The 68,358-nt window shown below is 57.8% G+C and overlaps 5 protein-coding genes across 6 annotated transcripts; all 5 read left to right on the top strand.

Moving 5' to 3' along the window:
• Positions 1-35,962: 35,962 nt before the first annotated feature.
• Positions 35,963-36,634, top strand: PRM1 (protamine 1). Its single transcript, XM_012784742.3, has 2 exons — positions 35,963-36,195; positions 36,435-36,634. Exons 1-2 carry the CDS (start codon positions 36,090-36,092, stop codon positions 36,476-36,478), a joined length of 150 nt encoding a protein of 49 aa, XP_012640196.1. The 5' UTR covers positions 35,963-36,089; the 3' UTR covers positions 36,479-36,634.
• A 3,116-nt stretch (positions 36,635-39,750) lies between these two features.
• PRM2 (protamine 2) lies at positions 39,751-40,565 on the top strand. 2 transcript variants are annotated; one of them, XM_012784766.3, is made up of 2 exons: positions 39,751-40,144; positions 40,340-40,565. In XM_012784766.3, exons 1-2 carry the CDS (start codon positions 39,877-39,879, stop codon positions 40,381-40,383), a joined length of 312 nt encoding a protein of 103 aa, XP_012640220.1. In that variant the 5' UTR covers positions 39,751-39,876; the 3' UTR covers positions 40,384-40,565. The 2 variants fall into 2 exon arrangements, with proteins under 2 accessions (XP_012640220.1, XP_012640230.1); XM_012784776.3 differs by having other exon boundaries at positions 40,305-40,565.
• A 382-nt stretch (positions 40,566-40,947) lies between these two features.
• On the top strand, positions 40,948-42,474 carry PRM3 (protamine 3). Its single transcript, XM_012784755.2, has one exon. The coding sequence runs from the start codon at positions 41,750-41,752 to the stop codon at positions 42,362-42,364; it is 615 nt and encodes a 204-aa protein (XP_012640209.2). The 5' UTR covers positions 40,948-41,749; the 3' UTR covers positions 42,365-42,474.
• Positions 42,475-45,692: 3,218 nt separating this feature from the next.
• TNP2 (transition protein 2) lies at positions 45,693-47,059 on the top strand. The gene is made up of 2 exons (XM_012784790.3): positions 45,693-46,153; positions 46,893-47,059. The coding sequence occupies exons 1-2, from the start codon at positions 45,739-45,741 to the stop codon at positions 46,907-46,909; spliced, it is 432 nt and encodes a 143-aa protein (XP_012640244.1). The 5' UTR covers positions 45,693-45,738; the 3' UTR covers positions 46,910-47,059.
• A 9,309-nt stretch (positions 47,060-56,368) lies between these two features.
• On the top strand, positions 56,369-58,032 carry SOCS1 (suppressor of cytokine signaling 1). Its single transcript, XM_012784809.2, has 2 exons — positions 56,369-56,504; positions 57,086-58,032. The coding sequence occupies exon 2, from the start codon at positions 57,136-57,138 to the stop codon at positions 57,793-57,795; it is 660 nt and encodes a 219-aa protein (XP_012640263.2). The 5' UTR covers positions 56,369-56,504; positions 57,086-57,135; the 3' UTR covers positions 57,796-58,032.
• The last annotated feature ends 10,326 nt before the right edge of the window (positions 58,033-68,358 follow it).

Below are 68,358 nucleotides of genomic sequence, written 5' to 3'. Positions count from 1 at the left end.
GAGACTCTGTCTCAAAAAAAAGATTAGTTCTTAAGAGAGACTTTGTCCTCCCAGGGCCTCCTGTAGTAGTACCAGGTATTCAGCAAGGGCGTGATTTTGGCAGTAGCCTCTGTGAGGTTTTAGCCTTTACACCACAACCCTGAGCTGTAGAGTAACCAGCTCTTGGGCTGAGAAGGAAGCAGGGACATTAACCAAGAGAGAATCCAACCGCTCATGCCTGGCGGGTCCTCACTGGCCTTCCCCAGGGCACCTGAAGGCCAGAGAAGAGATGGAGAAAGGAGTTGGGGTAAAGGCGGAGGCTCCCAGGTCTCTTGGCTCAGCTTGGGATTTCCCCACCATTCTCTTGGCCCCCAGATTTAGCCTCCCCCACCTCCCCCCAAGCCCCACAAGTCTGAGCACGTTAGCGCTGGGTTTGTAACCTTTTGATCGTGTAATCCACACACCAGGAGTGTGAGCATTCCAGGCAGAGGGAATTGCACATGGAGGGCCCAGAGAGTGGGGAGAGAGCAGGAAGCATTTGGCAAACGGCCAATATTTCAGACCTGCTGGGCTGCAGAGTAGAAAGGGAGGAGTGGGGATACCCATGCTGGGCCTACATAACCTCATTCCTTATCCCCATTTTACAGATGATGAAACTGAGAGGTTCAGGCCAACGACAAGCCTGAGGCCGCAAGGCTAGCGAGTGGTAGAATCAGAACTCAAACCCAAGCCCACCTGACCCCAAACTTCCTGCTCCTTGAACCGCAGGCTCCATCTCACCGTCCACACTGTCGCCCACCTCGGCGTCAGAGATGGCTCCGGACTTTTGCTTATGCTGTTCTCTACCTGACATGCTCGCCCTGAATCTCCCTCAGCCCGCCACCAAGACCTCTCTTCAGGGAGCCATTCTTGAGTCCACAACTGGAATTAATCCCTCCCTTCCAGATCAGTTTGCCGATGCCCCTGATCCAGGGTTCCTCAGCCTCAGCCCTGTTGACATTTTGGGCTGGATAATCTTTGTTGTAGGGGCTGTCCTGTGTGCATTGCAGGACACTGAGCGGCAGCCCTGCCCTCCCCCCAGTGCATGCCAGTAGCACCCCTCAAGTTGTAACAACCAAAAGTGTCCTCAGTCGGGCGCAGTGCCTCACACCTATCATCCTAGCACTCTGGGAGGCTGAGGCGGGAGGATCGCTTGAGCTCAAAACAAAAAAAGTGTCTTCAGACCTTGCCATTCACCCCTGGGGGCTGAGTCATCCCCATTGAGAGCCCCTGTTCCAAGCTGCAATACTTGCTGCACTCTTTTTTTGTTTTTTGAGATAGGGTCTTGCTCTGTTGCCTGGGCTAGAGTGCAGTGGCTTCATCATAGCTCGCTGCAACCTCAAACTCCTGGGCTCAAGCAATCCCTCTGCCTCAGCCTTCTCAGTAGCTGGGACTATAGGCACATACCACCACACCTGGCTAATTTTTCTGTTTCTTAGAAGAGATGGGGGCTCGCCCTTGCTCAGGCTGGTCTCGAACTCCTGGCCTCAAGGAATCCTCCCACCTCAGACTCCCAAAGTGCCAGGATTACAGGCATGAGCCACCGCACCCAGCCTGTCTTGAACCATAAATACTTGGATCTGTGTCTGTCTTACCAGTTAGGCCAGGGGACTCAAACTAAGATGCCAATAGTGGCCAGGCAGGTAACCCTACTGTAGCAGTGACAAGCTGGCCCTCGGATGTCCAGGCTAAAGGGGTCGATCAACTTGGTCAGTGGTGGCCAGGCAGGGATATGGGCCCAGTGTTGGCAGATCTAGGTTTTCAAGACATTTGAATGTACATTTCCACACATCAAAGTACGTTGGCAACAAATTCAACTCTAAAACAAACAAAGGAATTAAAAACAGACCACGCGTCCCTGGAAGTCATCTGTGGGTTGACTCTGAAACTGTCTCTAGCATGTGAGCCCTTCTCCTGGCACCAGGGTGCCTTGTGTGTGAACTAAGGTGCAGCTCCTTGGAATCTCCTGCAAAATATCCAAGGGGCTATCGTGTTTCATCAGCTCCAGGAGTTGCAAAATCGGTGTCTTAAATTGCTGTCGTGAGCAGACAAGTGGATCTGTTGACACAGGTTGGGTAAGCCTGCGCTCCTTGGAGGATTATCCCCCACCCGATCCTCCGCCCTCACCCCGGGCCTCAAGCAACCCTGTGCAGGCCTTCCCGAGCCCCGCCCCACCTTCCACGTGAGATCAAAGACCCCTGGAAGGGGGTTTCCTGCCACCTGCTCCACTGAGAACAAAGGTTGAGGCAAGAGGAATTATGAGCCCCGACTTCACACTCACCCTGCCCAATCGCCAGTTACCCAGTTACGAGGCCTTTTCTGCCTCGTAAATGCTCTGGTTGCCAGGAACAAAGAACCCAGCTGCCTGAAGCGGTTTGTTCCAGAAGGGTATCTATACAGTGACATCTCTGTAATCGCAGTCACTGTCATCGGCTAAGCCCTTACTGTGTGCCAAGTGCCACACCAGGCACTTCATGTGCAGAGACTCAGTCATTCCTCATGACAATCCGGAAAAGTAGGTACTTTCCTTATTTTAGAGATGGGGAAACTGAGGCTTGGACAGGTGATGCGGCCTGCCCAAGACCACACAGCTAGCAAGAGGCAGAGCCAGGGACCAATCGCCACCTGGGACAAAGGGTTCCTCTCAGGTGTCTTTCAATAATCAGGTTCCCCAAGTAAGGGGGGCAGTGGGTGTTAACCTAAAGTTTCAGCCACTCTCTTGAGTTGTCTCTCCAGGGAAGAACGCCCTGGGGAATTTTTCCAAAATATAGGTTTTATGGGAAAACAACAACAACACAATTTGAACTTTAGCCAATGCAATGCCTGCCCAAGTATGCATGGGGCCAGCGCATGGATGTCTTGCAACTTACTTTGCAATGCAACACAAAAGAAAGTGAATTGGTGCGTGGATGCACCGGCCATAAGGCAGGTACACTGTTCATTGTGGCATCTGCACGGCGTGCCGGTGTTCACGGCACAGGTTTCTCAATACGGTACCTGGTCTGCGGTATTTCAGTACAGCAGCCTGCATGGACCACGACATGCCTTCAGGGTGGCCGCCGTGTTTCCGCCATCCTAGAACAGCGTCTGAGCACAGCCCGCATCTTGGCTGTGCGCTGTCCTTCCAGGCTAATAATAGTAATGACAGTCACTGCTTCCACTACAGGCGGGGCACGGTGTCAGCGACCACATGCATGTCAGCTCATTTCAGCCACAAACCGCTGCCACGTACCGACTTCCACCCTCGCTTTACAGGTGGGGAAACTGAGGCTTAAAAAGGCACTAAGGCTACAGCAAACCTATGTGGTACTGACATCAGGACAGACAGATAGATCAATAGAATAGAATTGAGAGTCCAGAAATAAACCCACGCATCTACGATCAAGATCAACAAGACCATTCGATGGGGAAAAGATAGTTGTTCAATGAATCGTGCCAGAACAACCAGGAAAAGAAGGAAGTTGGACCTCTCTCTTGTGCCATATAAAAATGGACTGAGGACCTAAGTGTCAGCTAAAATTATAAAACTCTTTGCAGGACGGTGGCCATGGAAGTTGGACTCCACGAAGGAGTGTGTAACAACTCAGCTGCTGAATCAAGTAGCCAAAAAAATTATTATTTAAAATTGAAATAAAAATTTTTTAAACAAAGAAAATTTAAAAAATAAATAAATAAAACTCTTAGAAGAAAACATAAGGGTAAATCTTCATACCTTGGGTTTGGCAGTGGATTCTTAAGAGATGATAGCAAAAGCACAAGCTACAAAAGAAAAAATAAATTGGACTTTATAAAAATTAAAAGATTTTTTTGCATCAAAGGACATTATCAAGAAAGTGAAAAGACACCCACAGAATGGGAGAAAATATTTGCAAATGATATATCCAGTGAGGGTCTAGTATCCAGAATATATAAAGAACACTTGTAGGCCGGGCGCTGTGGCTCACGCCTATAATCCTAGCTCTTGGGAGGCCGAGGTGGGCGGATTGCTCAAGGTCAGGAGTTCAAAACCAGCCTGAGCAAGAGCGAGACCCCGTCTCTACTATAAATAGAAAGAAATTAATTGGCCAACTGATATATATATAAAAAATTAGCCGGGCATGGTGGCGCATGCCTGTAGTCCCAGCTACTCGGGAGGCTGAGGCAGAAGGATCGCTCAAGCCCAGGAGTTTGAGGTTGCTGTGAGCTAGGCTGACGCCACGGCACTCACTCTAGCCTGGACAACAAAGCGAGACTCTGTCTCAAAAAAAAAAAAAAAGAACACTTGTAATTTAACAACAAAGGACGAACAACCCCATTTTAACATGAGCAAAGGACTTGAATAGATATGTCTTCAAAGAAGGTATACAAATAGCCAGCAAGCACATGAAAAGGTGCTCAACATCATTAGTCACTAGGGAAATGTAAAAAAAAAAAAAGTACAGAGCTGAATTTGAGCTGTGTACTCCAGAGACCTGAGCTCCTGGGTCTGCTCCTGTTCCCTCCTGACATATGTCCGCACTGTCTAAGGGCCACACCGGGAGCTGGGGCCAAGTCAGGCCTCCCAGGGCTGGCACAGCAACGGTGAGGCCACAGATGAGATTCAGTCGTGGTGAAATCCAAAAACTGGATGGCCAACATCCCTGAATGAACAGTCCTGTTCGGCTTGGGGTCACTGCTGGATCCCGGAACAATGCCTGGGACATGGCAGTTCAGTGGATGGATGAGTGGATGGGCGACCAGGCTATGGCTGGGTGGGAGTGATAGGGCAGGTTCCCCGGGAAGCTCACCACGTAGCGAGCAGGGAGTTTATTGGAGAGGAGCACGTGAGAGGGAGTGTTGCCACAAAGATCCCCGTCATCGGCCGGGCGTGGCTCATACCTGTAATCCCAGCACTCTGGGGGGCCGAGGTGGGAGGATCGCTCAAGGTTAGGAGTTCAAAACCAGCCTGAGCAAGAGCAGGACCCCATCTTTACTAAAAAAAAAAAAATAGAAAGAAATTAATTGGCCAACTAAAAATATATAGAAAAAAAAAATAGCTGGGCGTGGTGGCACACACCTATAGTCCCAGCTACTTGGGAGGCTGAGGCAGAAGGACTGCTTGAGCCCAGGAGTTTGAGGTTGCTGTGAGCTAGGCTGACGCCACGGCACTCTGGCCCAGGCAACAGAGTGAGATTCTGTCTCAAAAAAAAAAAAGATAAGATCCTAGTCATCCCTCAGAAAGTTCTGGAGCTGGAACAGCCCCAGGGTAGGCGATTCCATGGCTGCTGTCACAGGCTGTGGCCCGGCTGGAAAACACCATTTCCTCTTCAGGGGGTTCAACCAAGAAGTCCAATAGTGCTTTAAGTCAAGGCTTCGGAGCTGCCAGGGAGGACGGGGACAGAGAGTGGCTGCTCAGTGCACACAGGCTTGCCTTTGGGGACACTGGAAATGCTTGGGAACCTGGACAGAGGTGGTGGTTGGACAGCATCATGAATGTATTGTACTAAATGCTACTGAGTTGTTTGCTTCAAATTGGTTAATTTTTTTTTTTTTTTGAGACAGAGTCTTGCTTTGTTGCCCAGGCTAGAGTGAGTGCCGTGGCGTCAGCCTAGCTCACAGCAACCTCAAACTCCTGGGCTCAAGCTGTCCTCCTGCCTCAGCCTCCCAAGTAGCTGGGACTACAGGCATTCGCCACCATGCCTGGCTAATTTTTTATATATATTAGTTGGCCAATTAATTTCTTTCTATTTATAGTAGAGACGGGGTCTCGCTCTTGCTCAGGCTGGTTTCGAACTCCTGACCTCGAGCAATCCGCCCGCCTCGGCCTCCCAGAGAGCTAGGATTACAGGCGTGAGCCACCGCGCCTGGCCTCAAATTGGTTAATTTTATATTATGTGAATTTCACTTTGATTTTTTTTTTTTTTACAAAGGCTCAAACTGGAAGGAGAAAAAAATATTCAGGGATAACTGTGCCCTAAATCTCCCCAAGGAACCCAGGCCTCAGAGAGGTTAAGTAACTTGCCGAAGGCCACACAGCCAGGAAGAGGTTGAGCCCGAACCAGCCTCCAAAGCTTGAGTCCTTTTCCACTAGACACAAGTGAGAAAATGGGTTAACTATTGCCCAAGGGCATAACCAAGAAACTCAAGCCAATATAGTATACCTCTAAAGGAGCGCTTTTCTCAAAATGACCACAGTTCTGTGAAAGCGGAGCTGTTCTAGAAAATCGAGACTGAGCATCACTTCAAATGTTTCCACAGAAAGAAAGAAAAAAAAAATTCTGAGAAAGGCAGTGAATGAGAATGCCGTATTTCATAGGGAAGGAAGAAAGAGTAGGGGACATGAGACATCGAAACGGCACCCCCCTGGGGTGGCAGGGGCATTTTTCCGAGTGGGTGTGGGGCAGGGTTGGGTGGAGAGGCAGGGGGATGGACACGGTGGCCACCTGCCAAAGCCCCTAAGCAGTTTCTCCAAACCAGATGCCCCAACAGCCAGGAAGCGGGGGTGTGTTCCCAGCCGCCCTGGGATTGAGGGGCTCTGGGGACCCCGGCCCTCATCACAGTCCACTGGGGCATCCAGCGCCCCTGCCCGGGGAGCCTCACTTCTGAACGACCCAAACCTTGCAAAATAGTGACACTTGAGTGAACCCAGCTGGGAACAAAGGAAGTGTGAGTCGGCCCCAAGAGTTTCTTTTACAAGGCTGTGTTAAGGGGCCGCAGCTGCGGGACTGGGAGACAGAATTTGCATGAGCCTGGGGCTGGGCTCCGGGCGGCCACCCTTCGAGGGACAGCCCTTCGGCTCGGGCACCCCCGGCCAGGGCGGGAGGCTTCAGAGAGCTGGCGTGGGTGGGCTCCGGGAGGGGTGGCCGGGTGAGCCCTTGGACCAGCGGGGAAGGAGCCCACTGCGTGCACACGCTACCTGTGGGCCACACCACCCCCGCCGGGAGGTGTGACGTGGTCTCTTTCTGCGGCGGGGAAGACTGAGTCTGGTTTCTTTACTCAACAAGCACTCACTGAACGCCTGCTGCATCCTGTTGCATCCTGCTGCCTGCGGTGGAGAACAAAAGCAGCAGGGACCCTGACTTGATGCAGTTTGTGGGAGGGAGCTAGAGTTGGTTTCGGGTGAAAAGCACGTGCACATGAAGGAAATAAACCCGGAGGGGTGGGGAGAGGGTCCTTCTCAGGCTCCTTCAGCGGAGACCCGGATGATAAGAAAGAGCTGGTGGTCCAGGGTGCTCCGGGCAGAGGGAGTGGCGTGTGCAAAGGCCCTGTGGTCAGAATGACCTTGAGCGTTTGAGGAACAGAAAGGCCAGTGCAGGAGGCGCGGTGAGTAGGGGTGGCGCAGTGAGTAGGGGTGGCGGGTAGGAAGCCCTGAGGCCTGGGCCTGGTGCAGGGCATAGTGGGAGGGGGAGGAACAGCCTGGCTCATTTCTGTCCACCTCACCCCTCTCCCCAGGCCCAATAAGGGGTGACAAGAGGATAGCCAAGGATGACACTGGGTTCAGGGCCTGAATGACTGGGGGCATGCAGCTGCCTCGACTGGGACAGAGATGGTTTGAGGGAGAAACCCTAGCCAGGAGCTGGCCATCCGTCCTTCTCCCTGGACCGCCCCCGTCCCCGACTCAGGAAGGCCCAACGCACTCGGGATGCCGGGACCTCCCGGTCCCCGCCCCCTGCGCTGCCCCCCAGGCCACAGAGCTCGCCCCACTCGCTCCCCAGGCCCCACCCCCACCCATGCCTTTGCTCAGGCCACGCTCCTCCTGCCAGTGGCCTCCCTGTCCCTGGGGCTGAGCGGGTTTGAATTCCAGCCCGACCACCTCTGAGCACTCGATTCTGAGCAAGTTCCTGACAGGACGCAATTTCTTCATCTGCAGAGCAGAAGGAAAACATAAGTGCCAGCCGCGGGGCTGGGGGCAGTCGAGAGATCCAACAAGGAGCCTTTGCTCACGGAGCTCCCCGACAGAGGCGAGCAGCGCGCTTCCCAGGGGCCCGGACGGCACGCGGAGGCGGTCGCGCCTTGCTGTTTCACGTGGCCGAATGGAAAGTGAAAAGGCTGTCACCCGCCGTCCCGTTGGTGGCCGAGTCTCCGGAGCCTCAGGGTGGTTGCCGAGTGGGCAGAGGAGGGGACGCGACCACCCTGCTCCCCGCAAGGACCTCCTGCTCTGCTTTTGTGGGAGGGGCGTGAGGCTCAGGCTGGGCCCTGGTGACACCGAGATTCCAGGCAGACACACGTTGTGTTGGAAATGCAACAGGGATTCTTTGGAGGGTTTTAAGAGAGACAGACAGACAGAAAGAGAGAGGCATGACTTGATTTTCATTTTTAGGAGAATAAGGGTGACCCCCATTTCCCAGGACAACCTTGCCCTCAGCAGCCCCGGTAACGGGTGACTCCCCTTGCACTCCCGTGGGTGGCTTCATGCCTCAGATGCTGAGGCTGGGGGGCTTGCAGCTAGCTGGGGGCCAGGTGTCCTGCCCTCACTCACATCCCCTCCACACCCTGCACCTGGAGGCTCAAGAAGGGGAAGCTGCAGGTCAGAGCAAGCCACGGTGCCCACCGTCACCGCTGTCTTTGCTAGAAATGAGACCATGAGGTTTACAGGAATCGGAGCCTCTGAGCAGCACTGAATGTGAAAGCAAAACTTACACGCTTGTGTGCACAAGCACACACGCACAGAGGCACAGGTGTGCATGCGCTTGCACGTGTGTGTGCATGCGCTTGCACGTGTGTGTGCGTGCGCTGTGTACACAGGCATGCACGCAGGCATACTCTCATGCATACGCACCAACACAGGGCACGCATGGACACAGAGGCTGCCGGGCCCCTGTGACACGTGGCTTGTCCGCTTGCAGCCCCAGACTGGCTCCCCTAGGCCTGCTCACACTCCCAGCTCTGGCTGAGAGATGCCGCCACTTGCAACCGTGGAAACACACACCCACAAACACGACAGAGCTGCGCACACCTGGGCGCCTCTCACCCAGCCGCCAGCCTCTCCCTGGAGCTCATGGAGGGGCAGCCTGGGAGACACAGGAGAACAGCTTGCTCAGCGCATTCGACTCCAGCCCAGTGGGACATCCCTGACCCCTCGCTGCCTTAGCCCCAGCTGGCATCAGAGTTCACAGACCTGGACTCCACTCAAGTGCGCCTCCAGCCTGGAACACCCTGTTCCTCCCCAGCCACAGCCCGCCGAAGAGCCAGCGCTCACCTGCCCCGTCCGTCCGCCAAAGCTCCCGGCAGTCACACCCGCCCCGACGTGCGGGGCCAGCCGGGCCAGCTTGTGCCTGTCCATGAGGGTCTAACCTCTCTAGACCTCGGTCCCCTCATCGCTAAAATCGAGATAGTTATAACCGTCATAGTAACCCTACTTCCTTGAGAGGGGTCACACGGCCAGCCAGGCACATAGTAGGTGCTCATTAAAAAGCTCGTTAAAAGAACGAAAATAATGTCCACGACAGATTGAGGCCCTGCCACGTTTACAGCAGGTGCTCAGGCTCTCCACGCAGCAGAAGAAACTGAGGCCCAGAGGGTGGCGGTGTCTTGCCCAAGGTCACCGAGGTCTGTGGAGGAGCCCGCGTCTCCCATCCCCACCCTGCCGTGCAGCAAGGGGAGGCAGGTCCAGGCCTGCCCAGGGCTGTGGCCCACACGCTCCTCACCGGCCCCTCGGGGGTCCCTGGCCAGCTGGTGTCCAGGCCAGTGAGCAGGGGGCCTGGCAGCTGCATGGTGGGGCAGAGGGGAAGACACAGAGGCCCAGAGAGGGGAAGGGATTTGCCTAGGGTCACCCAGCGTATCAGTTTCCTGAGGCTGCAGTAACAAATAACCACAAGCTCGGTGGCTCTAAACAATAGAAATGGATTTTCTCACCGTTCTGGGGGCCAGCAGTCTGAAGTCAAGGGGCGTGCAGTGTAAAAATTGATTCTAATGCCACAGGAGTTGCATATAACTCACACACAGAAAACAAAAAATAGCAAATTTTTCATTAAATTAGAAAGGATCGTTTTGTTTTGGAAGTGTTCGTTCTAGTTTCATAATAAAACACTGTGGGCCCCAGGGGAAAACAATGTTGTTTTTTTTTTCTAGTGTGGCAGGCAGTGTGTTACCCCACCACGCCTGGGAAGCCTTGGCCAGGCGGCGCTCTCCCGCCATCCCAGCCCTGACCTGGGGTCTCATCAGCGAGCCCAGGGCTGGGACAAGAGACGGAGTCTGGAGCTGCCTCGCCTGACTTTGAATCCTGACTTGACCTCTTATTTGCTGTGGGGCCTCAGGCAAGTGACTCAGCCTCTCTGTGCCTGTTTCTCTGCCTGTAACAAGAGGGTGGCAGTCCTTCCCTTGTAATGGAAACGAAATGAGCTGATGTAAAACCTCAGAACGGCGACTTCCGCAGCCTAGAAAGCTCTCGATAAATGGATACCTAAAGCCATGTCTGGCACACCCTGAACACCCCGCAACGCTGGTGTCGTCTGGGGACGTCCCCGAGGGTTCCTCTCCAGGCCCCTCTCGGGGTTCTCCTCCTCACCCCTGGCCGCCGTTCTCCCACTTGTCACGTGGGAATCCCAGTCCCCAGGCCTCGGGGCGCAGCCCTGGCGTCCTGCCTGCGGGAGGGCCGTGTGCCGGTCCCCGCTGTCCCTGGCGGTGTCTTCAAGGCAAACAGAGGGAACCAGGGCACGTCAGCAGGCTCTTCACGGAGCTGGGGCTCATCCCGGGGAGCGGACAGCCAAGAGCGGGGGTTCCCCAGGGTCCGGGCCCAGCTGCGCCGGCATCACCGGGGCCGTGCTGGGCGTGCGGGCTCTCAGGCCCACGGGGTACGGGGCCGGGTGGGGCTCTGCAGGCGAGCGGGGCGTGCCAGGTTTCGAGCACCCCCGGCCCAGGGGTGCAGTGGGGGCGCCGGCGCCCCGGGCTGGAGTCCCGGCTCCGCCACCTAACAGAACGTCACTTCGAGTCCCGGGCAGCCACTCCGCAGGGAGGTCACAAGCATCCAGAACAGTCCCCGGCACCGTCGGGACCGCTGTGATCTGACCGTGAGGGCAGACGCTCTCGTGCACAGCGCGCTCACGGGCGACCTCGCCTCTCAGGAGGGGCCGAGACCCGCGGATGCTATTTAGTTTCTTCCCAACTCCGTCCTTGGCACGTTTTTAAAATCGGTAGTTAACTCCGCCAGCCACCCGAGGTTTTCTTAAAGTCTGCAGATCCCAGGCACCCTCAAATCAGGGAGCAAGTGCTGGAGAGGTCTGGGGCCACGGTGGCCCTTTGACAAGGGGACAAACCCAGGCTCCCGGCCTCGCCCAGGAACCGGGACGGCAGCAGGAGCTGGCTCCGAGGACGCTCCCAGGCCGCCCCGCAGGATACACTGCCCGGGCAGGGCTCGGGAACAGAGAGTTCCAGGAGCTGTGTCATCCCAGGCGCCAGCCACTCCCCGGAATGTCGCCTGGGCAGAGGGACCCGCAGGGAGCCAGGGTGTGACTGGTCTCGGGCGCGAGGAGGCTCTGCAGGGATGATGCCAGTGACACTGCCATCGTGCCGGGCGCCACTCAGGGCCCCTGCTCCGTGCCGAGGGCCCGCTCTGCGGGGGGGACGGGGCTCCCAGAACTGAAGCAACAGCCCGAGATCACAAAGCTGCTGGCGGCAGAGCAAGGCTTGGAACCCGCGTGTGGGCCCCGAAGCCCGGATGGTTCCGGGTTTGGAGCCTCAGGCCCCTCCCGCAACCACCCCAGAGCCCCTCGGCCCCACCGGACCCTGACCAGGGCTGAGGAGGGGAGGGCTATGGCTCCCAGCACCATCTGCCTAATCTCCTGCTTCGATCCTTCCAGCGGCTTCCTGCCAGCCTCCCGGACCGGCGGGGCTGCGGCCGGGCCCCGCCCTTCTCCCCAGCACTCAGGGAGCTCCAGCCGCCCAGGCCTTCCTGCTCCTCCCCCACGCCAGGCTGGGCCCCACCTCAGGGCCTTTGCACGTGCCGTCGCCACGCCTAGTATACTCTTCACGTGCCCGGCTCCTCCTCCTCGTCCCATCTGATCACATGCAGCTTCTGCTGAGCGCCCTGCCCTGAGCTCGCGTGACCCTACCCCCTCGCTGGTACCCTTGGTTACGTCAGTCTCACTTCATTTCCTGTAAAACAAATCTTTCTGCTGTACTGGCTCGTTCCCCACCTGTCTGCCCCACTATAATACAAGCCCAGAGTTCTAGCCTGTGAGATGAGGGATTGAGTTTGCACCCCAGCTCTGCCTCCCTCTGTCCAGCTGTGAGTCTCTCGGGCAAGTGACTTTGCTCCTCAGAGCCTCAGTTTTCCTATCTGTAGAATGGAAACAGAAAGCCTTCCTCACCGGATGGCTGTGAGACTGAGAGACGGTCGTGGCCGTGAGGCACGCTGTAGTTGCTTAATCGAACCCGCTGGCTGTTGCCTGGTGTAGACGTTGGATGGCAGTTCTGTGTCCTGATCTCGACGTGCCCCGCCCCCACCCTCTGTCCCTCGCCACCTGCCAGTTCCGTCTCTGGGGAGCAGAGCGTGAGCGCAGAGCCAAGGCAGACCCGTGGTCTGCCACGGGTGGGCGGGGCGCGTTCTGGGTGCCGCCATCCCACCGGATTCCCAGGCAGACTACCCGGGCCTGCCTGGGAATGGGCAGGCCGGACACGGGACCAGGGGCCAGACTCCGGACCCAGAGAGGGAAGGGCGTGCCCACGGAGGCTGTTACATAAGCCCCGGGACCTCGTCCCCCTCATCCGCGAGACGGTTTCGCATTCCCCGTCTGGGAGTTCCGGAGTTCTAGGAAGCCACAGAAGATGCCACACTCCATTCCGTGGCTTGTCTCTGCCTGCTGTCCCCGGCGGGAGGCGGGGGGAGTCAGAGGGCGTGTGGGCTGGGTGAGGAGGCTCCAGAGCAGCCTGGCCTCTCCCGGGATGGGAGGTCCTTGTCCTCCCACCCGCCCTGCGGACAGACAGGAGCGGAGTGGGGGTGGGGGGAGTCAGGCTTGGCTTGTCCTGGGCAGGTCCAGCTCGCCAGCGTTCACGGGCGGCCCTGCGAGGGGGCGGCGGGCCTTGCCAGACGCTGGCAGAGCGAGTGACTGTGCCCTGCGGTTTATTGAGTGAGCACCTACTATGCGCCTCGAATTCTAACACTCCGCTTGTGTGTTGGCATTCACCCTCACGCACCACCCCACGACGCCAGTCTTCACAGGCGAAGAAACCAAGGCACAGAGAGGTAATGCAGCCGCCCGTGACTGCACAGCAAGTCAGTGGGGAGCCGATTCTGAGCTGTGTCACTCAGCTCCAGGCCTTTTGGGGGACCAGGACTCAGGTGACGGAATAAGCGAGCCGTTGGGGCGGGCGGGGCGACAAGGAGCCATGCAGGCTCGTCTGGGCTCCCCTACTGAGGGGACAGAAAGACAACCAAGGCCGGGAGCAGGCGGGTGGGCAAGGGAGGGCAGAGGGCGCTCAGAGGAGGCCCCGAGGGTCACCAGCCAGCGGGGAGCAGGAGGGAGGGACAGCAGGAGGGGGGCCCACCGCAGAAACAGCCGGCCTCACAGGCTGCGCCCGGGCAGGGACACGGCTAGCTCCCTTGGAGGCCGTAATCCCGCTCCCTGGACGCTCTCCCAAGGAAAGTCTCCCCTCCCCCCGCTGGGGGCCAAGCACGGTGGCAAAGCGGTGGCTTTGTTTCCTGGGGAGCGGACCACACGCATCCCCTGAGACAGGCGGGGCCTCCGTCCCACCGCACCTGGTCTGGGGGGGAGGGAGGGTGTGTGGGCGTCCACAGGGGGGTGGGGCGGGGAGAGGGTAGGGGCCCTGTGGGTGGCCGGGCCCCAGGGAGGGGTCATTAACCGTTCTCAGTTCATCTTCAGACCATTCCTGGCTGCATTTTTTCCCAGTGTTATTTTACGTTGTTTAATTCCCTGTCCATGTGGCATCTAGAATCATCTGTGCATGCGTGCGTGCCTGTGTGCGTGCGGCATGCGTGTGTGGAGTCTTTTCCACTGGAGCACAGCGTACGCAGAGCGCACCAGTGCTAAGTGCACAGCTCGATGACTTTTTAACACACCTGCGCACTCGTGTCAGCCACCACTCAGATCAGATTCTGATCTTGGCTACTCAAAGTGTGGGCCTTGGACTGGCAGCGCTGGCCCCGCCAGGGAGCTTGCTAGACCAGACATGCAAAACCGCAGGCCCCCCCCCCCCCCCCGCACCCTACGAGTCACAGTCTGCTGCACAAGCCCCCAGGGACCCGTGTGCCGGCACGGCAGGGACTGCGGCGTGGAACTAGGGGTGGCTGCTTCCAGCCTCGGAGCAGGCGCCGTGTGCCGGGGGTGGGGCGGCTCCCAGGTGCTCCTGCCTCACGTGTCACCCGGACCAGAGCTTGGAGGCCCAGCACCCCACACCACCGGGGACAGCCTTTCCTGCCCCTCAATTCACTGGCGAGGGCGAGGGACCCTCACGAGGTCACAGAGCAGGTCACTAATATAGGTCACGGCACCAGATGCCCCAACCGGGCCTCTCGCCTGTGACTTTGCTACTTGGAGCCTCAGCTCACCCACCTACACACAGGCACAAACATCCGTGCCCGGCCTGCCTCCCGCAGCAGTGGGAGCACGCGCTGTAGACACGGGGGCTGTCCAGGTGCCCGGCACCGTCTCAGGCGTGTGGCCGCGTCACCTCACTGAAGCCACACAGTAAGCCTACAAGGCAGGACCTCTGATTATCCTGTTAATATCGATGCATTAGTATGAATATCAGCGTATCCATAATGACATCGATACCGTGTCATTTTACAGGTGAGAAAACCGAGGCTGGGAGAGGCTAAGCGACTTGCCTGAGACAGCTGCGACGTGGGGCAGCCAGGACTTGAGTCCGGACTGCCTGACTGCAAAGCCCTAATTAGTTTTAACCTGGATCTCTCAGACAATGAGCAACATGGGGGGCCGCTCCAGGCAGCCAGCTGAAGAGAGCCAGCTTCTTTCCCTTGTCCCGTCCGCAGTGGGTGGAAAGCAACCGGCAATAATGCACGCACACGACTGAAACAGAAACGCAAAGCATGCGGAGACTTCTCAGAAAGAAGCCGGCTTCCCTCCCTCCCCTGGGGCAGCTGCCACGATCACTGTCGCGGGCGCCCGCACACGCGTTGCTCCTTCCCACGTATGTGAACGGGATCACATCCCGCCTGCACGCCTGGTCCCTGCACCCCTCATCGGCACACAGAGGCTGCCTGGCGGGCTACATGTGGCTGTCCTACTGTCCCCTGGCCGCCGCATGCCCCTGGGTGCGTGGCCTGTTTCTAGCTGTGTACGCCCATGGGCACTGCTGTGCCGAGTCACCTTGTGGTCCTGCCTCCCAGAGGTGGGACCGCCCCACCCCGGGTGTGTGTGACTTTGACCTTGGAAGATACCAGGGGCACAGTCTCTTATCTGCCACCCTTCCAGAGAGGCACAGGATGCCTGGCACCTCCAGCGCCGGCAGAGGAAGGGGAAGGGCAGCCCTTTCCAAGAAACTGAAAGTAAAACCACAGAAACGTGTTGGCAGCTCCTGAAAATCAGATGTGGCCGTGTGGCTGTCCATCCAGAGATAAGTGCCCAGAGGACCCCTTTCCGTGATAGTCCTGGGGTGACAGCCCGGCCTCCCCCCATCCCCAGCCACCTGGGCTTGAGCCTTGCTTGGACCAGGGCCTGGAAGGCGCTGGAAGCTTTTCCATGTGTTGCATCGGGCATCAACAGTTATGTGGCTCTGCGTGCCAGGCCACACCGGTGCCAACCCCCCTCGGGCCAGGCAGAGCCTTCGCTTTAAATTCTGCAGCCATCCGCTGAGCGCTAGCCGGCGCCAAGGCTGTGTCAAGCTCGGCACAGACGCTGGCTCCCTTAATCCCGTGCAGCCTATGGAGTGGGCGCTGCTGTTACGCCTTCACGAACCAGGAGACTGAGCCTGGATGGGGGAGCGCTGCGCGCAGGGCTGCGCAGCCAGTGAGTGGCTGTCCTCGCCACCAGGCCCTGGGCAGGGGCTGCAGGGCTGCTCCATCGTCCCGTGGGCGAGCGGAGGGGCTGACAGTCCGAGGGGCCCTTCACCGGACACGAGCTGGTTTTCAAAGCCCTCCCACCACAGCTTCTTCACGAGTGGCCTCAGGATGCCGCCCCCACCCCAAGCCTGTGGCCTGGGCTTCACCAGTGACCCCTAAGTTCCGTCACCTCAAATGAGGAGCTGCCCCCAACATACTTACCGGAAGGCGCAGAATGGAAAGGACAAAACCGAGCGAGGTGAGGTGGGAGCAACTGGAACTGCTGGTACGGCATTCTAGAAATCTGTTTGGCACCGATGTTTTGGGTCTGGACACGCGCACGGCTTAAGACCCTACACCGCCTCTTCCAGGTGCACGCCAACGACAAATGCATTTGCACGTGTCGGCGCCGCGCGTAACAGCTCCACGCTGGGACGAGCAGAACTCGCCGACGGCAGGTCGGATAAGCAAATCGTGGTCCCTTCATCCCGTGGGATATTATGGGATATTACACAGCAACGACAACGAAGGCACGTGACTGCGCCCGTCAACGCGGAGGACACGCAGGGACATCCCGTCCGGGGGAAGAAGCAAGACAGAAAGGAACACATGCCGCATGATTCTGTTTACGTGACGTTTGGGAACAGGGGAGGAACTCCCTGGGGACCGTCCGCTCTCCAGGGAGCTGGGGGAGGGGTAGCGGGACCGGCCGGGCAGGACAGTCGCCACACGCATGTGTGTGCACGTGCCCAATTCCACGGAAGATTTCTGCGCGTTTCTACATGTGTCATGCCATAACAATTAAAAAGTTTTCTAATTGCAGTAAAATGCACACACCATAAAATGTGCTGCCTTAGCCACTTTTAAGTGCATTAGTTCAGCGGCGTCATGTGCATTGGCGTTGTGCAACCGTACCCAACGTCCTTGTGCACAATCTTTTCATCTTACAAAACTGAAACCCGACACCCGGGAAGCAACTCCCCTCTTCCTCCTGCCTCCAGGCCCTGGCTGCCCGCCCGCCACTTTCTGTTTCTGCGCGTTTGGCTGCTCCGGGTGCTGGGCAGGGGGGGACTCACAGAATGTGTGCTCTTCCCTGACCGGCCGACTTCAGGAGCACCGCGTCCTCGAGGTTCATGCGCGTGGTGGCACGTGCCAGAATTTCCTCCCCCTTTGAGGCTGAATTGTATTCCGTCGTGTGTCGTCTTAGCCTGTTCGGGGCTCCCCACGACACAGGGCCGTCAGCCAGGTGGCTTATGAACAACAGAAATCTATTCCTCACGGTTCTGGAGGCTGGGAGCCCAAGGTCGGGGCGCGGGCAGGTCTGTCCGCGAGGGTCTGTCTCCCGGTTCCCAGGCTGTGTCTTCTTGCTGCGTGCTGGCATGGCGGGAGGGCGAGCAAGCTCTCCGGGGCTCCCTTCTAAGGACACTGACCCCACTGTCGAGGGCTCTGTCCACGTGACCTAACCACCTTCCAAAGGCCCCACCTCCTAACGTACCACCACCTTGCAGGTTGGTTAGAATCTCAACCTACAAGGGCTGTGCGGAAAGTATGCAGCCATGGTTAATATAACGAGAACATAGTCCATGGCTGGTTACTTTCTGGATAGCCGTAGTATGCATTTGGGGTAGGGGGACACACACATTCCACGTGCACAATCCACATCTCGTCTATCCATTCACCTGCTGATGGGCATTTGGGTGGCTCCCGCCCTCTGGTTGTTGGGAATAGCGCTGCTATGAACGTGGGTGGACAAACACAACGTCATTTCGCTTCACTATTTCACACGCCAAAACGGGAGGGCACTGGCAGGTGGGGCGGAGGCTATGAGGCCGAGTTCTGGAGCCAGGGGAGGTCGGAAACCCAGCCAGTCTCGCTCTGTCACCCGGGCTAGAGTGCAGTGCTGTCATCAAAGCTCACTGCAACCTCAGACTCCTGGGCTTAAGGGATCCTCTTGCCTCAGCCTCCCGAGTAGCTGGGACTACAGATGCACGCCACCATGCCCGGCTAATTTTTCTAATTTTTTTTTTTTTTTTTGTAGAGACGGGGTATCACTTTTACTCAGGCTGGTCTTGAACTCCTGAGCGCAAGGGATCCTCCCGCCTCTGCCTCCCTTAGTGCTAGGATTGCAGGTGTGAGCCACCGTGCTCGCCCAAAAGCCCTTGTTTTAAAGAGAGAACAATGTAATTCACACACTGAACGCGCTACTTTCTAAGCACCTATGACCAGCTAGGTGCTGGGGCTACAGCTGTGGTCGAGACAATGTCCTTGCTCCTAGGGACACTGTGATCTGTCAGACAGAGACAGGCAGCAAACCAAGAGGCGGGAGGAAGCACCCACATGGTTGGAGATCATGGGGACTCGGGCAGAGAGGGTAAGGAGGTGCCTGAGGCTGAGCCGGGGAGGGCAGAGCTTGGCCCAGGACATCCAGCTGAGATCTGGAAGGTGGGAGGGTCCAGCCATGCCCAGATGCAGAGCATTCCAGGCTGAGGGAACAGCCCAGAAAAAGCCCCCAGGCAGCAACGTGACTTCAATTCCAGGATGGCAGGGAGGCTTGGGACCTAGCCCTAATGGATGAGGAGGGCAGGGGAGATGGAATCAGGTGGCGTGGGCAGGCGAGTGGTCCCAGCCATGACTGGGACTGTGTGTGTGTTCGTGTGTCTTGCTCCTTTCGTGGGCAGAAGGGTGGCGCAGTGAGCAGGACAGCTTGGGCCAGCTGTCTGGGGCTGGGGGCGGACAGGCAGCGGGCAGCTGAAAGGTGAGGGTGGAGGCACCTGGGCCAAGGCGGGCAGGAGCCCGGGCTGGAGGCGGGGACAGCCACAGCCTCCTTTGCAGAGGAAGCGTCAGCAGCCAGGCTCGTGCAGACCAAAAGCGGCCTCTGTTTGCCAAAGAGAAAATGAGATGGAAGGTGTTTCGACAAAGTCCTGGGAGATCCCAGGGCCCCAGCTGCAGTCAGACCTGCTAGCAGTTTGCTAACACGTCCAAACCGGGCAAAACCGAAGCATCCAGATGTTTTCTCTGAGACTGAACATTTTACACGTATAAACAATGTTCCAGGCCCAGGTCCACATGCCACAATATTACTATCATTCACATCCTCAGTGTCACTTTCTAGATAGCTTCTTTGTTTTTTTGAAACAGAGTCTCGCTTTGTTGCCCAGGCTAGAGTGAGGCGTGCCACAGCATCAGCCTAGCTCACAGCAACCTCAAACTCCTGGGCTCAAGCGATCCTCCTGCCTCAGCCTCCCGAGTAGCTGGGACTACAGGCATGCGCCACCATGCCTGGCTAATTTTTTTCTATATATATTAGTTGGCCAATTAATTTCTTTCTATTTTTAGTAGAGACGGGGTCTTGCTCTTGCTCAGGCTGGTTTCGAACTCCTGACCTCGAGCAATCCACCCGCCTCGGCCTCCCAGATTGCTAGGATTACAGGCGTGAGCCACCGCGCCTGGCCCAGATAGCTTCTTCGGATTCCTTCTAGCACTTACCTGCATCCCAGGTGTAGTGACCCCAAAAAGGTAAGTCCACATCCAAACCCTCAAACCTGTGAAGGCGATCTTGTTTGTGAAAGGGGCGGCCTTGCAAAGACAACAGGAAAACACCTAATCCTGCAATCTCCCCCAGCAGTTAAAGCTCTGTCCTGTGAATTCTCTCACTGACAGGCGCCCTGCGGGAGTTCTGTTTTGCTCAACTTCTGAAAAGAGCTAAAGGGGTGGAGAAGAGATGTAAATCTCTGTCTTTCAGAATTGTTTTCTGAGAATCTGCTTTTACAAAGTTAAATAGGGTCTTTGCAGACGTGATCAAGTGATGGATCTGAAGATGGGATCATTCTGGATCAGGGTGGCCCTAAACCCAGCAGACGAGTGTCCTTATAAGAGAAGGGTAGAACACAAAGGGGACAGACCACGTGAAGGCAGAGCCTGGTGAGAGGCACCTACAATGGGACAAGGACCACCCGGCACTGCGGGCAGCGCCCAGACGCTATGGAGCGGCTTGGAGCCGGCTGACCCCTGGGCCCTCTGGGAGGAGCCAGCTCACCTGGGGCACCTTGATTCCGGACTTCTGGCCTCCAGAACTGTGGAAGAATACAGCTCTGTTGTTTTAAGCCATGGCTTTGTGATAGTTTGTTGCCACAGCCCCAGGAAACTGAAACAATGTATATAATTTATCAATGAGTTCACATACACAGAGGTTCTCGCTAATGTTTTATATTGGTGCAAAGAAGAGGATCAAACGTTCTGGGGAGCCCTGGCCGCCTCACGCTGAGTCTAGCACTTACTGTGCAACCTCCACCAAGCTGTTTGGCTTCTCTGGACTTTAGTTTCCTCATCTGTCTAGCGAGGGAACCAAAGGTTTAAATGAAACAGGACCGTGGGACTGTCAGGCTGCACGACGCCGTCAGCCCTGCCACTGCTAGCGGCTGTTGATGTCCAGGGTTGTGTCTACAGTTGCATCGTCAGTCAGATGGCCTCGGCCGGCCCTGTCGGGCCCCTACTCCCCACTTCAAGAAAGGGCGGAGGAGTAGGTGTGGGCAGCGGGTCCGGGTTCTGGGTGGGCGTCTGCAGAGGGAACATTGCTTCCTGGAAGATTCCAAGTTTCTAATACGGCGAGGGGGGCCTTCCAGGAAGAGATAAGGTGGTGACTTACGACCCGAAAAAGCCCAGCCAGGCTGACCCCGACCCCTCTGCTCGGCTCAGCGGGCACAGTGCCTGGGGTTATGACACTTTCAGCGGCCCACAGAAATGTTTTAAGTTCTTTTAAAAGAAATGAGGCAGCCTGGGCATAGTGAGCCCCCATCTCTTCGAAAGATAGAAAAACTAGCCGGTGTGGTGGCGCACACCTGCAGTCCCAGCTGCTCGGGAGGCTGAGGCAGGAGGATCGCTTGAGCCCAGGAGTTGGAGGCTGCAGTGAGCTGCGATGATGCCCCTGCACTCCTGCCTGGGTGTCAGAGTGAGACTTTGTCTCAGAGAAAAAACAAGAAACAAGGAAAACAAACATGATAATAATAAACATGTGATAATGCATCATAAGGAATCCAGCCTGGATCATGTTCTTGATATCAATGCAGGCATAAATATAATTTTATTTTTCATGGAGGAAGGTGTCACGGAGGCCACGATGGGTCCCAGGACAGACCACCAGGAGAGGGACGGAAGCTGAGGCCCAGAGGGCTTGGCCAGCCTCAGCAAGGCGTTTCAATCCAGACCAGCGACAAGCAGAGAGGCCGGATTTGGAAAACAGCCTCTGCCCCTGTCCTACTTGCCATTAAGCCACCGCTCCGGGAGGACCACTGCTCCGGGAGGGCCGCCACTCCTGGAGGACCACTGCTCCTGGAGGACCACCCTCGGGAGGGCCACCCTCAGGGAGGGCCACCCTCCGGGAGGAACGCTGCTCCGGAAGGGCCACCCTCCGGGAGGACCACCGCTCCGGGAGGATCACTGCTCCGGGAGGACCACCCTCCGGGAGGGCCACCGTTCCGGGAGGGCCACCGTTCCGGGAGGACCACCGCTCCGGGAGGACCACCCTCCAGGAGGACCACCCTCCGGGAGGGCCACCGTTCCGGGAGGACCACCCTCCGGGAGGGCCACCGTTCCGGGAGGACCACCCTCCGGGAGGGCCACCGTTCCGGGAGGGCCACCATTCCGGGAGGACCACCCTCCAGGAGGGCCACCGCTCGCTCTGAGAGGACCACCGTTCCGGGAGGATCACCCTCTGGGAGGACCACCGCTCCGGGAGGACCACCGCTCTGGAAACATCAAGCTCAAGCCCTCCCTGTGAGTGACAGGCACTGCTCGTGTATTTCATCCTCCCAACAACGCCGGGAGGTGAGGACCATTGTTGTCCCCATTTGACAGATGGGGAAAGTGAGGCCGAGAGAGCCCCTGCACACCGTAGGCTCCAAATAAATACCTGCTGAGTGTGAGTTGGATGAATAGAAGGGAGGTGAGGGCCTGTGCCCGAGGTCACGTGACTAGAAAAGGCAGAGCCGGGATTGGAACCAAGCAGCCTGCTCTGGACCCCTCGTGTTTACCTGGCGCCCTGCGTGGCCCCCGACCTCCACCCCAGGTGGGAAACAGGGGATGACCTCCTGCTGCCCCCGGGGGCACCTGTCCAGGCCTGTCCCAGGCGGTGGCTGTTAGAGAAACGGGGCTTTAGGGCACCAGACAAGGCTCTAGGGGGCGAGGCCATGGCTTCCTTCGCACCAGATCCCCCAGGGGGCACGAAGAGAACCTTAGACCCGCACCCCCAGCTGGTCCTCACTTGGGTAAGTCAGTTCATCTCCCACAGCCTCAGTTGGCCCATCTGTGAAACGGGGCTTCCATTAGTGGGTTCGGCAATAGCAGCGCCAGCTCGTATAATTCTGGAATGTAGGCCCTTGGGCCTGCCTCAGAACCACGCCGGCCTCAGTTTCCCCGTCTTTATACTAGGGATAATGGCGCTGATCCTGGCCTGGCCCAGTCGCCCCCATCCTAAGACAAGTCTGTGACATTTCTCAAATATGCAGATCCCTGTGGCTGGTCCCGTGTACCTGCACTTTAGCAGGTGTCCCTGGGGGTTCTCGCCACAGATCTGGGGACGTGACAGCTAAAAGCAGTTTTCGAAGCATTTTTTTGGTTCTCATTTCACAATTCTTTAAACCACAAAGCTACGGCCACACATGCTGGCACTCGTCCCCCAGGACAAAGGCGGGCGTGCTGAAATGCTAATTTCCTCTACTCCTGGGGGAAGCTCAGGCTGGTCTTGTACTCCTCGGCTCGAGGCATCCTCCCGCCTCAGCCTCCCAAGCAGCAGCTAGGATTACAGGTGTGCGCCACCAAGCCTGGCTTTTATTTTTTGTTCAAATCTTAAAAGTAAATAGAGCTAGCCCATCACTTGTCACGTTCTCTGCATCTTTTTCTGACCACCCTCTGTCTACGTCAATGCCCTGGGCACAAATGCCGCAAGTGCCTCTATCGCTACACTGGAAATATGGTGCTTTTAATCCCCTTTTTGCCGATGGGGAAACTGAGGCCCCAGTCTGGCGGGAGTCCAGGCTGCAGCTGGGGAGGAGAGCGTGGCGACTGGGCGAGTGGCGCTTGCTGCCTGGGCTGTCTTGGGCTCTGCGGCCCTTCCCGGGGAGGGCACGTGCAAGGGGCTGGCTGTGCGTGCCAGGGCCCTCACGTGCCCCCTCCCCCTGCCCTGCCCAGGCGGGCAGACCGCGGCCTCGGTCCCCTCCCGTGGAGCGGCCAGCTGCGCAGCCAGACTGCAGACCAGGCCGGGAAAGTGCACACGAACCCGGCTGGCGGCTGAGTTTCTCTTTCCCGTCAAGCAAGTGTCTGATCGTCCTGGGGGCGGGGGGTGTGTTTGGGGGGAGGGGAAGGGGGCCCCCGGGCTGTTTTTATTTTCTTGCGGAATAATATTTACATAATGAAGTCTATGAACTATGTCAGCCTCAAGTGTCCAGATTAGCCATTTTTGGATGCGAGGTATTCACCACTCAGATCAAGGTGAAGGTGGCTGTCAGCCTCCAGAGGCTCCCCCTGCGCCCCTCCCAGCCCACAGGCGGCCCCAGCAGAGCTAACCGCCCTGGCTCTATAAATATCCACCAGATCTGCCTGCTCTTAAACCGCATGCAAAGCAGTTAAAGTCACCCCGTGCGTGCCCGCTCTTGTCTGGTTTCTTTCACTGGATACGACGTGTGTTAGAGTGGCGCGTGACGTGGCGTGTAGCAGTGGCGTGTAGCAGTGGCGCGTGACGTGGCGTGTAGCAGTGGCATGTAGCAGTGGCGTGCTCTGCTGCTGCTGAGCACTGTCGCACTGTACCGAAGCCCCTCAGTTTGTTTATCCGTTGTCCCGGTGACGGTTATTTGGGAAGTTTCCAGCTTGGGACGACGACGACGAGGAGCAGAGGCGCTGGGAACATCTGTGCAGGCGCCTTTGTGCGGGCACGTGCTTTCTCTGCTCCCGGCAAAGGCCCAGGAGCAGGGCGCTGGACCCGAGGGCGGATGTTTAACTTGGTAAGAGCCTGCCAGCTGTTTTCCTCGCTGGCGGCCAGGGCTGTTTCCAGTGCTCAGAGGTGAGACTGGCACGACGCCGTGGGGGGCCCTGCCCCACATCAGAGCGAACCCACCAAACACTCCCACAGGCCACATCGGACGTATACTCTTGGGTGTAAAAATAGCTTTTTGAGGGGCTTTTCTAATGTTGCTGTCTGAAATTATTTGGCCCCGAGTGACCTCTGCTCTTTGGGTCTGCTGGAGTTTCTCAGCAAGCCTCTGTGGACCGTGTGGCAGAGGAGACAGCCCAACCCTCAACTGTTTGTCCTTTGGAGTGAGATTTTTATGAATAATATATCCAGCATCTAATGAATGTCCTTCCCGTTCTTGCTAGCGTTGTGAACTCCTATATACCCCTCAAAACCCCACTCAAAGGCCCATACCCCCATGCAGCCCTCTCGTTAATAGGTAACTGCAGCCCTCTCTTCCCCCCACTCCCCACCTAGAGCCTGATGTGTGATGCTGATGTCACGCCCTGGGCACCGTTGCAGCTGGTGCATTTGAGGGAACTGTGTCCAGAGCCCAGGGCCTGCCTGTACTTCTCTCTGTGCCCAGCCCATACCGGACACATGGTCTATCTTTGCTAACCTGACTTTCCCAGAGTTCTTTGCATGTCAGGTGCCCTTACCCAGGGCTGCAGGGCTGGATGGCAGAGGAGCTGAGACGGGCTTGAACATGTATGCAAATTATGGGTGTTGCAAGCAAGCGCCCTGGCTTCCCCCAGTTCCCCCGAGGTTGCCTGTGTTGCCAAAGGTTAAAGAATCTTTGCTTGCCCTGGGGGGACTGTTCCCTGGGAGAGGGCACCAGTGACTTGTAGCCATGGAAGAGAGCAAGGGAGGGAACAGAGAGCGCTCACTCATACCTTCATTCCATCCATTCATTCAGCAAGCATTTAGTATGTTCCTTCAGCACCTGCTTCAGCCTCCCGAGGAGCTGGGACTACAGGTGTGCACCACCAAGCCAAGCTAATTTTTCTATCTTTATTTTTGTAGAGAAGGGGGTCTCGCTATGTTGCTCAGGCTGGTCTTGAACTCCTGGCCTCAAGCGATCCTCCTGCCTCAGCCTCTCAGAGTGCTGGGACTATAGGCATGTGCCAGCAAGAAAGAAAAAGGCGTAGGCTCAATGCCACGTGGGTCCTACTTTGGATCCTTGTGTTTTTATAATGCAAGCCCTCCAGGGCAATCCGATTTATGCTAAAGTTTGAGAACATGGCATTTTGGGCTGAAGCAAAAAAAAAAAAAACTATTTAATAAAAAATAAAATAAGATTTGGCAACTACTAGTCCGCTGAATATATTCTAGAGAAATCCTTGCACACGGGCACAGAGACGGTCACTGCGGCAGTGTTTATATTGGCAGAAAATTGAAAACAGCCAAGTGCCCGCCAAGAGGAAATGTGGGCGTCAGACGGAAGGTGTCCACATGAGGGACACGGACGGGCACAGGGCAAAGGTCGGAAGCTCAGCCCTTCCTCATCCTCCCCCACAGTGTCACAGGGGCGAATCTCACAGGTGACACAGCAAACAAAGCAAGTTACGTGACACGCAGAGTGTGATGGCAGATGAAGATTTCAGCACCCAAAATCCGTCCTCGTTTGTTTGGGGACACAAAGTTTTCACTCCAGAAGAGTGTTCTGATTGTTTGGGGACACGTGTGTGTGTATAAAGATGGACTTGGAATGATAAACACCAACGGCCAGGGAGGGCGGGGGAGGGGAGTGACAGAGGGAAGGAGTAAACGGACTTCCGATCTGCCTCATGTGTTGTATTTTTTTAAGGCAGGGATTGGGGATAAGATACTCTTTGCATACCTGAGAAGCATCATTAAAATAAGTTTTAATTTAAAAAGTTAACAATGATCTAAAAATGATTCATAGTGACACATATAAAGTTAAAAGCAAGAGCCTCTCACCCCAATCCCATGTTTACCCTGAAAATTTGGTGAATATACTTGCAAAATTGGACCTATGCGTTCATTAAAATATAATGATGTGATGGCCGGGCGCGGTGGCTCACGCCTGTAATCCTAGCACTCTGGGAGGCCGAGGCGGGCGGATTGCTTGAGCTCAGGAGTTGGAGACCAGCCTGAGCAAGAGTGAGACCCTGTCTCTACCATAAATAGAAAGAAAATTAACCAAATAACTAAAAATAGAAAAAATTAGCCAGGCACAGTGGTGCGTGCCTATAGTCCCAGCTACTCAGGAGGCTGAGACAGGAGGATCCCTGGAGCCTAGGAGTTTGAGGTTGCTGTGAGCTGATGCCATGGCACTCTAACCCAGGCTACAGAGTGAGGCTCTGTCGCCATGAAAAAAAAAAAAATGATGTGACATTCTAGAAAAGGCAACATTATAGAGATAGTAAGAGGTCCGTGGTTGGCAGGGTTGTGATGGTGGCTTCATGACATTATGCATTTGTCAAAGCCCATGCAACACACAACACAAAGAGAGAACCCTGGTATAAACCATGGGCGTTGGTTATTAATAATGTATCAATATTGATCCATCAGCTGGGCGCGGTGGCTCACGCCTGTAATCCTAGCACTCTGGGAGGCCGAGGCGGGCGGATCGCTCGAGGCCAGGAGTTCGAAACCAGCCTGAGCAAGAGGGAGACCCTGTCTCTACTATAAATAGAAAGAAATTAATTGGCCAACTAATATATATAGAAAAAAAAACTAGCCGGTCATGGCGGTGCATGCCTGTAGTCCCAGCTACTCGGGAGGCTGAGGCAGGAGGATTGCTTGAGCCCAGGAGTTTGAGGTTGCTGTGAGCGAGGCTGACGCCACGGCACTCACTCTAGCCTGGGCAACAAAGCGAGACTCTGTCTCAAAAAAAAAAAATATTGATCCATCAATTGTAACACATGAACCACATTCATGCCTGATGTTAATAATAGGGGAAACTGAGGCAGAGGGAGAAGCGGACTTCTGGGTATTCTCTGTAAAGCTAATACTGTTCTAAAAAAATAAAGTCCATTCATTTAAATAAATAACTACACTCAAAAGGAATGTTTCCCTTCATGGGTTTTAAAGTGCAAAGCAGTTCTCAGAAACTGGCCGAGGCTACCCTCCCCGCTGGTGCCCTCGGAGCCGCCCCTCGCAGCGTTCCCAGGGACTGGCCCCAGTTTGCGGGCAGCCAGGCTGGCTCCCACTGTGCAGTTGTCACCAGCAGAGCTGAGACGAGTCTGTCACAGCTGAGCCTTTGCTCGTCCACGTGAGGTCATCTGGGCTGCGCTGTGCACTGCAGAGCCAGGAGCCACAGGTGGCCGCTGAGGACTTGCAAGTGGTGGATCCGAATCAGGACGTGCCGTGAGGGCGAAAGACACCCGGCATGTAGAGGACTTGGTGCAGAGAGAGGAACGTGAACCATCTCGCTTGTGTCTGTATTGAGGACCTGTTGAAGTGGTGATATTTTGGATGTATTGGCTTAAGTAAAATATTTACAAAAAAAATTTTTTTTTTGGAAATGGAGTCTCACTCTGTCTGCCGCCCAGGCTACAGTGCGGTGGGTCAGCACTGAGGTCAGCTCAACGGCAACCTCAAACTCCTGGGCTCAAGCGATCCTCCTGCCTCAGCCTCCCAGAGCGCTGAGATTACAGGCATGAGCCACCATGCCCGGCCAAAACATTAAAATTAACTTCACTTGTTTCTTTTCAGCTTTTTTAACGTGGCTACTAGAACATTTTAAATGACACGGCGCCCACACTTGCGGCTTGCGTTATATTCCTGCTGGATGGCCCCGACAGAGTGGGCAGATTTATGCGCTGGACTTTCTCAGCCCAGCGTTGCCGTGGAAACGCCGCCCAGACCTGCGCTCACCTTGCGGCTGCGCGTGCGTCGCAGAAGTGCGCCGGGATCCATGGTCTATCGGTTCTTTTTCAACCCGCCGTCTCCTCTGTCTCCTCATCTATTTTTCATTCTCTGTTGTTGCTTCATTGCCACCAGCAAACAAGTGTGCTCTGTCGTCCCATTGAAAGCCAAAGCCAAGCCTACCCACCGCTCCCGGCCGCTCACTCTGCAGCCTCCCCTCCCCATCCTCTGTCCTCCTCTGCAGCCAGCGCCCTGGCCAGAGTCAGTCCCGGCTCCCCCTCCCCTGCGTGCCCTCCCCACCCCCCATCAGGCCCTCCTGGCCCCGATGCCACTGCACAAGGCCCCTTCTTCTAAAGGCCACCGGTCACCGACATGCTGCCAAGTCCACGGGAGAGATGGGGAGACCCTCCTGGATTAATCGGGGGGACCCAGTGTAATGACAGGGACCTTCTAAGGGAGACAGGGAGGCAGGAGGGACAGGGTCAGAGAGAGAGGCGGAAGATGCCACGCTGCTGGCTTTGGAGACAGAGGATGGGACCGCGAGCCAAGGAGTGCCGGTGGCCCCGAGGGTCTGGGGAAGGCAAGGGAACAGACCCTGCCCTAGAGATCCCAGAAGGGAACGCTGCCCTGCCCACACCTTGATTTTAGCCCCTAAGACCCAGTGTGGGATCCCGGCCTGCAGAACTGTGAGGTAATAAATCTGTGTTATTTCAAGCTTCGAAGTTCATGGTACAGCGGCAACGAAAGACCAATACGGTGGTGCTGCCCAGCCCCGTGGCGCTAAATGCTGAGAATGTCACATGCGTCGCCTCCGGCCCCGACGTCAGCCTCAGACAGCGACCTGCCCACCGACACCTCCGTTGCCATGCCTGGATTCTGGGCCTTCCTCCCTCCGCCTCCTCCACCTCCCCCCGCCCCCAGCTCAGCTGGCTGCAACTGCATCCTGCCAGGTGCTGGGGCCACAGCCCCAGGCCAACCTTAACTCTCTCTCACCCTCCCCTTGTCCCGGCTGCCAGCGAGTCCTGCCGGCTCCATCCTTGAGACCCAGCGGAACCCGGCCGCTCCCCGCCATGCCGCCCCCACCACCTGGTCTGAGCCCCCACGGTTCCTCACCTGCCGACAGTCACTGCCTCCTCGCTAGGCTCCCGCCACCCCCTCTGCCCCGACGTTCTTCTTAGCGCAGCAGCGGGGGGCCCTTAACACAGAGAACAAATGCCACTCTTACAGTCCCATCTTATTCAGAGTAAAGTCAAGTCCTTAGAAGGCAGACAAAGGCATCCACGATGTGGGCCCCAACCCCTCTGCCACCTCATCTCCTACCGCCCCTCTCCTCTCTGCTCCCCCCACTTTGGCCTCCCCACTGTTATTTGAACATAGCAGAAGATCCCCACCCCAGGGCCTTTGCACATGCTGTACCCCTGCCTGGCGCACTCTTCCCTGATATCCTCACGACTAACTCCCTCACTGCTCTCAGGATCTGGCCAGATGCACCTTCTCCACAAGGCCTGCCCCGATCACCCTGAACTGCCCCTCACCCCAGCCACCTCCAGTTGTCCTTGCCCTGCCCTACTTTTTCTGTTTTCCTTTCAACATACTATACCATGTGCTTATCTGTCACGCTTGGTGTCTGTCCATCTCCCATGCTGGGACAAAAACTCCATGAGGGCGGGGATCTTTCTTTTGTTTGCTGGGCTCAGAACAGTGCCCAGCATAGAGGGCAGTCGACAGATAGTAACTGAACAAACGAATGGATGGAAAAGTGCCAGAGGCAAAGGTTAGCAACTCTAAAACCGCTATACACGTACACTAGATGGGAACAATTAAATACACGGTCGTGGCAGGACCTGGGTTTCCCACTGTTACGGTTAAGCAGGGGGAGGCGCCACGTGATTACCACGGATCGGAGTTGGAGACCTCAGTATGAACACGTGCTGAGCGACATGGATGATTACATACAGAAGCATTTACAGATACGTGCACCTACACAGCTTAGCACACACACAGATTTCCTTGCTCCATCAGCGAAAACAGCCAAGAAGCAAGAGCACCCCGTAGCTGTGAGCACACCTAGCGCCCAGATCTTGGTTTCTAACACCCTCCTCCAATAACATGAACCTTGGAGAAATGGCTGGCTCTAGGTCTGGGACAGGAAATGCACACGATGAGCCCGGAGCATCTCGCAGTGCTGGGACCCAGGGATGTGCCCAGCGGCTCGCAATGAAGGGGCAGGTCAAAGGGACACAGGGGCCCACTGAAAGAGCCGCCCCCCCAACCCCTGTGGCCAGAGCTGGGGCAATCTGAGCAACACATACTGTGGTACTGGGCTGTACCCCAGAGAATACAATATCCATGAGTCCACGCTGCTATAAATAAATGAGAGGAAAGAAAGAATTCCAATAACCGATGTCGATTCTCTGCTCTCAAAGAGGTGGAGTGCAGTCGCCCGTCCCGTACACGGGGGTTGTGCACAGTGACCTCTTCACAAAGAGCACAGCAGCCAAGAGGGAAGAAAGAGAAACTCTGCAGGACTGGAAATTGATGAACGCTGCCCAGCCAGGTGGTCACGTTGGGTCATCTCGAGAGCACGTGCCCTGGACAGAGAGCGAGCAGAGGGGCCCTTCTCCCCTGCAGTCTTCCTCCCCAAACATGGAACACCATGTCTTACACATGGGAAAGGCATAAGACAAGTTCCAGTGGAATGACCACTGCAGTGCAATGCTCATCTGCACCATTGTGCAAAATATCTGAGCAGCACTCCTTGAAAGTGTTAAGGTGATCCTAGACAAGGAAAGTCAAGCCCAGAGGGGCCTAAGGAGACATGGGGCCCTGGAACAGAAAAGGACATTGGGGAAAAATGAAGGAAAGCCGAATGAAACACCGGCTGTCGTTACTAACAAGGGATCCATGTCAGCTCATTAATTGTGACACAGGCTCCCTCCTTGTGTAAGATGTTCCTAGCAGGGGAAATCGGGTCTGGAACCCTGGAGTGGATCCTGGAACAGAAAATGGGTATTAGTAGAGAAACTGGTAAAATCCAAATATAAAGTCTGGAGTTTGGTTAATAGTGAGGAACCACTGTTGTTTTAGTCATGTCTAATGTCCCATGGTGATGTCAAAATGCCAGCCGTGGGTAAACTGTGAGAGGTATATGGGAACTCCCCATACTGGCTTTGTAACTTTTCCCAAAAGAAAAAGGTAATCAAAGAAAAAACAATAACCTCACAATGAAATGGGATCATTGCCTAGAGGAATTGCTTAGACAGGGGAATGGCTACTATTACTACTATTTTCTGTTGGTTTTTTTTGTTTTTTTTTTTTCTGATCATGGAAATAGCTCCTTCAACATTCAGCAACATGTCTTGCCATTTATACAGTGAGAAATTTCAAATCATACAGAAATGAAAAAAACAGAAAGTTGGGCCAGGTGCGGTGGCTCACGCCTGTAATCCTAGCACTCTGGGAGGCCGAGGCAGGCGGATCGCTCGAGGTCAGGAGTTTAAGACCAGCTTGAGCAAGAGCGAGACCCTGTCTCTACTAAAAACAGAAAGAAATTAATTGGCCAACTAAAAATAGATAGAAAAAATTAGCCAGGCATGGTGGCGCATGCCTGTAGTCCCAGCTACTCAGGAGGCTGAGGCAGGAGGATCGCTTGAGCCCAGGAGTCTCAGGTTGCTGTGAGCTAGGCTGACGCCACGGCACTCTAGCTGGGGCAACAGAGTGAGACTCCAAAAAGAAAAAGAAAGTGAAACCTTTCCTAATTCTCCACCCTAAGTTGATGTACCACATTCTAGACTTTTCCCTCTGCACAGGTGAGCATTTATTTCTAAATTTTTACAAACGTGGGATGATGCCCTACATGCTAGCAACTTGCTCAGTTTCGGTACGCTGTGGGTGTCCCTCCACGCCGGCACCTCCCGCCCGGCTCTCCCTCCCGAGCGGCTGCCAGCTGTCCCGCAGCACGGGAGCCGCCTCCCTGAGAGGGACACCCAGCTATTCCTGCCTCCCCGCCCCTCCCGGCAAGGCTCCATGAACATCCTCCTACTCATGCCGTCAGGGACACCTGAGGGCATTTCTGCAGGACGAACCCCTGCCTGTGGAATTGCAGGCATGACGGCACATTTGACAAGCTGTCACCTCACTGCCAAATTGCCCTCTCGTTATTTTGAGAATTAACCCCAAAGAGACGAAGGGGAACACATAACCCCTTCCCCTGCCTTCCCCTCTTTGGGGACTCTCTTCTTGAACCAGGTGGCTGTGGGTGGCCACTGTGACGTCACAGGTGTGGGGGAGGGGGAGGGCCAAGCACACCGTGTCACTGCCCTGCCAGGACCTCAGGGGACTGGACGTCCTTTTGTGATTCTCCAGGGATCATCTCTCGGCCAGAGGCCACACCCAGCAGAACTGGGGCAGCCGGCAGGGAGAGGCCGGGCGTCACTTTAAAGATCGCAACACAATTCCACGAGTTTAGAATTGGAAAAAGACAATAAGAGAGTTTCATCATCCGAACCATTTGTTTGCCATTCCTGTATTCATTCAACAGAGATCTGGGTTCCTTTCCTTTTATAGTTCTCAGCACTGGGGTGGCCACAGCGAACGAAGTCCCTGGCCTCTCTGAACTGTCATTCTCCTTGTGGGGGGGGCACAGATGTCACACGATAAGTATCAGTGAGTGGCAAGTGCTGTATTATTTAGGGTAACAGCCAGCTGCTGCAATAAACGCACCCCAACACTTCAGGCTCCGTGACCCTAGCCAAGGCCGAGTGTCCCCAGGGCTCAGCTCTGGATCTTCCTCCTCCCAGGACTCATGACTTATTTCTGGAATGATCTGACCAGGGCCCGTCCCCTCCGCTGGGCCTAGAGTTCCCAGGCTCGTTTCTTCCTCTGTGGCCACAGCGGCCCCCTCGCAGTCCCAGGCTTTCCTCGTCCCCGAACAGACAGAGACTCTCACCATCCAGGTGTCAGCTCACTGTCCCCTCCCGTGTGCGGCCGCCACCGGGCCTTGTGTTCTCCTGGGCACGTGTGGCGGGGGGCGAGAGGAACCCCAAAGTGTCACAGCCCCTGTCCACAGGCGGGGACTTGCCTACAAGCGAGGGGGGCGGGCGTCATGGGGCCAGTGACGTGGGAATAGAAGTGGAGCCTGTCACTGCAGGGCCGAGGCCGTCACTGATTGCTCTCCCTCCGTCCAGTGGCTGCACGTGGACGCTCGGGACACGCTGGGAGCCACGTGGCCAAGAAGGCAGAGCTGCGGTCGGCCGGGGTCCCCGAATGGCTGTGTGGACACGGCCACTGGCTCCCTCCTGCTGGAACACTCGCACGGGACAGGGGTGGCTCCGGCTTAGCACTCAGCTCTCGGCTCAAAGGTCACCTCCTCCAAAAGGCATCTCCCCAGCCCCTCCAGAAACCTCCAGTCATTCCCCGTCTCCTCGACGGAGTCTCCCCGCATTTGTGAGAGGTTTCAGGTATCTTGTCCTCCATTTGCTCGCGTGAATACAGCTGTCCCGACCAGCAGTAAGCCTCCCAGGGGCAGGAACCCTCCTGCCTTGCTCATGCTGTAGCATCTTCCTAGAACAGGGCCCGGCACATAGCACGTGCTCAACAAAAACGTGACTGAACAGACAGTCCGGCCCATCTGTCTCAACTCGCTCGTCTGTCCAACAGGGTGGACACCAGGAGGGTGATTTTTCAAAAGCACTGAGTATTAGAGGCTCAGGGGTAATATAACTTAGGTCAATCTAGACTTGAGTCAATACATGAAAATTTATTGCTGCCCTACTGGGTGCCGGTGTGCCCTCTTAGGAACTTAGCGAACTCTAGCTTCGAATGAGTGGTTTTCCCACCTCGCTGTGGGCGGGGGGCTGGGCTCCCCCCGCTCTGGGACGGAGCGTACTAAGCGCCTAGCTGGCGTCTGCCAGCCCTTCTCTTTGCTAAGAGCCCGCTTTATGCCAGGCGGCCCTGTGCCCGCAGGGAGGAGAGTGTTTGGAGGGGCGGTTGCTGGATGGGACGTGGGGAAAGCGCTTCGCGAGAAGGTGACCCCTTTCGCCGCTCTCCTCCTCTTCTTCCTCCCCCCTCCTGGGCAGTGGATATGGCCGAAGTTCCAGCAGGGCCAAGGCTGGCCCTAGTGTGCCTTTGTCCAAATTTGAGAAAGACTTCTGCTGGGAGCAGTCAAATTGGAAAAAAGACGGCTCCCGTGGGCAGAAGCGTCCCCGTGGGTGTGGGGCCTGGCTTGGCAAGCAGACCGTAACCTGGGTTTCAGTCTCTACCCAGTCCCTTCGGCAGGGAGCTTGGAGCAGTCCACAGACCGCACCACCATCCTGGGCAGCCCTGATCTTGGACTAGGAGGCAACGTTGAGGGTGAAGAGCATTTGCTGAAGGCAGAGCTGAAAGCTGAAAGAAGCCTGGATCTTTGATAAAGGTGAGCTCCCATAGGGGCCCTGAATCACCTTCCTCCTGAGTTTTTTTTTGTTTTTTTTAAAATAATTTTAATACTTTATTTTGCAATGATGTCAAAGTTTCAGAAGAGTTGCAAGAAACATAAAAAGAACTTCCCTTCCCCCAGACTGGCCAATTGCTAACATTCTATCCTGTCTGCTCAACTACTCCCTCTCTCTTCCTTTCCCTCCCTCCTTCTCTATGGATGTTTTCCAGAATCACTCGAGAGCAGCGGACAGACACGACGGCATCACCCCTCAATACTCCGGCGGGTGTACCCCCCGACGAGGGCACTCTAACACCGCCCACATCACCTCTGACTTCTTAAGGAAGACATAAAACTCCTTCCCAAGTGACTTATTTTGGATTTCTGTTATAAGCAGCCAAACCGAACGCTAACTGCTCCCCTCTGGACCCCTAAAGTCCACGGGGGGAGGCGGGAAAGGTCACGCACAGCCCCGGGTGGCCAGGCCTGTCCCACTCACGCTCCCCGCCACTCTCTGCCCCAGCCTTGGGGCCCTCCCACCTGCCCGGCACCTCTTGGCCTCGGAGCTTTTTCTTTTTCCCATTGAGGTGAAATTCACAAAACAATATTCACCACTTCCAAGCGTGCGATTCCGCGGCATGGAGCGCGCTCACAACGCCGTGAAACCGTCACCCCTACCCGGCTGCACGACGCCATCAGCCCAGAAGGCAGCACCGTGCCCACGCAGCTCGGGGCACCCCCACCATCAGCTTCTGACTCCGTGGGTTTCCCGTGTCTGGACCCTTCATATAAACGGGGTCACACACTCCGTGCCCCCTGTCCCCAAACGCTGTCAGCTCCTGCCACCCCGATGTCCGTTCGCCCTCCCTGCACCAGCACCCCCACCCCCCAGGGGGGCTTTTCCTGGAGGCTCACGTGAGGTCAAGTTCTCTCAACGAAGAGAAGACCCGGTCTCCCTTCTCGGCGCTTGTCACGATTACGATGACTCTGAGTGGTTGTTTCACGCGTGTCTTCCGCGGTCAGGGTATAAGGGATTTAGGGTTAGGGAGGGATGTGTGCGTCTTATTTATCACTGTGTGCCAGGCCCAGCCCCACACCCGGCACATACCGTGTTTCCCCGAAAATAAGCCCTACCCATAAAACAAGCCCTAGCAGGATTTCTAAGCATCTGCGCAGTAGGAGCCCTACCCCGAAAATGAGCCTAGTGACGGGCGTGGCTACGCAGCGCGTCTGCACAACCCGGGCATTTCCCCGCGGAGCGGTAAAGAAGACGAGCAGCCCTTCTCATCTGCCCCAGGAGAGCTCTGTCGCTCGACAGGAGAGATGGGGCCAACGGTTCCAAAGGAAATAGAGTCACAAGACATTCAGGATGGACTTCGGGGTTTGGAGAGTCATGATGATGTTCCAGAAGATGACGCCTTAACTCTATTTGAATAAATGTAGATTGTTGTTCCGTATTTTAAAAAAATAATAACACATCCCCTGAAAATAAGCCCTAGGGTGTCTTCTTGAGGAAAAATAAATATAAGACCCTGTCTTATTTTCAGGGAAACACGGTAGGTGCTGGGTGACATCTGGTTAACCGGATGGACGGGTGAGTGAGTGCCCTGACAGAGACGTCGTCTCGTGTCCCCTCGGCTATGACCTCAGAGGGCCCGGTGGGGGGGTGCCCGCCCTCCCGCACGTGCCCATATAAGGGCACGACTTGGGACAGGTCTGCCGTGGCTTGTGAGGTCCCCGAGCGCTGCGACCTCACAATGCCCGGGCGGGGGCCGGTGTCTATAAGAGGCCCAGGCGCCGGGCCCTGGCTCACAGCCCACAAGTTCCACCTGCTCACAGGTTGGCTGGCTCAACCAAGGTGGTGCTCCCTGCTCTGAGCGTCCAGGCCAACTCCATCCGGCGCCATGGCCAGATACAGATGTTGCCGCAGCCAAAGCAGGAGCAGATGCCGCCGCCGGAGACGAAGATGTCGCAGACGGCGAAGGCGATGCTGTCGGAGAAGGAGGAGGAGTAAAGCGGGGCCAGCCGGGGGCGGGCAGGGCAGGGCTGGGCTGGGCAGGGCAGGGCAGGGCAGGGCTGGGCTGGGCTGGGCAGGGCCAGCCAGGGGCAGGCAGGGCCAGCCGGGAGCAGGCAGGGCAGGGCAGGGCTGGGCTGTGCTGGGCGGGGCTGGGCAGGGCTGGGCTGGGCTGGGCTGGGGGACTCAGCCAGGGCTGAGCTCTGCCTTCAACGCCCCTCTCGTTCCCCGCCAGGGTGCTGCCGCCGCAGGTACAGGTGTAGAAGAAGAAGATACTAAATGCACAAAATAGCACGTCCACCAAACTCCTGCCTGAGAATTTTACCAGACTTCAAGACCCTCTCGCCACATCTTGAAAATGCCACCATCCGATGAAAAACAGGAGCCTGCTAAGGAACAATGCCGCCTGTCAATAAACGTTGAAAAATCATCCCACTCTTCTTGTCTCCTGTCCTTGAGAAGGGGGCTCGGCGGAGAGGGGCATGGGCATGGGAGGGGACAGCGGGAAGGGGACATAGAGTTATAGTTGTCACACTGGATTTTGTTGCAAACTCTCGGCAACACTGCACGTCACAACCAAAACCTGCGTCCGCAAACCTCCTCCCTGCACAGCGGGGCACTGAAGCCGGGGCGTGGGAGTTTCTGGGGGCAGGCTGCGCGCATCTCCTCCCAAGCCTGCATTCGCGACTTCGGTGGCAGCCCCCGGGGCAGGAGCAGTGACACTAGAACTGGCAAGGGCTGCACATCAGGTCTCCTCCGCCCCAGGGCCCCTGGACGGAGCCAGTTAAACATTGACCAGCCTGAGCGCATTACGCCCAGGACCCCCGGCCCCACGGTTTCCGCACTGAAAGGAAGGCATCTTTGGTTATAAGTAGATTAAGCCAGTTGTCACCAGAAAAATCATTCGGCTCAAAATGCTTTATTCCTCATTCGGCAGGCCTGTCATGAGTTCTCGTCCCCATGTGGGTACAGTGACAGCTTGTCCAGGCCGCAGCTGAGCTGCGCTCTCCACACTTAATCTCCAGTGGCTCCGCGAAGGAGACAGGTCACCACCCGCGTGAGGACACAAAGGTTCCCCTACCCACCTGGTCTGACCCAAGCCCACACTGGACCCACACGACACTGCCTGTGCCCAAACCCCAGGGACACGTGGAGATGGGTCACAGACAGGTCAGCGAGACCAAGACATAAGAACTCTGCTCAGGACAGCCCAGGACAGCCCGGCTCTCAGACACGTGACGCAGACCCGGGGTCACAATCATTTCATTGTGGAGGAGCACGGCCCAGGGCGCAGCGCCAGCCACCAGGGCGCTGAGACCCAGTTCCCCGAGGCGACACTCCCTGGCACCTGGGGACTGCCATGGCTGTGACTTCCATTTGTGAATCTGCACGTGTCACTTCCAGTCCTCACACCAACCTGGCGGGGCAGGGGTCAGCAGCCCCGCGGTTCCAGGTGAGCACACCGAGAGACCCAGAGCTCGCGTTCGACCTGGGGCCTGGTGACCCAGGGCCCTGGCCACTGCGGGAACAGCTTCCCACGCCCCATCGGAGGGGGACAGCAGGCGGCTGAACTTGCAGACCCCAGGTGACCTTTTTCCCTTATTTGATCATCTAACTCCAGCCACGGAGACTGGACTCAGCAGGACCTGGGCTTTTGGATTTCTACAGGGGAGCTTGGGGGCCACCCTAAAGCGCCTCTGTCCTCAAGAGGGGGGTGGCACACGGCGCAGGGGTGGCGACACCACCTCCCGCGAGGCCGGAAGGTCACCCTCCGTGCTTGCTTCCATCGACACCGTGGCAGTCGGCCACGGACGCCACGCGATGCAGACTCATCGTCTCCCACTGCCGCAGGTGACAAGTCCATAAGGGTCTTGCGAGAGTCAAAATCCAGGTGTCATTAGGGCTGAGCCCCTTCTAGATGCTCTAGGGGAGGAGAACCCGCCTCCTTGGCTCGTGGCCGGTCCACCCTCAACGCCAGCCGCGTGGCACCCCCAACCTCTCCTCCTGGGGTCCCCCTGCCTCCCTCCCCTGTCTTCTAAGGGCCCCGCGGCTGTGCTGGGCCACCCCGAGAGTCCAGGAGGGCCCCCCAACTGCAGGGCCCTGAGGTCCTCACATCTGCAAAGTCTCTTTGGCCACCTAAGGGGGACACAGTCACAGGCTCCGGGAGCAAGACGTGGCCGTCCACGGCACAGGCGTGGCTGTGTCCGCCACAGCCTCCCTCCCTTCCGTGAAAGGGACGCTAGTGTCTCAGCTGTGGTGACTCTGATTTGGGACGTTGGTGGGATCGCCGACGTATGGTGACGCCCCGGAACAGACAGGCGGGGGCCGAGCGGAGAAGATGCACGTGGAGGAGAAGGGGGCGCCCTGGCCCGGGACGGGGTGCGGCGCCGAGGGCGTGGCCTGAAGCCAGCTGCCGTGGGCCGCGTCCCCGCCTGCGTGTCCCCTTGTCTGCGCAGGCACCGTGAGTAGCTGCCCCCACAGAAAACGGGGGTGGTAACCTCGGGGCGAGGATGAGCGGACGCGCGGGAAGCAGACGAGCGCCTGGCAGGTGGCGACTCCGGGTCACTGGTGCTGTCCTAACTGGCAGCAGGCCGCGGGGACAGGTGGGGGTCCCTCCCCGCACGCTGGCGCCACGCGGCACCGCGCAGACGGCGCAGGAAACTTCTCTGTCTTTTCCCCCCAGCGTGTTATGGGGGTACAGATGTTAAGGTTACGTATATTTGCCTTGTCCCCCCTCCCCCCCTCGAGTCAGAGCTTCAAGCGTGACCATCCCCCAGTTGGTGTGTGTTGCACTCATTGTGTGTGTATATGCCCATCCCCTCCCCCCACCCGCCCGACACCCCATAGATGTTACTCCTATGTGTCCACTTAGGTGCTGATCAGTTAATACCAGTTTGCTGGTGAGTACATGTGGTGCTGGTTTTCCCATTCTTGAGATACTTTACTTAGTAGAATGGGTTCCAGCTCTATCCAGGAAAATACAAGAGGTGCTATGTCCCCGTTGTTTCCTGTAGCTGAATAGCACTCCATGGTGTACATATGCCACATTTTATTAATCCACTCATGTACTGATGGGCACTTGGGCTGTTTCCACACCTTTGCAACTGTGACTTGTGCTGCTATAAACATTCGAGTGCAGGTGTCTTTTTCATAAAGTGACTTTTGATCTTTTGGGTGGATGCCCAGTAGTGGGATTGCTGGATCAAATGGTAGATCCACTTGTATGGCTTTAAAGTATCTCCATATTGCTTTCCACAGAGGTTGCACTAGTTTGCAGTCCCAGGAAGCTTCTCAATGACCACACGCCAATGCCCACCAGCTGGGCATCCGGATGACAAAATGCTGGCACTCTTTCTTGTGACCCGAGGTCCCACCTGCTGCCAGGGAGCGGGGACACGTTTGCAGGCAAGGCCAGGGGGCTGCTTGTCCTTCCCACTGTCTGTTGAGTACCGGGGCCCTCCCGGGCAGGGTGGGGACAATGAATGGGGGGTGGGGCTGCCAGGTCACAGTGGGGGGTCCCCTTTATATAGCAGCCCCTCCCCAGAGAGCCCTTGCAAACCAGACCGACATCAACACCAACAGCAGGTGGGCAGGCCTCGGCCCTCCTCCCCACCCCCAAGGCCAGCTGCAGCCCCGGCCCAGGACCCGCCGCCCCTCCCACCACCCCTCCCGCCACCATGGTCCGGTACCGGGAGAGGAGCCCCAGCGAGCGCCCGCACCAGGGGTATAGGCAGCAAGGGCACGGGCAGGAGCAAGGCCTCGAGGGCCAGGAGGAGCAGGGCCTGAGCCCGGAGACCATCGAGTTCTACGGCAGGACCTACCGAGGCCGCCGCTGCAGGCGCAGGCGGCGCTGCTCTCGGAGGAGGCTGTGCCGGATCCACAGGCGGCGGCGGCGCTCCTGCCGAAGGCGCAGGAGACGCTGCTGCAGGCGGAGGCACCGCAGAGGTCTGCCCCCGCCCCAGCCCCCGCCCGCCCCGAGAACCCCCAGTGACCCCAGGCCCTTTGCACCTGCTCCACTGCTCGGGGAGGGGGGGCGAGAAGGGAGGCAGGGGTCCCACCCACCCGGCCGCCCCCGAAAACCCCCATCCCCACCCCGATGCCCCAGGCACCCCTCGCAACCAGAATTTTCTTTCCCAAAAGGCTGCAGAAGGAGGAGGAGAAGATGCAGAAGGCGCTACTACTGAACTTCCTGAGCCCACCACCCCTGGCTGGGAGTTAAGGAGAATCCACCTGCCTGGGAAACACCTCGCGAGGCCATAGCAACTCCCCCACACCAGATGCCCGAGCCCTGAGTTGCTGAAGAACCCACAAGATCTGAATAAAATGAGCAAAAGTCACCTGCCAAATAAAACTTGACGAGAAATTCGCTGGCCTGTCCGGGTCTCCTTTGTGCAGATGGCACAGACCTGGCTGCCCGGGGGCAGCTGGGGGCTGAGTGCTCCTGGTGTGTCACCCCGTGCCCCTGCCCTGCCCGTGGTCACGTGTCCTTTCCTGGTGCTGAAAGCCCCGTTGCTGCACTGCTGCCGTGACAGCCCCCACCCCTGGCCTGGGAGTCTTAAACCAGAGTCAGGCTCTCCTGAACCACTTCCTACCCCACGAAAGGGGTACAAGGCCACCTCTGGCTTCCCTGCGCAGAGACGGAGCCCTGACTCGGTCACAAAGACGTCTTCAGCGGCACACACGACAGATGTCCCTGGGCGAGAACCTTGGGTGGTCGGGGGGGAGTGTGACTTGTGGGAGGAGAGGAACAGCACGTGCAGGAGCCCTGTGGTGGGAAGCAGGTCTGGCGTGATCCAGCAAGAGTGCAGGGGCTGGTCTGTATGCGGCCGTGTTGGCCAGCACATTGCCCGAAGGCTGCCCTCCCTCCCGAGGCTCGGGGAGAACCACACTTCTGGGGGCTCCCTGCACTCCGTGGATTGTGACTGCGTCAATCCACCTCCCGTCTGAAAAAATCTGCCACTTGTGACCATCTCCCCCTCTCAAGATCCTCAGTGACATCTGTAGTTTCCAGGAACAGGACATGGACATCTTGGAGGAGGGTCATCATTCAACCTCCCATAGCCACTGAGGATGGGGGGCAGGAAATTGGCACGATCTGATTTACCTGCCGGAAAGTAGATTCCTGGTGTTTGGGAATGACCAGATTTAAAACAACGGTCCCTAGCTCCGCCACACCCCAGGCTGAGATTGTGCTGTACGGGCAGGTGCAACCTTGCAAAGGGAAGTTCCAAATGTCTTCAAAGAGACCTGTGACCCCAAAAAGCTTAGAAGCCACTGCCTTTCAAGGAGATTTCAGAGGATCACACTTCCAGGTCCCCGAAGGAAAGAGTCCTAAGGGTTCTTTAATTTTATGGAGACAGGGCTCATACAAAATGCACAAATTTTAAGCAGGCAGCTGGATGAATTGTTACCAAGTGTTACCAGGGCAAGAAACCCAACATTCCCCGCCGCCGCTGAAAGTTCCCCTGGTGCCCTGACCCACAGGCAGCCACTGTTTTGACCCCCTCTTTGAAAACTGTCAGCAGCTCCCCCTTGGCTGGGTGTTGCTGGATGGGAGGAGTCTGTGTGTGCCCCTCTTGCCTCCAGAAATTCCCTCCCCAACTCTCATCCTGGCTAAAGGGGGCCCTTTGCCAAGGCAAACAAAGCAGAGGGAGGCAGCACGCTGCAGCCGGCCTGGCGGGTGGCCTTCCTTCCCGCCCTGCCCTGTGGTTGGTGGGCTGTCCCCGAGCGAGCGGGGGTGGGCTGCAGGCCCTTTGTGATGTCAGCGCCCTGCCTCCCGCCCTCACGGCCCCTCACTGCCCCCAGCTGCCTTCTCTCCCATCCCAGAGACAGGCGAGGCGGACAATGGGCTCCCGCTGTGCCAAGCTCAGCACAGGCCACAGCTCGGGCCACGGCACGGGCCACGGCACGGGCCACCGGAAAGGCCATGAATCCTCCATGAAGAAGCTCGTGGCCTGTGTGAGTCAGGATAACTTCTCCCTGTCGTCGGAGGGCGAGGAAGATGAGGAGGAGGAGGAGGAAGAGGAGGAGGAGGAAGAGGAGGAGGAGGAGGAGCTCCCGGTTCAGGGCAAGCTGCTACTGATGGAGTCGGAGCAGCAGGAGGCGGCGGCCGAGGACAGCCCCGTGGCCCAGCAGAGCCCCGAGCCCAAGCAGACGCACTCCTGACCCCCGACGACAGCCCGGGAGGGGGTGTCCGCGCTGTTCCAGCCAGAACTTTCAGAAAAGAGTCAATAAAAAGTCTCCGAGGAGGCTCCCTCCTCTCTGGTTTCCCCTAACCCGTCCCTTCTGGTGCCATGTGCGCGCACGAGCGTGGGGGTGGGGAGGGCGACCACCTGCCAAGGCAGGCCCAAGAGCAGGGTTGGTGACCTTGTTCTGACACCCGACACCCAGAGAGATGTCCTCCCCGCTTTGGAGGTCTCAAATGCGGCAGCCGGGACTGGGACGCGTCTCCGCCAGCACTGCCCCCGCTTGGCTGCTCTAGCCAGTCCTTAAGAGCAAACCGCTGGGAGTTCAGCAGACGGGGTCACCGTCCTTCCTGCTAGCCGTGTGACCTTGCGCAGGCCACTGTGTCTCCGAGCCTCAGCCTGCCCCTCCCTGCTTAAGGGGGGCCTGATTGCGTCCCGGGGTCACTGGGCCAGGACACTCTGCTGAAGTGTGTGTGTGTGGGGGGCTGAGGCCAGACGCCAGGAGGAGCTGCTGGGGGCGGGGCGGTCCCACTGCCCAACTCCTTCTCAGCACTGACGCTTCCGTTGCCAGCCCGCTCCGTGACCATCTCTCTCCCACCTGGAGGCTCACTCTTGACCTCTTCAAGAGGTGCAGAGACGGTGCCCCCGTGAGTGAGCGCGGCGGGCAGGGGGAGCCCAGAGAGGCTGCTGGGCGAGGTGCAGAAGGGGCTGGGCGCACCTTCCAGGGGAAGCTCGGCTGTGTGTGCCACCCCCCGCCCGGCTCTCTCACCCCTGCCCCCAGAAGAAATGACAAAGGAGGAAGCACAGACTCAGGGCGACTGGAATCTATGCTCCCTGGTTAAAAAATTTAAAAAGTTAAAAATAGATTAAAGAAATGACAAACGACCCTGTCCAGGCGGTGGGGGTGGGGAAGGGGAGGCAGCATTGGGGGTGGGGCTCAGTTTCCCTGGGGGCTGTTTGAAGGCGGAGGTGAGGCCACCTGGGCCTGCAGAGGGCGAGGGCAGGGGGCAGGGGGCAGGGGAGGCCCTACCACCCGAGACCCTCCCCTGCCCCCAGCACAAATGACACAACGGGCCCACGTTATCTTTCCCTCCGAAGCCCAAAGGTGCCCCCGCCCGTGCGTGTGCCCAGCAAGCACTGGTCAGGCCCTGCCGGGTGTCAGAGCCCACTCCAGTCCCCAGGGCCCTAACGTGACAGTGACAGACGCAGCAGTCCTGAGGGACGGCCACTGTCGCGGGGGCGTGGCTGTCGGGGCGGTTCTCCTGGGGAGGGCTGGAAAGGTGGCAGCAGAGGTCGGTTTCCTTGGTTTCCACGCTGTGCGCTGGCCCGCAGGTGGGGAAGTGGGGGTCAGCAGAAGAGGAGCGGGGCCGCGGGTTAGGGCGATCCAGAGGCCCAGAGGGTCTCACAGCGTGGCCTGCACACTCCCCACGACCAGACGCAAGGAGCCCGCACAGGCGGGGCCCCTGGAACAGAGCTGCCCGTGCCCACGAAGCCCTGAGGACCGTCAGTGCCCATGGCAGGAGGCCACGCCTGGATTCAATCCCGGCTCTGCCAGTGCCTAGCTGTGGCACTCCGGGCTGGTGACCCAACCTCTCTGAGCCTGTTCCTTTCTAAAACACAACAATCATACCTGCCTCCCAGGATGCGTTCGTTTCTTAGGGCTGCTGTGTCGAAGTAGCACAAACCAGTGGCTGAAAAGGACAGGCATTTATTCCCCCATGGTTCTGGAGATCCGGAGTCGGAAGCCTCAGAAGAGAATTCCTCCCTCCCCTCCCGCTCCCGGTGGCTCAGCTCGTGGCCGCATAGCCCGTCCCGCTGCCTGCACCCGCACGAGGCCCCTCTTCCCTGTGTCACCCCTTCCGCCTCTCGCAGGGACACTCTCCGTGGACTTAGGGCCGCACTCTCTGGCACGCTCTCAGCCCAAGGTTCTTTGCCTAGTTCCACCTGCGAAGACGCTTCTTCCACATAAGGCCACAGGGACGGGTTCCTTGGGGTAAGCCGTGGACGTGGATTGGGGGGGGGCGGCATTTGGCCCATTTCACGGTCATGGTGAGGCTCGAGGACAAAGCCGCCTGGGAAGCGGGGGGCAGAGCCCCGGCAAGCGGGAAGCAGAAGGGTGGTTCTCCCCGAGTGATTCGACACATTTATTAAGAAATAAACTCCATAAAAGCGGGCGATAGCAGACAACAGGTGACGCTGTGTGTGGCTGGGGAGGGTCTGGGGACAGAAGGAGCTCTGTGGGGAAGAGGCGGGGGTGGGGGCAGGAGTGGCCCAGAGCTAAGCCGATGGCCTGAGCCCAGGCCTGGGAGCCCTGGTGGCTCTGGACGGACCCGGGAGACGAGGGGGTCACGGGGGCTGGTGCGCACGGGCTGGCTGGGCTTTCTCCCCGGCGCGGGGTGCGCAGTGTGGCAGGAACGCGGCTCCAGGGGCAGGGAGGGAAGCAGGGTGAGGGCGCAGGAACCGAAAGGAGGAAGCCGGGTTTCCAGGGGCCTCCTGTGGCTTGGCAGGCCTCTCGGGCTCACGATACCAGGAAAGAAGGACAGACACCCCTTCCGTCACATACGGCCACCAGGCCTTGAAAACCACGACAGCCCACCCAAGACTGGACATTGGTGCAAACTGGGATTTGAACCTTCGTCTAAATCTCCTGACTTTAAGTCTTGCTGGGCAGGCGGGCAGCAGGCCCCCACCTGTCGGTCTGCTCCATTACTCCGATCATCCATCGTTCTCCCATGCATCCGCCAGGCATCCGACAGATTCATCACCCGCCCGACGTCTATCCAGGCACTCACCGGCTGTCTTACAGACCACCCGCCACCCGCCACCGGGGTCAGGGCTGCACGACCGTCACCCAAGCTGCCGGGCGGAGGCAGAAAACGCAGACCGTGCCTGTCAATGAGGTTTACTGAGCTGTCACTGTGGCCCCGGCCTGAGCTAACCGCTTGACATAGATTTTCTCATCTAATTCTTCCAATGTCATACGAGGTCAGTACAATGATTGTCCCTATTCTGCAAGGATGGGGACACTAGGACTTGGAGAGGTAAGGGCTCAGGACTGTTCGTGCGGAAGCAGCAGATCTGGGATGTAGATTCGCCTCACTCAGGCCAATCTGACCCCAGGGCCCTTAACCCACAGAGGGGTCTGCCCCAGGGTGCCCAGAAAGCTGCCCCGCCCTGGGGGTGAGGGCAGGGGCTTTGTCCCAGCGGGGCTGCGTCTGTTACACCCTGAGCCTGTGCCATCATAATCGGCCCCGACTATATAACCAGGGGCCTCCAGGGTCTCTGTAAAGCTGGGCCTGCTGAAACAGGAGGAGGAGGAGGAGGCGGCCTCTGCCCCTCCGAGTGTGGCCTCCCATGGACACCAAGACGCAGAGCCTTCCTATCACCCACACCCAGCCTCACGGCAACTCTCGGCCCCAAAGCCACGCCTGCAGCCAGTGCAACTGCAGCCACCACTGCCAGAACTGCAGCCAGAGTTGCAGACGGAACAAGGGTTGCAGCCGGAGCCCCAGCCGGAGCCCGACCAGCCACCGCAGCCCACCGGGGTCCTGCAGCCCATCTGGCCGCCAGAGCCAGAGCCAGAGCCTGAGCCCCAGCCAGCCACCAAAGCACCACAAGCAGAGCATGCACTCCCACCACTCTCGCATGCGGCCCACCACCCACTGCAGCAGCTGCCCCAGGAACAGAAAGGCCTTGGAGAGCAAGATGAACAAGAGGAAGGTGGGCAAGAGGATCCAGCAGGTGTACAAAACAAAGAGGCGGAGCACAGGTACCCTTTGGGCGGGGGCAGGGGGAAGGGCCACGGAGGATAGGGAGCAGGTCACGGGACCTTGGGGGAAGCGAGGTGGACACCTCTGCCTCCAGGCCAGGTCACAGAGGAATCACAGGCAGGGGTAGGGAGGGGCAGGGGGAGGAGGAGGAGGAGGAGGAGGAGGAGGGGGAAGGGGACATAGTGGCCCAGTTGACGGACTGGCTCTTTCACTGGATGGGTTGATTGGGAGGATGGACAGACAGCAGATTAGCTAGATGGAGGCTCGGATGGGTCGAGAGGCTGGGTGGGTAAATCATCACTGTAAGGTTTGTTAGGTCAATGGATGGGTAATAGAAGTGATCTAGATGGATGGATGGATGGACACATCAGTTGAATGACAGGAAAGTTGGATGTGATTAGCTAGATGGATGAATAAATGGGATTGGATGGATACAACGGTTGGCTGGTTGGGTAGAGGGCTGATTTGATTTGGAAGGATATGGTTGGTGGATGAATTGAATGGATATGAGTTTTGACGGCTGAATGAATAGTTTACTGGATGGATAATTGGAGTAACTGAACTGATGGATGGGGTAGATATTTAGATTAATGGGGTAGGATGGGAAAGAAATGTTGACTAGAGTGAACTAACAAATGGGTGGAAGGGATGGGTGGGTGGGAGGGGGGATGGATGGAAGGAGAGTTCAATGACCGAAGTGCTCAGCTGTTAAAGGTCCTTCCCTCTCCTGTCCCTCAGGGCGGAGATACAAGTGACGAGACGGCACTCCCCGGCTTGTTCCTGTGTGTTTCACCCAGATGAGAAGTGCCATCACGCGTGGAATGCTAGGACAGAGTCAATCTTTTAGCAGGAACATGTTACTACGGTGATTTCTATGCAACATTGATTAAAGCTTGTACACTGGATGACTATCCTGGCATCGGCATTTTGATTTCTCTAGGATCAGGTGTCACATTTTGGGGGCCTGGTGGGGCAGCAGGACACAGGGAAGAGGTCATGTGGGGGCAGGGATGGGACCTCGTGAAAGCATAAGGGGTCTCTGTCAGCACAGGGGCGGAAATGAACAGGGGTGAGATGTCAAGAGGCCTTGAAAGTGATGGGCAATGCCGTGCTTGGCGACATTCCTCCCTGGCCCGCCCTGTATGTTCCCACATGTGTGCACACGTGCATAGACACACAAGTGACGCCCACAGACCCATATACTGCTCATGTGATCCGCAGGTATCTCACCCAGGATCACGCAGGAGACAGGAAGAGGGGTCAGGAACGTGCATTCTGCAGTCCAGAGCGTTCCTGAGCTCGAATCCTGTGCACTTATTGTGACACAGGCTGGTGGTCTCTGAGCCTTACTTATCGATTCTGTAAAACAGTGCTCAAAGCTGCCACTTCGACAAACGTTTACTAAGGGGCCAAGTCCGTCAGGGGCCACGCTAGGCTCTGGGAACACACAGAGGACACAGAAGGCCCTGTCCTCTTTGCAGTCCAAACACAAACACGGGACCTGCCGTTTAAGACAAGCTGTGTGACGCAGTGGGGCGAGGTGACGGGGGCCAACCCGGGAAGGCTCCGTCTGCCCAGAACAGCATGCGCCGGAGCCACGGGGAGGGAATGGGCTTGCATGCTAAGGACGGGAGAAGCTGCCCTGGCTACGCAGCCGGCGGGACAGGAGTGGGGGCCAGACCACTCGGGACACGGCTCCCAGTGCGCAGTGGTCACGGGAGGGGCTTGCTGGCTGGACGTCGGGCTCTGCTGAGTGTCAAAGACGGCACTGCCAGCCGCCTGGAAACTGGACCATGGGGGCAGGGGGCAGAGCGGCGGGCAGGATGGTGACCCACATTAGGCGAGCACTGGGGGTCTCCCACACGGCGGGTTGGAAGTTCCTCCCGGGAGCACGCCCAGAGTCCTGCCAAACACTTACCAAGTGCCGACTTGTACAGGCTTTGGGCCACGGCGCAGGAGGGCAGATAAAGGACCCCACACCCAGGTAGCTCCCAACTGAGTTAGGGGCAGCCGTGGACACAGATTACTGGTTTTCTCATCCACGACATGGGCGCAGGTGCTCTGGCTGGGCGGGCAGGGGCGGGTGCGGTGGCGTGTGTGAAGTGCCCGGGCACGCAGCGGGCGGGCAGCGAGCCTTTGCTATTAATTCAGCACAGAAAGGACTAGACGGTTTCTTGAGGAGGAGTGCTAGCGCCAGACAAAAGGATTTGGGAACTGTCAAAGTCTCAGCATGTAAATTAGCCTCTGACCTTCAACCCTATCAGCCTAGGTTTTAGGGTCAGACTCGGGTTTGCTCCGGCTCTGGCCAGGGGGACAGTGGGCCAGTCATGGCCACTCGGGGGCTCACTGGCCTGTCTGTCTGCTGGGGGTCACGGTTCTGACCTCGGGTCTCAGTGGGCTCCCCGCACCCCCGCCAGAGGCGTGGCTGCTGTGGTTGCCTTTTGTGTTTCATGTGGCGTCTGGGCTGCAGGAAGGGGGGTAATGGGGACAGGACGGGGTGCCTGTGGCCGGGGAAGGGCAGCCGTGGAGGAAGGCCTTGGGGAAGCCTGAGCTTTGCAGGACTCTGCGGAGCCGGGCCGGCCGAGGCATGCTGGCCGTGTCAGCGGAAGGCCCTTTCAGATCTGAGCCGTGTGAGCCTGAGCAAGTCTGTAAAAGGGGAGGCTGATGGCGCCTCCCTGGAGGGCTCCCTGTGGGGTTCAGTGAGATAAGGCCCCTGCAAGAGGGCCTGGTGCAGTCAGTCAATGTCACACAGCGCCAGTCTCCCTTCCTGGGCTCCCTCTATCCTCCCCTCACAGCAGGGAAACGTTCCAGGTTGTTCCTACGCACCCTGTGAGAGGCCACGGGGAAGGGCCCAACAGACTCGGAAATCACCATTTATTGAGCACCTACTAGGTGCCACAGGCTCTGGCATAAAGCTTTCTACTGAATCCACAGCCCCCAGCAGCAGGCTTTGTCCCCAGTTTACGGATGAAGAAGCTGAAACTCAGAGGTGAAATGACTTGATCAAGGTCTGAGGTTAGAGATTCATGTTTTGCCCAGAACTTTCCGGTTCCCTATTGAAAACGCAAGGCCACACGGAGCCATGACGGTCACTGACACCGCAGTGCAAAAAGCCCGGGAAGACCTTCTGGGGAGCATATTTTGCAAGAGGGGGCAGAGACAGAGGGTCAGAGGTCAGGCCAGGGCCTTTGAGCCTCACTCACCAAAGGACCTCCCTACTCCCTGGGCAGTGTCCTTTTATGATATGATTGCTGAAGGCAGGAGATCTCTTACTATGAGCAGATGGCCCGGCCACGTGTGTGGTGAAAACAGCCCTCAGACGAAAGCGGCGAAAGCACACGGACACCTGGTTGCACATACAAACAGGCACGCGGGCCCACTCGGACGCAGAGACTGACAGTCACGCGGGGACCCTGATACACACACGCCCCCCTCCACTCACAGGCAGGCCCCCGCACACCGACACGCATGTGCAGGTACGCACGCACCGTGCACGCCGTCCTCTTGGACACGCCAGGACAAGCGGGAAACCTCCGACCGCAGGCTCATTCTTTCACCGGCTTGGCTGGGGCGGGGACAGCAGGTGGCAGGTCTGCCGGAACCCCAGGCTCCGGAAACGGAGACAGATGATGGATCCAGCCAGGGAGAGGGCAGTGGATGCTGACTCCGGCGGAGAGATTCAATGTAAGTGGGAGACGGGGGTGAAGGGAGGTCTGGGAAATACTGACGTGTGGGCCGGCCTGTGGTGGGGCTGTCCGCCCCGTCACCTGGGGGTGTCGCCCCTGCAGGCCCAAGTGGTCGCTGCGGGGAAACCCAGAGGTCTCGGGCTGCGGGGGGAGGAGAGGCCAGGGAAGGGCAGCACGGACCAGGCTAGAGACGCCCATTTTCGGGAAGATTCGGGAGGAAAGACACCTCCACCTCCGCAGGCACACAGGCCCAGATTCCAACCCCAGCTCCCCTCGCTGGGCGCCGTAGGCCGGTCTCTTCACCTCTCTGGACCTGTTCTGCATGCCTTGCTTTATGGAGATTCCCCAGGGGCCGGGTCGCTGTCACTGCTGCGTCTGCAGCACACAGCACAGTGCCTGGCACATGTTGGGAGCGCGGGAAGTATTCACTGAATAGATGGAAGGAGGCGTACGCGCTAAAGCAACAAGGAGATGCCACTTGTGTACCCATCAAATAGGCGGAAACGGAAAAGCTTGCTCATAAGTGCTGGCGAGGGCACGGGAAACATCCCGCTGAATGCTACCGAGAACGTGCACAGGCGTGTGTGCCCGGGGCCACGCAGGAGGGCTCAGGGCCACGTTGTTTGCAGAAGCAAAAAACAACCTGTGCCCATCCGCAGGAGATGGCTAAGTGGCCACCCTGAGGAATATGTGGTTTTTAAGAAAAATGGGGTTGATCTATACATGATCCATGCAGGTTGCCAGGATATGCTACCCGGGGAAGAGGGTGCAACGGAGACAGATACACCACTCGCAGAGGGGAAATCCTACACAGAGCGACACAGCTTTTATGGATCAAAGTACATGCACGTAAGTGCACATAGAAAGATCTGGAAGCATACAGACTAAGCTGGTGTTTGGGGTTACCTCTGGGGAGGGGAAATGCTTTAGTTATTTTGTATGACGAAATGAAAAAATTAAAAAGCAAAGCAAAGAACGAGCATCCGCGCATGCATCTAATCAGGGCTTGGCAAAGCTTTGTTGGATCTGAGACGAGACAGCACAGGCATGCTGAATATAACATCAGCCTCCTTTCTGGGCTCGCTGTCTGGCCAAGGTGACCCAGCAAGCTCCCTAGAGGGACTCAGTGCCCCAGGGCAGGGACAGGCCAGTCCGGCCTGCTGCTTCCCCCAGACCTGCCCCTCCCATATGCCATCAGGGCCAGGCAGGGGCTGTCAACCGCCTCGACCGCCTCACTTCCTGCAGGCCCTCAAATTCTTGCCTTGTCCTGCCAGGAGCGCTCCCTTCCCCTCCCTTGGCGAGGTCCATCTTCCTTCAGAACCCAGTCAAGGGTGACCCCCTCCCCCAGCCTGCTCGGGGCCCTGCCAGCTGAGCCAGGTGCGACTGACGCCAGCAGACACTGGGCTTCCCATGTCACGGCATGTGTTGAGACTGCCACCGGTCTGTGTGCCCCCAAACGAGGTGCCTCCTTGGAGAGAACTGGGTCCTAACCAACCTCTCCTCCTGGCGCCTGGCCAGTGGCCTTTGTCACAGTGGGGGGCTTTGGATGTGAGGGTCTTCCTGCCCAGGCTCTAACTGCCCCCTGCCTGCTGTTTGTCAGTCCTTTGTCTAGCTTCACAGCTTCTGCAAATTCTTTTCTACATCAACTGCACTTGCTACTTGTCAGTTGCCGACACCTAATTTGTCCCTTATTGGGGGGGACTGGCTTGGGTTATTAGAACAGTGTATAAAAATGGAATAAATCAGATCTCCAGGGACTTACTGATGGAAAGGCACTGGGCATTCCATGCCTGGGCTTTGTGACATTTCTTTGGGCCACTGGGTTAAACTAATTTGCTTAAAGCCACATCACTGGTGGGGGTGGGGAGCTGGAACTGGGAACAGGGGAGTCTGGACCCTCCGACCAGTGCTCTCCGAGGTCCCCTTTCCTGCCTCTCTCATTCTGGAGCTGCTCACGTAAGCACTGAGACTGCTTTCTGAGAGCCAGGTAGTACTGGCCGCTTCACGCAACCTCTGACTTAATGTCTCCTGTCTTCACCTGTCACACAGGCACGGGGGGCTACGGGCAGAGTCTGGCCGAGCCTCCCCAGGACTGGCCTGCCCACTGCTCACCTCATCCCCCCTGGCCTTTCAGACCTTCCCCTCGGACTCGGTGCCCCTAGCTCGGCACCCCCCCCCCACCAAAACACACGCTATTTGCTGCTGTGGGAACAGAAGGGACCTTCTACCCCTGCGGTCCCCAACCCCCTGGGGCTGAAGCCCGATACTGGTCTGTGGCCTGTTAGGAATTGGCTGGACATCACCCCCCGAGCTCCATCTCCCCCTTGTCCCCTGCCGCTCCCTGTTCCACGCCCCCTCCCCGCCAGTGGACAAGTGGTCTTCCGTGAAACTTGGGAACTGGGGTGCAGCAGGCCAGCGAGAGAAGCTCCACCTGCATTTACAGCCGCCCCCCATGGCTTGCATCACCGCCTGAGCTCTGCCTCCCCCAACCCCATCCGTGGAAAACCTGTCTTCCATGAAACCGGTCCCTGATGCCAAAAAGGTTGGGGACTATTGCTCTACCCAACAGCAAAGCAAGCTCTCCTGACAAAGGCCTTCAAGCCAGGTTCCGCCAAGCCCCAGGGCTCCCCAAAATACCTTTGTCGAGGTCCCCCAACTCCCCAAGCTGTGCTTTACTCATTTGAGAAATGGCAGCACACGATTTCCAAATCACAGGGCCAAGGGAGAGATTAAATAAGATAATACACCAAAAAACTGTCCCCTGGCCTGTAGGAGCGGCTCAGCAAATGGGGATTTCTTCCCCAGGGTCTCCTGGGGAGGACTGACCCAAAACGTAGCCGTGGACTCCCCAGGAAGTGCTCTTTCCAAAGCATGAATGTCCCAGCTGGCCCTTACAACTATCTTCACTCCCATTTCAGGGGCTAGTATAGGGACACCCAAGGGGTCTCGGAATGAGGTGTGTCCCAAGTTCACCATGATAGCTCATGTGGCTAAACAATGTAGGCAGCCAGAGGTCTTTCCACACCCAATCCTATGATGGCTCCTGGCTTTGATGGCTGCCCCACCCTCTCAGGGTAAAATCCAAACCCCTCCCATCGTCCAGCAAGCTCTTCCCGATCAATCGGACCCTGGCGAGCCCCTACACTCACCCCCTTGCTCTCTAAACCAACTACACCCTTCTCCTTCCTGATCTTTACGCATGCCATCACCCCCACCACAGGGCCTTTGTATTGCCTGTCACCCCACTTTTAGAAAGAACTCATTGCCAATGTCACCTCCCCCAAGAGGCTTTTCCTATCTGCTTTGTCTCACCCCACAAACACCTCATCACCCCATTCTCCCTGTTCGTTTCCAACACAGCACTTAGCTGGATCCGAAACTGTCGTGTGAATTGCACTGTCTTCCTCCAGGTCTGTTTGAAGACCGCCGAGTCCCTAGTGCCCAGCATGCAGTAGGCGCTCAATAAATACTTGCTGAATGTTATAGCAACAGGAAATGGACAAAACATTTCTAGAAGAAAAATAAATTCTTAAATATTTATATAAAATAAAAATACCTGCTGAATAAATACTGAAGGAGTGAAATAGATACGTCACTACCCCTGTCTTACAGGTATGGAAACTGAGACGCACAGAAGCTAAGACGCTTGTTCCAGGACACACGCTTATGAAGTGACAGATTTAAACCCAGACCAGTGGACGGCAGAATTCATTCGGTGAGCCCCACAGCTCGGGGACCCCAGGGGCCCAGACTCCCACGGGAACCTCGCTAACCCATGCATTAGAGGAAAAGGAAGGCGAAGACCACGGGGCCGGTTTCAGGATTACGAGCCCTGGCGAGGGGCTGGGCTTCCCAGCACGGTGCTGCCAGAGCTGGAAAGAGAAACTGAACCGAGCTCCCTGGGCTGGGATCGTGATTCTCCCCAGCTGCTCACGTCTGGGCTACCAGGACCTGCCGCGCATCTGGCTGTGGTCTGGCAAGCTGTGGACACAGGGCTGACTCATCTGCCCTGTGACAAGAAGTCACGTGTGCCTAGCACTTGCTCTGTGCCCGGCACTTTGCTCTGGGCTTTGCATCCATTGCTGCTATGTGCGGTACGAAAGGTCCAATGCTCATTTTGCAGATGGGGCAAGTGAGGCCCCAAGAGGGCAAGTCGCTTGCCCAGGGTCCCACGCTGGGGGGCAGAAGGCCTGGGGCGGGAACCGGGCCCCACCTTGCTGGGGAGTCTGAGCTCCCGAGGGCTCCACGCCTCCTGGGTGCCCGGGCGCTGGTGCGCAGCCCTGCGGGACCAGACGTTTGTCAATCAGCACATTTCCTTCCTCTCTTCTGGCATCTGGATTTGGTTTCATTTTAAACTCGGGACTTCAGAAAATGAAACCAAAGGTAACTGTCACCGGTGGCCACGTGTACCTAGTTTATCCCCAAGCAGCTCTCCTCCTCCTCCTCTTCTTCCTCCCTTGCCATGCCTCCTTCCTCTGGCCTGTGCTCCCTGGGCTAGGGCTCCCAAAATGGACACGAGGGGTGAAGCCACGTGTCTGTGGGCTCCGACATGCTGCCACACCTACAGGCACCCTCTGAAGAACAACAATGGCAAACAGCTCCTGAGTGCTTATTATACACCAGGGGCCTTTTTCAGCACCTGACCCATAATCGCCCACTTGATCCCCACCCCAACCCTAGGAGGTCCTATTATTATCCCCATTTCACAGATGAGGAAGCCAAGGCAGAAAGGTTAATCACATGGTCAAGGTCACAGACTAGAAAGTTGCAGAGTTAGAACTAGCTCTGAGTCCAAAGTCTGGCTTTTAATTACACACACACACACACACACACACACACACACACACACACATTTTATTATTTTTGGAGACAGAGTCTCATTCTGTCACCTGGACTAGAATGCAGTAGAATCATCATAGCTCACAGCAACCTCAAACTCCTGGGCTCAAGCGATCCTCCTGCCTCAGCCTCCTGAGTAGCTGGGCCTACAGGGGTGACCCGTCGTGCCTTGCCTGCTTTATATTATATTTTATCCATCACCCAAGACAAGGTGTGGCCCCCCAGTGGTGCTCAGTCACCATCTCTAGAATGACCACAGCACCTGCCCCCTGGAGCACACATGGCTGTGCATCTTCTCTCTTACCGCACGTGTGCATACGCATGCACCCAAACAGCCACATCAGCGACTGTCACCAGCCCTGGCCACACACACAACTTCAGGGAGCTGATGGGGTCCTGAGCCAAGCTGATTCTGGGCCTCCCCCTTGTGTTCACGGGCAGACGCAGGAACCTGGGCTCTGCCTGGGGGCGCCCTGATGTGCTGAGGCTGAGGACGTGGGAAGAAGGGCCTGGCACCAGGACTTGGGGCAGAGGAGCCTCTGGGCTGCATCCTGAGAGCTGTCTGCAGAGGGCAGTGTGTGCCGGCGTAAGAACAGTCACCAAGCCCCCGCCAGCCCGGCGGGTCTTTTGTGTGCCCCCTAGTTTTGGGGCTCCCTATGGGCCTTCATTCACAAATACACACACCAGCCGGGACCTGCTCCATGGCCATCCACGACAAACAGAAGCGCTACATCACACACGTGCACAAATTACAGCCCTGACCACCGACCCCGCACCATCCCGAGCCCAAATATGTGTGTGGGGCTGGGAGGGCGGGGGTGAAGGGCAGGTGCTGGATGGAGCAGCGGGAGGGGGTAGGGGAGAGGAGGGCCAGGAAAGTAGGTTTTTTGATCACCATATCTGCAAATGCACCGTTTTTTCATGGGTCTCCAAAGTACGTTTGGAGGCGCCTGGCTGCTCTTTCTCCCCAAAATGAAAACAGGGAGGGTGAGAGCGGGGGCCGGAGCCCCCGATCCGCCAGCCACCGCAAATCACAGCCCCTCCCCAGGCCAGTTCCCCCAGCTGTCGCAGTGGGGGCGCAGGGCGGGCGGCCGGGCCGCTGGGGACCGTGAGCGCCCCGCCCGGTTTCCGAGGAACTGGGCCCGGCGTCGAGGCGCCCCTCCCGCCCCGCCGAGGGTTCCTCTGAAGCCTGTGGTCAGGCGGCCGCTTCCTGGGAAGCCCAAGCCAAGAAACGCAGTCAGCAGTCGCCGCTCCGGGGCCGCGCGGGGCGGGAGCCGTCCCGAGGGGACCTCCCGGGATTCCTGGCGGGATCCGGCTCCGCGCAGTAGGGGACAGCTCTGCCCCAGACCGGCGGGGAGGGGCGCGTGTGGCGGCCAGTCCAGAGCTTCCCGAAGGGCTCGGCCGCAGAAATCCGGGACTGAAGGGCACGGGCAAAAGTGGGGTCGCCAGGTCCGAAGGGGACGTTCGGGAAGCGGCCGGAGGTTCAGGGCCGGGCCAGCGCCCCCGGATGCAACGGTGCTAGGGCGGGTGCGAGGCGGAGTCGGGGTGCAGGGCCCCCAGCTGCAGAACCCCGGGAAGCGTAAACAGCAGGCAGGCACCGGCGCCACGACGGAAAGAGAAACCGAAAGTGGCGCTGGGGGCGCGGCCTGCCCGGGGCGTGGCCTGCCGGGGGCGTGGCTCCCACGCGCTTCGGGCTTAAAAGGCTGGTGCAGGGGCGGGCGCGGAGCACAGTGAGCTGCGGCCGTGGCAGCTGCACGGCTCCCGGCCCCGGAGCATGCGCGAGAGTCGCCCCGGAGCCCCTCGCCGGCCCGCGCCCCACCGCCAGGTGAGCCGGGCACAGGGCAAGGAGGCGGGAGGGAGAAGGGAGGAAAGGACTGGCGGCCACCAGCCGGAGCCGGAGCCGGAGCCGGAGCCGGAGCCGGAGCCGGAGCGCGAGCCCGGCCGGCTCCGGGACTGCGTGGTGGGGTCGCGGCCATCACGCCTCGGGCCGCCCCCCCCCCCCGGCCCCACCCAGGCCGCCCCCCGCGCGCGCGCGGGGTTCCCGCAGCGCAATCTTTTTGCTGCCTGTGCCCAAACCGCCCGGACCGGGCGCCGATCCCGGCCTGGCCAGCAGGCGGCGGCCGCGGGGCGGCGAGCCGCGGGCCTGACGGCCGGAGCCCGAGCGGGCTGCTCCTGGGCACCTCTCCACGCCCCCCTCTCCGCTCCCCGGAGGTGGACTCCACCCCCCGAGCCCCCACCGCCGGCAAGGGCTTCGCGGACCGCAGAGCCCGTTTTCTAGATGAGCCCGCCGGGGCTCGGACGGGCCGCGCACGCTTGGTGCTCCGCCCGCGCTGCCTCGCGGCCGCTCACCTACCCAGCCCCGGCCCCGCGGGGCGCTGCGGCTCACTGCCTCTGTCTCCCCATCAGCGCAACCCCGGACGCTATGGCCCACCCCTCCGGCTGGCTCCTCGAGTAGGATGGTAGCACACAACCAGGTGGCAGCTGACAATGCAATCTCCACGGCACCAGAGCCCCGACGGCGGCCAGAGCCTTCCTCCTCTTCTTGCTCCTCCTCCTCGCCCGCGGCCCCAGCGCGCCCGCGGCCCTGCCTGGCGGCACCGGCACCGGCCCCGACACCGGCCCCGGCCCCCGGCGACACGCACTTCCGCACATTCCGCTCGCACGCCGATTACCGGCGCATCACCCGCGCCAGCGCGCTCCTAGACGCCTGCGGCTTCTACTGGGGGCCCCTGAGCGTGCACGGGGCGCACGAGCGGCTGCGCGCCGAGCCCGTGGGCACCTTCCTGGTGCGCGACAGCCGCCAGCGGAACTGCTTCTTCGCCCTGAGCGTGAAGATGGCCTCGGGCCCCACGAGCATCCGCGTGCACTTCCAGGCCGGCCGCTTCCACCTGGACGGCAGCCGCGAGAGCTTCGACTGCCTGTTCGAGCTGCTGGAGCACTACGTGGCGGCGCCGCGCCGCATGCTGGGGGCCCCGCTGCGCCAGCGCCGCGTGCGGCCGCTGCAGGAGCTGTGCCGCCAGCGCATCGTGGCCACCGTGGGCCGGGAGAACCTGGCGCGCATCCCCCTCAACCCGGTACTCCGGGACTACTTGAGCTCCTTCCCCTTCCAGATCTGAGCGGCCGCGCCCGCCGTGCACGGAGCATTAACTGGGGCGCACTGTTATTTTCTATTATTAATTATTATTATTTGACTGGAACCACATGGGTGCCCTCCCCGCCTGGGTTGGAGGGAGCGGGTGTGGGGGCGAGTCGCCTCCCGCTCTCAGCAGGAGACGAGGCCACAGACCCCTCCTCACCTCTTGGGGATGCTTCCCTCTGGCGTTCCGTCTGGGTCCCCCTGGTCATTGTAGCAGCTTAACTGTACCTGGGCCAGGACCTGAACCCGCTCCTCCTACCTCTCATGTTTACATACACCCGGTATCTTTGCACAAACCAGGGCTTGGGGGAGGGTCTCTGGCTTTATTTTTCTGCTGTGCAGAATCCTATTTTATATTTTTTACAGCCAGTTTAGGTAATAAACTTTATTATGAAAGTTTTTTTTTTAAAGAAAAAAAAATGTTTCTAGAGCGTGTGCTTTGGCCAGAAGTTTCTCTTGGTTCTGAAGGGAGAAGGGTCCTAAGACGGACCGGCTCCGCCGGAGGTGGCGTGGGGGCACGTTCTGTGGCTGGACACCCCCCGGGATTCCACCTGGGACTGTCGGGGACAGAAACCAGGGGTCTCTCGTTTGGGTGTGTGCTGGGCGAGATGGGCGCTCGCGTTTGAGCCCACGCTGCGTGCCAGCCCCTAGTCTTTGCTTTCTGTGCTTACATGTACTTAACCCTATAGACATGCACCCTTGTGAAGGCCAGGCTCTCACCCCACCTTACAGAAGAGAAAACCCAGTGAGGGGCGCATTTGTGCGCACACCCTCGGAGACACTCAAGCCTTTTTTTTTTTTTTTTTTGGCTGTCCACCCAGAATCTGTTTCAAATGGATGACAGAGAGGAAACTTCTTTGCTTCTATGACCACAACAACTTCCAGGAAGAGCGTGGGGGCGGGCTGGGGGCTTGGTGAGCCGTTTGGAAGCGGCACATTCTGAAACGCCATCAGGGGAGACGTTTCGCATGGGATGGGGATTCGGTGCTGGGTCTGACTTCCTCCCCCCCCACCCTGCTCTGCCTTCTGTACTTTTTGGTGAACACATGGCTTGGAGCCAGGGAGAGGCTCTGTGGTCTGTGGTGGCAGGAGGGCCCTGCTGGTGGCTTTGGGCAATTCCCTTTGCCTCCCTGGGCCTCCACTTCTACCTCTGAAACGGACAACTTTGTGTGCGGGCCGGGGGCCGGGGGAGGAAAGGGTCAGTCCAGCATGTGTGTGGGGCGGGCCGTGGCACCAGAAACGGGTGCCCCGGACACGGGTTTGATGGCTGCTCCTGTGTCCACGGCCCCGTGTGAGCGATGGGCCGTGCTGGGAACTCACTGCTGAACACGGTGAACTGAGTTATTTCCAGGCTCAGGGTTAAGCAGCCTTGTGGACGCGTCACACTTTATCTTCAGAGGCGAGAAGCCTCGGACAGGCTGGTAATGGAGCGCGCTTGTGTTTAATAACACCTTTCAGACTCCAAAGTGGAGCATGAAATTAACTGCATGGTCCAAGAGCTGGAGCTGCCCAGGCTCGTCCTGGGGGAATAATAGGTTCCAGGCCTCAAGGGCTAGGCTGGCCAGGAGAGGATCAGGGTCTCAGAGCCGCGGGAGGGAAGGAGGTGATGTCCTGTCTCGCAAAGAGTCTCTGCTTTTTATTTTTAGCCACCCCCTGTCCTTCCTTCTCCGCTGTGTGGATTAATTAAGTCCTGTCCTTGTTCTTTCTTTAGCTGCTCCTGCCACCCCTCACCCCAGCCCTGGCCAGTGCCTGGGAAAATGGAAAAAATCACAGAAGGCAATGTTCGGGCTCAGGTTATAATGTCGGTTATAACCGCTGGGCCCCATGCTACCCTGTTCCAGCCTCCTGGCCACCCCGTAAACCCCTCCCCCATTTCATAGGTGGGAAAACAGGCCCAGAGAGGCGAGCAGGGCACACAGCAAGTGGCGGAGCCAGATCTTCCAGACCCATTCAGGACTGCTTCAGAGGCTGGGCCCCCCAGGCAACACAGTGCTCTGACGTCATGGCAACAGCAGCAGCAGCTGCTGATGTTTACATGTGGCACTCTGCAGGTGCGGGTCCCAGCTCTCTAGTCACTAGCTGGAGTACTCAGCCTCACCTGGGCCTTGCAGTGTAAGTGCTGTCAACGACCCATTTTACAGGTGAGGAAGGAGGTCCTCCTGCAAAGAGGGGCGAATTGGCAGGTAGCATACGGTTTGGTAAGGGTTTTTTTCCTCATTTGAAAAAGGTGTAAAAGTCCTATTTTCATTCCACAAGTGATAGATACCCAGACCCAGACCCATTCCCCTTACAAAACCTGAAGCGGAACCGATAAGAATAAAGGCTCTAGTCACGCTGCTCCACAGCTGGCCCCTTTGTCCCTTCAAGAGTCATTTTGGGGAAAAAAAAATCTATACTAACTTACAGTGACCTTAAAAGCCCCCAGGAAATGCAATCCAGGCCCTGTGTGACAAATCTAGTGCAGCACCACTGCAGGGCAGAAAGACCTGTGTGTGTGTGTGTGTGTGTGTGTGTGTGTGCACGCGCCCACCATGTGGCTTCCCGGGTGCAGATTCTCTGTCTCTCTCTCAAACCTCAGCTTCATGATTCAGCAGCGCTGACGTCAGTTTACGAGAATGAAAAGTGAGAGGAGGGTTTGTGTGCGCGAGGCCTGCGTCGGGGCGGCAGCCTGGGGCGGGCACGGGAGCAGCTCTTTGGAACGACAAGGACTGCGTGCAGGTGCACGAACAGCCCTGCACCAGCATCAGAGCCACCCCTAGGCTGGGCACCCAGATGAGGAAATGGAAGCTCAGAGAAGTGCAGTCACCTACTCGAGGTCACACAGCTCAACAGTGACTTGCACCAGGCCCACCCCACTCTAAACAGGACAGGTTTCTGAAACATCGGGGGAGGGAAGAGGAAGGAATCCCGTGACAATGTGTATCACAGAGCACTTGGCACAGAACGTGGCATGTGGCAGGTGCTAAGTGTACCTCTGAATGACGAGGCGCTCAGTAAGTGACAGCTGAGGTTCCAATAACATGCACTGACTGAGCACTTGCTGTGACTCTGACCCCGAAGGATACAGGGATGAACGAAATGGCGCCTGGTCTCTGTGCGTGGGACTCACAGAGCCTCGGATGGTACCTAACTATATATGAGTAAAGGCACAAGAACATTCTAAGAACATGGCGACAGCATTCAGGTGGAAACTCAACGGGGTGGTCGGGCAGCGGGTGGTGGGGCTAGTTTAGAGAGAAAGGGCAGAAAGGCTCCTTCGAGGTGACACTGAAATTGTGCCCAGAAAGACAGACAGGCAGGAGCCAGCCCGGTGAGGGCGGGAGGTGGGCGCTCCAGGCAGGGGTGCTGGGTGCTGGGTGAGGGCCGAGTAGAGGGAGAGGAGGTGGAAGGGGTGGGCAGGGGCCAGAGCACTTGGGGCCCTGCAGGCCAAGGTGCCAAGTGTGGATTGGAAGTCTGATGGGGAGCTTGGGGGGGGGACAGATCTGGCCGCAGGGTGACACGGCTGAGGCTTCCTGCCCATGTGTAGGTTGGAGGGAGTAGTTCGTTCTCCACCAGACCCCTAAGCACCAGCCAATCGGGTCCGGCAAGAGGAAGACCTGGACCTGCCCCCGGAATGCCGGCCGGGGTGGGCAGGCCGCAGCCGGAAGCCCGGTCTGAGCAGAGCCCCGTGAGCTTCTTGGGGCAGCGCTTGCCCGGGCGGGGCGGGGCCCACCTCCGCTTCCGGGAGGGCCGCACAGGACCGGACAGGTGTGTGTGGCCAGGCCCACTGGATGCCTGCCTGGCAGCCCCTCACCTGGCCTCCCACTGCCATCACCCAGAGCCTCCCAGGGCTCAGAGCTTTCCAGGAATAATTTGGTGGCTTGCGGGGGACGGGGGTGTCTCAAGTTCCCTCAGAGAGGGAGTGCAGTTTTCATCAAAGCAAAGTCACATGTGACAACAGTGCCCAGGGTGGGCGCTCAGACTGCCTCTCTCAACCCTGGTCCTGTCCCTGGGACCCGACACATCCCTCATGGGAAACGGTAGCGGGCTCTGCGATGGACGTGTGGCCCCCGTGCAACCGCACCTGCCCGCCCCTCCCCCTACGCCAGCACGGATCCAGCTGGCCACCCTCAGCCCTCCCATGGCTCGGGAGTGGGCCCTGCTCCCCGGGAGCCCCAGGGGTGTGGCCCAGACACTCACCCGCTCCCTCCCGCCTCGGGTGCGTCCCAGGTGCCTTTGTGCCCAGGCAGCGGAGCCGCTGGGCTGGGTAGGGTTGGCGTGGCCCCTGCTCAGCCCCTGTGTGCTAGGGCCACCATGTGTAATGCTGGTGACGTCACCGCCCCACCCCTGCCGCCAGCCCCCGCCCCCAAATGGTACTTGGCCCCTCTCACCTCTGTGGGGTTCCGGGCCCACCCAGCACGTCCTGCCCGCTGCGCTCCAGGCTCCTGCAAGACCACGAGGCCCAGGCAGCGCATGTCCCAAGCACCTGCCTGATCAAGGCTGCAATTGCGAGCCCTCCCCCAAGCTCCCACCCTTTGCAGGCCACTCTGCCTCCCCCACCTCACGCAGCCCCAAGTCTCGAACCTTCTCACCTGGGAATGCTGCTCATAACTACCCACCCCAGGCCGAAAGGTGCCCGAAAGTGTGAACACGTGACGCTAATTGGTATCAGCCCTCTCTGCGTCTGGGCTCTTGCATAGCTGCTGGGTTAACACACTGACTGCCACGTGAGTTGCATTTAACTCATGATTGTTTCGAGCCTCATGAAGCGAAACCCTGCAGTTGCAAAATCCTGCAGTTGCTTCGTGAAAATCTTACTTGTTGATGTTCTTACTGTTACAATTAATGTTGACAATTTAATTCTAAAAACGTGGCTTGTGTTGCATATAACTCAGGCACAGAAAGCAATAAAGGGTAGCAGATTAGAAACGATTGTTTTGTTTTGATAAAACACCGTGGCCCCAGGAAAAAAAAATTTTTTTTTCTAGTGTGGCAGTCAATGTGTTAAGATAATGCGATTTATTGAGCACCTAATGGGTGCTAACACTTCGCCCAGGCTGTGTCATGAGGAAACTGAAGCTCAGAAAGGTAAAGACATGGCCCCGACTGCAGTGTGTAGAAGGCAGGGCCAGAGTTTGCCCAAGCGATGCCGAAACTCATGACCTCACGCTCACTACACAGTGCTCAAGGCGCCGCAGGTTCATGCTCCATTTCGGGCACCTAGGCCCAGCCCGGAGGAGCCAGCCGGAGCTCAGAGCATCTCAGCGGCCCGGTCTGAGGCTGAGGGGCCAGGAAGGGCAGTGGGCTGGTGACCACCCTGCAAGGCTGCACGAGAAGGCTGCCAGGACTGCGTGCTCAGGACCCCTGGGCAGTGGCTCTGGGGCGGCCAGCAGCCCCGGCAGCAGGGCTGGGGGGTGGGGGATGGGCACGGAATCGAACGAGGATGAGCCAGAGCCAGACAGCAGCGTCCTACGCCAGGATAGGGCTGGGAGGGTGACATTCAGGGCTGGCCCCACCTGGGGACCTGCAGTGGCCTGCGCCGTGAGACGCCCCCCCCACACCGGGGCGCAGCGGGGAGGGGCAGTCGAGGCTCGGTGAAGGAGAGGAGGGGTGAGGCCTGGATTCAAGCCCGGACTCGGCCAGCTGCATGGCCGCAGTGGCTTTGTCTCCAAAGCCACCATTAGACGCCGTGATCCCCACTCTGCTCTGCCTGGCAACGGCCGTGAGGACTGCGCCAGTGGAATGACACTGGATCTCCACCCGGGTGTGGGGGCTGTCACACGACCATCATTTTGCATCGCGCCCCTGCCCAGATGGATTTGAACCAGCGCAGCCACACAGACAGACAGACCGGGGCCCGTTTCAGCTTTGCCACATGCTGGCAACGGCAGTGGCTGCCAGGTCACCCATGTTGAATGGTCGCTGTCTGGGCGCTAGACTAGACACTGTTCTGAGTAACTCATTAATCGTCAGGAGAACGTGTGAGCGGGCGCGATGGTCAACTATCTAACGAGGAACCCGCTGCCCGGGGCCGCGCGGCAGGCGGGCGGCCCAACCTGGCGGAGGTGAAGTCTAACACCGGCGCCCGGCCATCAGTCACTGAGCTCTGTTTTTATGGTTTTTTTTTTTTTTTTTGCCAGATCTATCCAAGCTCCAGCTGTTCTGTTATGCAGTTAATGTTTTCTTCCAATCAAGTTACTTGGTTTCCTTAAGTAAATTTTATTTCAAGGGAAATGTATCATTACCGTACCTGAAAAGCCGGGATTTACCTGCCACAAAGAGGTGACCCTTAGACTATGCAATGAAACCCAGTGTCGGTTTCCAGCTAGACACTGAGGTCTTGGTCTGCTCTGAGCAAGAGGTCTGTGCTGAGCTTGGGGGCGGGGGAGAAGGGGGAGGGGGAGGGGAGGGAGAGGGATGTCAGCAAGTGTCACAGAGGTGTTTAAGACACAACAGCACCAACGGGAGACTTTCTCCTTGGCTTGAGCAGCAAGACTACAAGAGAACGAAAATGGAAAATCATGTTTTGTGCAGGCGGGAGGGGTTCTCAATGTTGTATAAAAGTGTCTCCGTGTTCCACCTAAAACCACCACCCAGAGACCCTCCAGGGCACCTGTCCTGCACCTGGGGCACACTGCCAAGCATGGCTGCCAGCTGTTTTGTGGGCAAGTAGTCCCTTCTCCACTGTGGGCCTCAGTTTCCTCACCTGTGGAGTGGGGTAGGTGTCCAGAGATCACAGGGTGTGGAGGGTTACACGGAAGCGATTATGAAACAAAAACCACAGAGTACCTGCTCGGGAATAGGCTCTCGCTGTTCCCGGGGCCAGGAGCAGGGTTAGGGGGCCCTGCCCTGGTTCCCAGATTGGGCCACCGAAAATGAAACCCCAACACGCCCAGCCCTGGGCGCCTCAACGTCTTTCGTCTCACCTTGCCAAGTCCTCTGCTCGCTGGCCTGCTGACAAAAAAGGCTCCAGTTCCCAGAAGGCGGGTCAGAGTGAAACTGCCTCAGGTGCAGCCCGGAAGGGCCTGCTGGGCCCCCCAGCCAGGCAGCAGGGGTGGGGGGGAGGGGAAGGCACACTGGAGCCTCCCAGCACACTCCCTTGCTCTGGATTCCAGATGGGGAAACTGAGGCCAGAGAGGTGGGCTCTGTTCCTCTTTGCAGGCGTTAGGAGGGAATGAGGTGGGACCACCCAAACGGCAATCTGATCACCTCACACCCCCAGGCACACCCCCCTCTGCTCCCATGCATATCTAGCACTTTCTAGGTAGGGGCCATCATTGTCTCATATTACAGGCAAGGAAACTGAGGCCAGGAGACCTTAAATTTCTTGTCCATGGCCTCACAGCTGGTACAAGTAGTAGAAGCAGTATTTGGACCAAGGAGGTGACCCCAGAGCATTCTAGTAGCTCTCAGCTGCCAGACACTAAAATACAACCCTTTTCCCGTGGGATTTGAGGCCCCTGGTCCCCTGTCACCTGGTTCCACATACATTTCTGTCAGACTCTGCACCTACTCCCATCATCCCAAATTTCTCATGGTTCCCTAGGCCTTTCAAGCCCCCAAGGGAAAGCCTTTGATGTTTCCCTTGCTGCTGCTTCTCTTAGAAAACTCCTATTCAATCTTCAAAACCCAACCCAGCCATCGTCTCCCCTAGGAAGCCCTCCTTGTCTCTCTGCTGGGCCCCACTGCCTCTGTGAAAGTCCACACGAGATTGCCAGGAGGTTTGCTCTGTCTTCTAGCTTGTGAGTGCGGGGGCCGGGGGCAGGGACCACCTCGCTAGCATAATCCCTCTGTGATACAAGCAAGCTTTCTTAGCCTCTCCATGCCTCAGTTTCTCCATTTGTTAAGTATGGATTATTATTGTGACTCTCTCCTAGGACTGTTAGGGGAGTAAATGCATTAATATGTGCAAAGTGTGCAGAAGCATGCCTTGTGCCAGGAAAGTTCTAGAGAGGCAGGATAACGATCCCAGGTGGAGCATAGATGACCGGCTAACTCGGAGAGCCACGGGCCGGGGTTGGGGTGGTGGTGGTGGTGGTGAGGACCACCCAGGGCACCTGCCTGGGTGAAGGAGACATTATAGTGCATATTAGGGGGAAATCTGTCACCTCAAACCTGAGATGTTATGGCCATTGCCACCTGAGACAACACTAAAGTAGATACTTAGATTTTTAAAAAAGTTGCTGGCGGAGGGCATTTGGTTTAAAAAAAAAAAAAAACCATGGTAAACAGGTGGGGCGCGGTGGCTCATGCTTGTAATCCCAGCACTTTCAGCGGCCGAGGCAGGAGGATCACTTGAGGCCAGGAGTTTGAGACCAGCCCGAGCAAGAGCGAGCCCCCATCTCTACAAAAATTTAAAAATTAGCCAGGCATGGTGGTGGCACCTGTAGTCCCAGCTACTCGGGAGGCTGAGGCAGGAGGATCGCTTGAGCCCAGGGGTTTGAGGTTGCTGTGAGCTAGGCTGACGCCACTGCACTCTAGCCTGGGCGACAGAGTGAGACTCTGTCTCAAAAATAAAATATGTGGTTAACAGATGGTCGTAGGTGAATGACGAAGTTTGAGGAAGGCTGAACAAAGAACAGAACGTGAGAGAGAGGGGTGGGGACAGCAAGACGAGAGGGACAGAGTGGGAGAGAAACAAAGGGAGAGAAATGGGGAGACGGGGGAAAGGGACGGAGATAGCAAGAAAAAAAAGGACGGACAAGGAGGAGCAGGGGACAGACGGAGAGTCGCAGACAGGGGAGAAGGGGAGGGTAGTGGAGGGACGAGAAGAAAAGGAAGGAAGGAAAGAGAAGGATGAGAACCTAAGGACAAAAGAAGAGACACATGGACAGGTGAATGAATGAATGGGTGAAGGAATGAACAGGTGCATGAATGAATGATGCGAGGCATGTATAACATAGAGGGCAAGGGGGGAGGGGAGCGTTGGTGGCTGAGCCAGGTCACAGGCCCTTAGGTGCAGGCTCCTGCTGGGAAGCCCCAGCCCTGGCGGCCCCTGCACCCACCCTCGCGCCTGTGTGGCCCCAGCCCTGCCCCACGTCCTTCCCGGACTGCCAGCTGCATCCTTGACCCCAGGAAACCGTGCCTGCAGCACCCTCCCTTCTAGGCCAGAACCCGGCTCCGCTCGAGCCCCAGGAAACTGAAAGTAAAAGCCATCCGAGCACCCCTTGCCCCAGCCTTCCTGTCCCTCGCTGGTTTCTTAGAAATCGGCCGCCTGTGCTTCCAGATGCCACTTGGACTTCCTCCCTCCCCCGAAACCCCCTCCTCTGCCAGCAGAGACCGGGCCGGCGGCCTGTGCTGGGGCCGGGTGGCCCCCAGAGAGCCTGCAAACGTTCATTTGGTGCCTCCCGCCTGCCAGGCTCTCGGGGAGCAGGTGCTCTGAACCGTTCACAGAGTCAGCATTAAAAGGACTGAGGCACGGCTTGGGGACGACCTGGCCCGGGCAGGAGTGGGCAGGAGTTCACGGCAGCCGTGGTGGGGAAGGGCATCTCAGGCAGAGGGCACAGCAGCGGCAGAGACTCAGAGGTGTGACCTCCGGGGATGGACCCGAGTCATCTCCCGTCCTCCGTATGGCTGCTCCGAAGTGGGCGCATGCTGTGGTTCGAGCGTCTGTCCCCTCCCAGGCTCGTGCTGAAACTTACGCCCCAATGTGGCCTGGCCATGCTGCCAGGTGAGGCCTTCCAGAGGCGATTCCCCCATGCATGCATGACTCCGCTCCTGCACTGAAGGAGTCATGAGTGAGGGTTGTCAGGGGAGTGGGCCCAGGGGCTTTGTGGGAAGAGGAAGAGAGACCCGAGCTAGCACTCACCCAGCCCCTCGCCATGGCAGGCGCCGTGCCACCTCCGGACTCCGCAGAGAGTCCCCGCCAGCAAGAAGGCCGCCCAGGCGCGGGCCCTCGGCCTTGGACTGCTTGGCCTCTGTAGCTATAAGAAATACGTGAGGCCGGGCGCGGTGGCTCGCGCCTGTAATCCTAGCGCCCTGGGAGGCCGAGGCGGGCGGATTGCTCCAAGGTCAGGAGTTCGAAACCAGCCTAAGCAAGAGCGAGACCCCGTCTCTACTATAAATAGAAAGAAATTAATTGACCAACTAATATATATAGAGAAAATTAGCCGGGCATGGTGGTGCATGCCTGTAGTCCCAGCTACTAGGGAGGCTGAGGCAGGAGGATGGCTTGAGCCCAGGAGTTTGAGGTTGCTGTGAGCTAGGCTGACGCCACGGCACTCACTCTAGCCTGGGCAACAGAGTGAGACTCTGTCTCAAAAAAAAAAAAAAAGAAAAGAAAAGAAAAAGAAATAAGTGACTTTTCTTTATACACTACCCAGTGTCTGCTAGAAGCGTCACGGATAGACTAGACAGCGTGTCTCTCTCCTTTTTGCAGGTGGGAAGGTGGGGCCTGGGGAGTGTAACCCTTTACGTGCCGAAGACCGCACGGCTGGGGGAGGCACCAGTGCGGCCCGAGCACCGTCCTCCCCTCCCCTGTCCCCACCCTGGCTGTCCCGCCTGCACCAGGCCCCCGGCTCTCACTGGCCCGTTAGTGACCAATTTAAATCCCTGACACCCTCCT

This window comes from Microcebus murinus, chromosome 19 (assembly GCF_040939455.1).
Source record: "Microcebus murinus isolate Inina chromosome 19, M.murinus_Inina_mat1.0, whole genome shotgun sequence".
NCBI lineage: Eukaryota > Metazoa > Chordata > Mammalia > Primates > Cheirogaleidae > Microcebus > Microcebus murinus.
Note: the sequence above shows the minus strand (reverse complement) of the source record. Positions and strands in the feature narration are given on the sequence as shown.

Excerpts from the sequence above, each read along its gene's own strand:
- TNP2 (XM_012784790.3), top strand. The coding sequence starts at position 45,739 with ATGGACACCAAGACGCAGAGCCTTCCTATCACCCACACCCAGCCTCAC.
- PRM3 (XM_012784755.2), top strand. The coding sequence starts at position 41,750 with ATGGGAGGAGTCTGTGTGTGCCCCTCTTGCCTCCAGAAATTCCCTCCC.
- PRM2 (XM_012784776.3), top strand. The coding sequence starts at position 39,877 with ATGGTCCGGTACCGGGAGAGGAGCCCCAGCGAGCGCCCGCACCAGGGG. Across the intron at positions 40,145-40,304 it reads CAGGCGGAGGCACCGCAGAG|GCACCCCTCGCAACCAGAAT; the intron begins GTCTGCCCCCGC and ends CCGATGCCCCAG.
- PRM1 (XM_012784742.3), top strand. The coding sequence starts at position 36,090 with ATGGCCAGATACAGATGTTGCCGCAGCCAAAGCAGGAGCAGATGCCGC. Across the intron at positions 36,196-36,434 it reads CTGTCGGAGAAGGAGGAGGA|GGTGCTGCCGCCGCAGGTAC; the intron begins GTAAAGCGGGGC and ends GTTCCCCGCCAG.
- SOCS1 (XM_012784809.2), top strand. The coding sequence starts at position 57,136 with ATGGTAGCACACAACCAGGTGGCAGCTGACAATGCAATCTCCACGGCA.